This window comes from Equus quagga, chromosome 12 (assembly GCF_021613505.1).
Source record: "Equus quagga isolate Etosha38 chromosome 12, UCLA_HA_Equagga_1.0, whole genome shotgun sequence".
Classification (NCBI taxonomy): domain Eukaryota; kingdom Metazoa; phylum Chordata; class Mammalia; order Perissodactyla; family Equidae; genus Equus; species Equus quagga.
The window spans coordinates 39,885,124-39,946,071 of NC_060278.1; the positions used below are offsets into that span (position 1 = coordinate 39,885,124).

General features: G+C 50.9%; 2 protein-coding genes across 2 annotated transcripts; both read left to right on the forward strand.

Annotated features, from left to right (window-relative positions):
• The first annotated feature begins 32,077 nt into the window (after positions 1 to 32,077).
• Positions 32,078 to 35,387, forward strand: LOC124248836 (left-right determination factor 1-like). Its single transcript, XM_046679381.1, has 4 exons — positions 32,078 to 32,327; positions 33,138 to 33,384; positions 33,584 to 33,826; positions 34,155 to 35,387. Exons 1-4 carry the CDS (start codon positions 32,078 to 32,080, stop codon positions 34,516 to 34,518), a joined length of 1,104 nt encoding a protein of 367 aa, XP_046535337.1. The 3' UTR covers positions 34,519 to 35,387.
• A 5,271-nt stretch (positions 35,388 to 40,658) lies between these two features.
• On the forward strand, positions 40,659 to 44,614 carry PYCR2 (pyrroline-5-carboxylate reductase 2). Its single transcript, XM_046677981.1, has 7 exons — positions 40,659 to 40,893; positions 41,157 to 41,227; positions 42,238 to 42,417; positions 42,513 to 42,734; positions 42,951 to 43,043; positions 43,226 to 43,389; positions 43,944 to 44,614. The coding sequence occupies exons 1-7, from the start codon at positions 40,827 to 40,829 to the stop codon at positions 44,107 to 44,109; spliced, it is 963 nt and encodes a 320-aa protein (XP_046533937.1). The 5' UTR covers positions 40,659 to 40,826; the 3' UTR covers positions 44,110 to 44,614.
• Positions 44,615 to 60,948: the final 16,334 nt, after the last annotated feature.

The following is a 60,948-nucleotide window of genomic DNA, read 5'->3' on the forward strand; positions in this document are numbered from 1 at the left end:
ATTATTTCCCTCCTGCTGACTTTGGGCTTTTTTGTTCTTTTTCTAATTCTGTTAGGTATAGTTTAAGATTGCTTATTTGAGGTTTTCTTGTTTGTTAATGTGGACCTGAATTGCTGTGAATTTCCCTCTTATGGCCACTTTTGCTGCATCCCATATGAATTGGTATGTTATATTTTCATTCTCATTTATCTCCATATATTTTGTGATTTCTCCTTTAATTTCTTCACTGATCTGTTGGTTGTTCTGTAGCTTGTTGTTTAGTCTCTACATGTTTGTCACTTTCCCAGCTTTTTCCTTGTAATGGATTTCTAGTTTCATAGCACTTGATATGATTTCAGTCTTCTTAAATTTATTGAGGTTTGCATTGTTTCCCAGCCTATGGTCTCTCCTTGAGAATGCTCCATATGCACTTGAGAAGAATGTGCATTCTGTTGTTTTTGGATGGAGTGTTCTATTTATAACTATTAAGTCCATCTGGTCTAGTTTTTTGTTTAAATCCACTATTTCCTTGTTGACTTTCTGTCTGGCTGATCTATCCATTGGTGTAAGTAGGTTGTTAAGATCCCCTATTATTACTGTGTTGTTGTTAATATCTACTTTTCGGTCTGTTAGTAGCTGCTTTATGTACTTTGGTGCTCCTGTGTTAGGTGCATATGTATTTATAAGTGTTATGTTGCCTTGGTGGAGTGTCACTTTTATCGTTATGTACTGACCCTCTTTGTCTCTCATTACCTGTTTTGTCTTGAAGTCTACTTTGTCTGACACAAGTATGGCAACACCTGCTTTCTTTGATTGCCATTAGCTTGGAGTATTGTTTTCCATCCCTTCACTCTGAGCCTGTGTTTATCTTTAGAGCTGAGGTGTGTTTCCTGGTGGTAGCGTATTGTCGGGCCTTGTTTTTTAATCCATCCAGCCACTCTGTGTCTTTTGATTAGGGAGTTCAATCTATTTACATTTAGAGTGATTATTGCTATATGAGAGCTTAATACTGCCATTTTGTCACTTGTTTTCTGGTTCTGCATTTCCCTTGTTTCTCATCCTATGTATTTCGGACTGCCAATTCAGTTTGGTAGTTCTCTATGATGGTTTTCTTAGTTTTCTCTTTATTTATCATTTGTGCCTCTGTTCTGATTATTTGTTTAGTGGTTACCATGAGGTTTGTATAAAAAATCTCGTAGATGAGATAGTCCATTTTCTGATAGCCTCTTATTTCCTTAGATAAGCCGATTCCTCCTTTTCCTCTTCCCCTTCTAGGTTCTTATTGTCACGACTTATTCCATGTTGTGAGTTTGTGGTTAAAATGATGAGCTTTTATTTATTTTTGATGTTTTCCTTCCCTTTATTTTTAATGTTATAATTGTTTGCTAACCTGTTCTGATAGAGAACTGGAATTTTCTGATTTTGTCTACCTATTTATCTCCTCGCTCAAGGCTTCATAAACTCTTTCTTTTCTTTTCTTTTTTTTTAGGTATGAGGGCCACCGTGAGCATTTCTTGTAGGGGTGGGGGAATCTTGTGGCAATGAACTCCCTTAGCTTTTGTTTATCTGGGAATGTTTTTGTTTCTCCATCATCTCTGAAGGATATTTTTGCTGGATATTCTTGGCTGAAAGATTTTGTCTTTCAGAACTTTGAATATATCCTTCCACTCTCTCCTAGCCTATAAGGTTTCTGCTGAGAAATCCACTGAAAGCCTGACAGGGGTTCCTTCATAGATTATTTTCTTCTGCCTTGCTGCCCTTAATATTTTTTTGTTGTCATTGACTTTTGCCAGCTTTACTACTATACGCCTTGGAGAAGGTCTTTTTACATTGATACAATTGGGAAATCTATTAGCTTCTTTCACTTTATTTCCAGCTCCTTCGCCAGGTTTGGGAAGTCCTCAGCTATTATTTCTTTGAACAAGCTTACTGCTCCATTCTCCTCTTCTCTCTCTGGAATACCTGTAATTCTTATGTTGCATTTTCTAATTGAGTTGGATATTTCTTGGAGAATTTCTTTTAGTCTCAGAGCTCTCTCCTCCTCCATCTGAAGCATTTCTATATTTCTGTCCTCTAGACTGCTGATTCTGTCCTCCACAATATCAGCTCTGTTGTGCAGGGAGTCCAGATTTTTCTTCATCTCATCCATTGTGTTTTTCATCTCCAACATTTCTGATTGGTTTTTCTTTATAGTTTCAATCTGTTTTGTGAAAAAGTTCCTGATTTCATTGAACTGTCTATCTGTATTTTCTTGTAACTTGTTGAGTTTTTTTATGATAGCTGTTTTGAATTCTCTGCTAGTTTATAAATTTCTGTGTCTTCGGGATTGATTTCTGGGTGCTTGTCACTTTCCTTCTGATCTGGAGTATTATACTTTTTCATACTGTTTGATGGCATGGATTTGTGCCTCCGCATAGTGATAGTATCTTGTCACAGCTTCCACCTGTCACCACTGGGTGGGGGTCAACAGCTGTGTATCCTGAGCCTGCTGCAACCCTGGCTTGCTCACTCATGGCTACTGCTTTTCTATCATTTGCATGGGTGCTCTGGCTGACCAGCTGATGTGGAGTGCTGGGTGGGGGTGGGGGCACTTTCTTTCACCCACATGATATCAGGGGTGTTCTTGCTCTGCCCTCACTGTCTGCTCTCCTGAGGTGCTGGCTTGATGAAGACACCCCCAGAATATCTTAGCCCCCTCTGTGTGGGGTGTCCCCACAGGCTGTGAGGGAACTTGGAGGGTGAAGGTATTCCCATGGAGAGCTGTCCCTCCCCCATCTCCTCTCAGAGCCCCTCATGGTCCCATACCCTGGATCGCTGCTGTTTGGGAGGGAGAGGAGATCCCCTTACCTCCTTCCACTTCCTCTGAGAGGGTCCAGCATCTCCACCTTCAGACATATGTCTGCATGGGTCTCTCAGATGTCTTTTGTGTTGTGTGAATGTCTTCTGTTGGTTATGAATGTCCTTTTTGTTGTATCTTATGTAGGATGGTCTAAGGGCAGAGCTCATTCTGCCACGATGCTGACATTACTCCCCAAGGGATGCAGATATTTTGAGGTATGAAGGGGTAATTTTAACCGGGTGAAATTGTTCATACACACATACTAATTCTTGGGTTCTTAACGACTCTGTTAAGTGGCCTATAAAACTACAAGCGAAATTACATGCACATTTTTGTGTGTAAGTGCCTTTATTTTGGGGGAAATAAGCATTTTAGTGTAGTGATCGAGCACTTGGATTCTGGAGACAGATCTGCTCCTAGTTCATACTGCTTCACTAGCCCTGTGTCTTGGAACAAATTGTTTATTCTCTCCTGGAATCAGTCTTCAGCTATAAAAGGAATAATGGTAGGGTTGTGAAGATTCCATGAGGTATAGATGGACAGGGCTAAACTCTGCACAGCATTTCTTAGACACTCCTTTAGCTGTTGATTTTATCTGATTTTTCAGTGTTCCTGAAAGGGAGCAAGGCGCCGCCATGAGCCCCTTCACCGAATTAGCAGGGATTCTGTGTTTACACAGAAGCATGGTTGTTACCCAGGGGACAGCTATTCAATGAAACACCTTGGGAAAAACTGGACAGCAAGTAGTTATTTAAGAAATCAAGTGACTATTCAAAGAGCTCACAGGGCTTAAAGTCCAACTTGGAGAAAGCAAAAACATTCTCTGTGGTCCCAAATTATGCTGCAACTTGCCAGCCATAGATTCCAATTGGGCAGGTGGGAGTTTGCAAGTGAGTGAAGTCCATATGCTCAACATGTGGCATAATCTTTGTGAGAATGGTACAAATTTTAATGTCTATAGAAAAAGTAACTGCTGAAGTTTCAAGAAAAGAAGTGTATTTTTTCTTTATTATTATCTTCTTTCAAGCATATTTTGGAACATTTACCTTGTTTCATGATGATACAAGAAAGCTTATGGGGACATCACTCTTTGTTTTCCTGATTCCCAATGATTGCTATCATTTATTTTTTTCACTATCTGAACTCCTTTCCCTTCCCTTTTTTGTAATGTCTATAATTTTTATTTGGGCCCAAGTATCATTCTGTTACATGGTCTGGCGAATTGTTTAATTATTTTTGTCTTCTGCTGGTATTCTTAGAGTAATTTTTTTCTTTGTTCCCTTTTAAATAAAGAGTGTATGTGTGGTGCACTTTGCAAACCCTCACATATCTGGCAATGTTTTTCTGTTGCCTTTGCATATGCAATACCTTGACTGGGTATCAAATTCTTGGCTTACAGTATTTTCCTTTCAAAATAATAGGTATTTGCTCTTGTCTTCTGGCCTATAGTACTGTGGAAGAGCAGCTTTATGCCTGATTTTGGATTTCTTTTTTATTCTATGCAATGTGAGTTTTTCTCATTAGACACGTCTATATTTTTTCTTTATCCTTCACATGTAAAACTGTCAGCAGGTTACTTCTAGGTGCGGTCTCTTCCTTTATATTTCTTAGTATTGGGTGACCCTTTTGTGGTCTGAAGACTAGCCTTTTTATTTGGGACCATTATTTCCCTGTTATTTGATTACTGCTTCTGTTTTCTGCTTTGTTCCCATGGAACCTGATTTTCTGTCGTATCCAACCTGCTGTTTACCACTCCTCTTGTGCTTGTCAATTCAACAGGTAGGTCTTTCCCTTAGAAGATCTTTCTCTCAGCGTAGTCCCTCTTCATGCTTGCTTGCTACTGTTTCATGGATGTGTTCTCTTGAAACTCAGTGTGCGTATGCTTTAAGGACATCATATATCTTCTCCTGCGTCTCTGTTTCCTCTTATCCCTCAAGTTGATTTCTTTACAATTACTCATTTTCTGTGTGTGTCCACCTGTACGTGAGTTTAGGTCTTCTAGGATGGGATTGGATGGGCAAGAGACTTATTGGGGGCAGGAGTGCAGGAGAAGAGAGGAAGAGTCTTCAGATGCAGGTTTGACCCCCATGGAAGGAGAGGGAAGAAAGGAGGATCGGGTAGGAAGAGTCTGGAACTGCGGTGCAGTTCAAGGAAGGTTTGATCATGTCAAAGGAGAGTTCTCAAGCCAAAGTCATCTGTTGGAATGCAGCATGTTGCTGGAGTAGGCCTGCCTTAGTACCCCCACTGTGCTCCTTGGCTCAGAGGAGTCCCCTGAAAGTGTGGCCTGGTTGTGAACCTGGTGGATCCAGAGGGGCGGCCCATGGGGCCATCAGTCAATCATGCTCCCCACAGCAGGGGATCTGAGGGTATATGCTCATGGCTGCCATGGTATGTTTTTATGTTGCTTAGGATTATTTTTCTAGTTTGGGTAGTTGAAAATAGTTTTATTCAAATTATGTGCATACCTGTGCAAATCTTAGCACACTCAAAGTGGGAGAGGAAAAGCTTGGATTTAGTGGAGGTTTATGTTGTCAGAGTAGACATTCTTTCACTTGTGGGAGACTTGGGCAGCCATGCCCAGAGAATTTCTTTTCTGTTGTGGCAGCATCACGTTGGCCAGGTCAGTGCCCTCTTCGTAACTGGTGTGGTTATCCCCTTCAGGGGGCCACTGAGCTGTGCCCTGCTTCATTTAGCATGGAAGCATGAGCAGCTCTTGCTCTGCTCCCCATAGGCAAGTGGACCTTGACTGGCATAATTCTGAAATTGCCCCTTTCTTGCAGCGTTAAAGGCTGGAAGTAAGGAGGTTCGCAATGAACAGAGACTGACCATCTTGCCATCCTTATATGTGGCTGTAGTTTGTCCTGGTCCAGGCGTGGGGATGTTAATGTGCCCCTGCTGTGGGTCCACTTCGCTGGCTCATGTGTTGACTTGGAGGTAGCATCCTTTCTCCTTCCTCGGTTTCTGGTGCTAATACAGAGCTTCCTTATTACATTCCTTTGACCACTTTAATGGGAGTTTGCAGGAGGGAGTTAAACATATGTGCTCAGATTAATGTCTTGAACCAGCTCCCGCTAATGGATTTTCAAGTTTAAAAGTGCCCCCCAGAAAGTCCAGTAACGATACCAGGTGTTAACAATTTTAGGCTGCCTCTGATCAAAATCGGGAAGGTACCGACTGTTAACCTTCATGGCACTGCTTGTGTGTCTAAACTAGAATACGAGAAAGGGTATTGTGGAGTCCAGGTGGCACTGTGTCACAGGCCATTGTCATTAGCCACCTGCCTATCGACCTGTTTCTGGGGATAGGTCTGATTCAGGTAAGGAGTCAGCAGTAGTAGGGAATTAAGAATGGAGACACATACTCAGCAAAAATGGGTCTCCCACACTGAGAAGGACCCCAGGTTGGATACCTCCAAGCTGACCGAGTAGATCGCTTGCTACTCTTGTGGTTTAGCACAGGAATGACAGTCTATCTTGGAAGGCATGTCATGTCCCTGCCTGTGGAAGTTCTGCTCATCTTTCAAGACAGCTCACGTGTTACCACCTCCAACCGTGGGTCTCAGTGAAAGGACACACTGGCCTTATTAGGGAGTTTATCCCGCTGGCTTGTAGTTTCCAAACTTTATTAATTGTGCACGCTTTATGAATTTGTGCCCCGAATGTAAGCCATTTGGGGGTGTGCACCCCAGACGGTGTCATTCCTCTGTTTAGAGCCTCCCATTTGGGTCCCCTCTCCCTCTGAGGCATTTACAATGGCCTGTGGGCCCTTCCCCGTCTGCACCCGCCTCCCCTCCCTGACCTCATCTGCTCTCTGCCTCACTCCACCTCAGCCAAGGTGGCTCCTCGCTGTTCCTTGAACAAACCAAACACACCAGAGACACTCCGCTCCCCGAGCTGTGCGCTGGCTGTCCCTCTGCCTGGAACAGTCTTTCTCCAGATGTCCACAGGGTGGGCTCCCTCACGTCTCACTCGAGTTTGAGATGCCACTCCCCCTCCCCCATACACATCCCTATCTTTCTTTCCCGCCTACTCTTTTCATACTACCAATTTTCATGCTACTTATTTTACTTATTAAATGTCCCTCTCCCACACAGAGACAAAGCTCCATCAGGGCAGAGATTTTGGTCTGTTTAGTTAGTGCCTGGTACATAGAAGGTGCTCAACAAATGTTTATTGAATGAATGAATGCACTCCTGTACTAATGTGATCTATTTTATAGAACACTAAACAGAATTCCAAATGTATTCTCCATCCATGAAAGCATCATCTGGCATAGCCCAGGGGGTGCATTTGAAACCTTTGTTTGTAGACCGGGGGTGCCTTGAAGCTGTTTGAGGAAAATGATTGGAACAATATTTTACCAAAATAAAATCTGACAGCAATTGGAGCGCAGGTGCAAATGGCAGTGGCATTGTGTTGCTCACCACCTGCCAGTCATCAAAAACGCTACCAACTTCCGTGAGAAAGAGAGATGCTTTCCGCTCCCGGTAGAGGGTGCTGGGCGCTAACAAATGGGAGCAGAGCGGGCGGGAGGGGGGACCGCGCAGAAGTAGAAGTCGGCGGGGAGGAGGGACGGCTGGCGAAGGGACCCGGATCGCCGGCCCGCAGAATACGCGGCGGACGACGGCCAGGCGCTGCTGGCCTGGGGTTGCCCAGCTCTGCCCTTTCTGATTCTTGAATTCTCGTATGCAACTACAGCTTTCGCTCTGTGAGACGTGCATGAATCATTTACAGGCTTGCTGAGTATCCCGTAAAATGACTCCTTCTTCCTTAACAAACAACTCTTTCCTGATCATTTGCTGTTGTTTTCTGCTGGAGGAATTTGAGTATCCTGGCATATTCAACAATGGCTTTATTTTGGTGTTATAATTTTTTTTTCTTTTTGGAATATAGCTGTGTTTGGTACAGCTCCGATGTATGTATGTCACTTTAGTGGGAAGCGTATGCACTGATGCCATGCTTCAGCCCGCTCGTCACTCCTGCCCTGCACAGGGCCTGGACCAGCCCGCCCAAAGGGGCCTCTGCCCGGAGCTGGCTTCTAGAAAAACACAGATATAAGGAAACACGCTGCCTTCTCTTCCTTCTCTCTTGTCTCTGGAGAAAGGGGCAGGAAGGTTCGGCCACAGATGGAGTGAAAGGGAACTGCAGAGAGAAGGCGGAGAGAAATCAGGCTCCGGGTGGGAGGGCAGAATCCAGCCTCTGCCCTGGAAAAGGAGGCAAAGGCAACTGCTTTTGTTTAAAGTCGGTCCCCCAAGTGAGTGTCCAGGCTGATGGGGTTTCTCAGCGGCGTCCCTTCCTCCGCTCCACTCACCTGGGGGAATCGGGGAGGCTCCTGGCACTGCCAGGAACCCTGAGTAGGCACCACCAGGAGAGGCGGCGAAGCTGACTCGTCTGTCCCCTTCTCTGTGGAGATGCCAGCGCCCAGCGTCCAGGGTGCTGTGTTTCTGCTGCTCCTCAGAGGCTGTGACACCGGTCTTCGGTGGCTCCAGGCTCCTATTTTGTCTTGTCTCAGTAGCCTGTGTGCTTCTTGACTGACAATACCGTAAGCAGATACCAGGTCCTTGACTTAGGGAAATTTATTTCAGTAAAATGTCATTGTTATCTTTGTACGTATATTGGCGTTCTACATAGGATTCTATTTAAAAAAATAGGGTTTATCGATGAAACAATTTTGAAAGCTTCTAGGCATTACTTCTTTATATAGCTATTTTGGAAACATGATTTTTGGAAAAATGGATAATCCAGAACTAAGTGGGAAAAAAGGGTGAAAAATGATGCTGAGATATAAAAATAAAGTATTGTAACTGTTGTAATGTGAAAGAGGCCAAATATAAAAATTTCATGTAGAGATTGCAAAATCATAATGTAAAAACACAGACTGTACCTAGAAGAAAATGACTGGAAACAAATACAGGTTAATGTTTCCTAAAATTATCATTGGGGGATGTGAAAATGGATTATTTTCCCACTTCCCAATCTCCTATATTCCCTAAATATTCCATGATCAGGTTACTTTTTTCTTCTTTATTTTTATTTTTTTCTTATTTTTTTTTCAGGTTACTTTTTTTTGGCAACCATGAATCTGTTTTCTGTGTCTAAGAACTTGTTTTTCTTTAGATTCCACATATAAGTAGGATCATATGGTATTTGTCTTTGTCTGACATTTCATTTAGCATAATGCCCTCAAGGTCCATCTATCTTGTCCCAAATGGCAAGATTTCATTCTTTTTTATGGCTGAATAATATTCCATTGTATATGTGTGTGTGTGTGTGTGTGTATATTACTTTTATAATAAAGAAACATGTTATGCTTCCTTTGCTGAAGTATGTCCCTGTGGTTTGGTTCAATTTTATTCCACAAATCCCCATTGGGCCCTGGGATCCTTTCTCACAGAGAGAGCTCGCATCTAGCGGCCCAAGTGGGCGTCTATAGTGCAGTAACAGTAGTTTTAAACACAGCCTGTGCAATAAGGAAGCATATGCATAGGGGAAGTGGCATGAAGAGAGAGAACTCATTCCATCTGGCAGAGTGAGGCAGGGTCGCTGGGAAGGTGACTTGGGCCCTGGGGTTTTAAAAGATACTCTCCCAACCTAGACCAAACATGGCTATAAAGTGAGGGGGTTCTTAACAAGCAGCAGCATTTGCAGGCCACACAGTGACTCATGAAAACCTTTTCTGCAGGTGGTAGTGCCCAGGGCTGGGGTGGGGAAGCTCAGCTGCCGCCCTTTGCCCCCATAACCTCCATCAGACCCTCCCAGGCCTCCCCAGGTAAACAGACAATCGGAGTGAAAACACTGTTCAAATACCTTATCTAATTTGCTCCTCACAACAACCCTTCAAAGTAAATATTGCTATCGTCCCCATTTTGCAGACAGGAAATAAGGCTTACAATACTAAATAGCCAGCCCCGGGGGCATGGGGCTGTGCAGGGCAGAGTGGAGCTGAAGCTGAGGACTTCCGGCTCTGAGCCCACGCTCTTCCCATCTGCCCTGGGCCTCCTCACCCACTGACTTCCCGGGAGTCCAGCCTGATCAGGAGGGGCACGCTCCACAGCTGGGCCCTGGAGCACCACCCAGGGGAGCCCAGCACAGCTTCTCCACGCAACACCAGCAGTGGCCTGAGCTCTCAGCCAGTGGACAAGAGGACCCAGAGGACAAGGTTCCAGCAAGCCCAGCCTTCCAGACCTCTGCATCCCTCTCTGCCTCTGTTGGGCCTGGGGGTGTGGAGATGAGGCTCCTTCCTGAGCCTCCTCCCATCCCCTGGGGGCCAAGAGCAGTTCCTTCTTTCTTGGGAGTTGACTTCGTGTTCTCCCACCTTGCGCTCAGAATCCACCTGTGTCCCCTGGGGAGAGAGAATGGCACTCGGCTGATGGCGGGGCCCGTTCTGCCAGCTGTGGATCCATGACTCAGTCCACCTGGGGGCCTCACGTCCCATATTTGTAAAGTAGGGACTGCAGTCCCTGCCTCTCGAGGGGGTCTCCAGGATTCAACGAGACATTCCCTACAGCACCCATCATGGCTCCTGGGGGACTGGACCCCCCCCCACCCCGGGAATGGGAGCCGCATGGGCCTGGGGCTGCTGCTGGGCGTCCTGCCCCGTGGAGCGGGCTAGGCTGGGGGACTCGCAGGGGCCTTGCCTGTGAGTCTTAAAATCTTGTTGTTGAAAGAATGATACAACGTTGTCTTTAATACAATAGTTTTGAGACAATACTGGAAATTAAAGCATATTTAATCCCAAGCTGGCACAACTCATTTTGGAATGCTTTCTGGGGACTCCATCTCGTATTCTGTTTTGGTCATTTGCCATTATGTCGCAGACGTATTGACCTCTCCCTCCGCTTCCCCCTAGTCCGACCCACGGCTGAATCCTGAAGGCCCTGGACCGCAGCTCTGCGCGCTTCTCCCCCAACCTCCAACAGGCTGAGTACTGGCCCTTCGAGGGTCCCTCTGCTTCCTCTCTTGAGCCACAGCCCACTGCTGTCCATCTCCTACGCAGCAGGCAGAATTATCTTTAAAAGTTTTTATTTTGTTGTAAAATATACGTGAAATTTACTGTTTTAACCATTTTTAAGGGTACAATTCAGTGGTGTTAAGTACATTCACATTATTGAGCAACCATCACCATCATCCATCTGCAAAACCTTTTCATCTTCCAAACCGAGACTCTGTCCCCATTAGACACTAACTCCCCCTTCCCCCAGCCCCTGGCAACCTCTATTCTACTTTCTTTTCTTTTTTTTTTTTTCCCCCAAGATTTTATTTTTCCTTTTTATCCCCAAAGCCTCCTGGTACATAACTGTGTATTTTTAGTTGTGGGTCCTTCTAGTTGTGGCATGTGGGATGCCACCTCAGCATGACCTGATGAGTGGTGCCATATCTGCGCCCAGGATCCGAACCGGCGAAACCCTGGGCCGCCGAAGCAGAGCGCGCGAACTCAACCATTGGCCACGGGCCGGCCCCCTAATCTACTTTCTGTCTCTGTGAATTTGCCTGTTCCAGGTAGCTTGTATAAGTGGAATCATACAGAATTCATCCTTTTGTGACTGGCTGATCTCACTTAGCACAATGACCTCAAGATTCATCCATGTCATAGCATGTGTCACAATTTCTGTCTTTTTTAAGGCCAAATAATATTCTGTTGTGTGTATCTACCACATTTTGTTTATCCATTAGAATTATTTTCTAAAATGCAAATCAGATCATGTCACTTTTTTCTCTTAAAACTCCTCAGTGGCCTCCCGTGGCTCTCTGAGTCAGAGCCTTACCACGGCCCAGGACCCCCTCCTCCAGCACCTACCCTCGCCCTCTGTGCTCTCGACATATGGCCGCTTCCTGATCTGGAACATGCCAAGCCCTCTCTTAGCCGCCCTCTCGCTGCTCCCTCTGCCTGGAACCATCTTCTGCACTCCCTCTCGTGCTGGTTCAATCTCATCCCAGATGTCGCCTCCTTACTGGGGCCTCCCCAGCCACTCTCTCTCATCAATCTGTTTATTTTACTTCCTTCACATAATCTGGCTTCTCTGGTGGCTTGTTTATCGTCTGTCTCCTCTCACTGGAATGGGAGCTTCACAAGCCAGAGGCCTGGGTGTCTGGCTCGCTGCCTGAGGGGCTCAGCAAACATGTGTTAACTAGTGCCTGGGTGAATGGGCGCTGTTAGTCTGGGGGCGGGGCCGGGGGGGGGGGCCACCTGCATGATTGGTTATCACTTGCTCGCTGGTCTTAAAGGCTCATTTCCAAAAATACTCATATTAGAAGGTGGCGTATGGCCTTGGAAGGAGCTGAACTAGATTGTTAGGAATCCTGGTTTTCTCCCTCTCTGCCTGTGTCTGTACCCTCCTGATCATTTAGCTGGAGTGCAGGTCTCTCGTTTCCTGCTCACATTTCATCACGAGAGGCAAGGCTGACAGCGTCCTCTTCTCCTTACTTCCTAGCAATTTGGTGAAGATGTAGGGAGAGAGAGAAACTAGGAACAGGGGTTAAAAATAAAGATCTTTAAAAACAAATATATCAAATCTTTTAACCACAGGAAACAAGAAACCAAGGCCAACATAAATCATTTAAAAATTTTTTCCCAGAGAAATAGCAAAAGTTCCACTCATCTGCATTTAACAATTTGTAATGAGGTAAAATCTATCCAATAAATTTAAAAAGCAATTTATTTTCAAATTATACCTATCTATAGAAACACATAAAAATACATAGAGAAAGATGGAGAGATCCAAAAAGAAAAGCCCCTACTTAATATAGCATGCAGGCGAGCAGCTTGCATATTTTTTACATGTTGTAAATATCCCCTCCTACTGTCATTTTTGCCTTTTCATTAATGGTGTCTTAAACTAAGCATATTATTGAATATAACGTACATATAGAACAGTGAATAAGTCATAATGTACAATGTGAATTTTTTATAAACAAACTGCAAGCAGCATCCAGATCAAGAATCCGAACATCACCAGCATCCCCAAAGCCCCTTTCTGCCTCCTTCTGGGTACCACTGCTCCACGGTAGCCACTATCCTGACTTATGGAAATGGAATATGAAGTGAGTTCTCATTTGTGTGTATGTGTGTGGGATTCGGCATATTGTTTTGGGTAGTTGTCGCCCATTTGTGTTCATTGCTTTGTCTTATTCTGTTGTGTGACAGTTTACCCATTCTAACATTGACGGACATTTGCATAGTTCCCAGTTTGAAGGTATTTCTGATAGTGCTGCTATGAACATTCGAATGCAGTTGTTCCCCGGCACCCACGGGAGATTGGCTCCAGGACCCCCACTGATGCCAAACTCTGCGGATACTCAAGTCCCTTATATACAATGGCCTAGTATTTGCATATCACCTACGCACGTCTTCCTGTACACTTTAAATCATCTCTAGATTACTTATAATACCAAATACAATGTAAATGCTATGTAAAATAGTTGTCATACTGTATAGTTTAGGGAATAATGACAAGAAAAAAAGTCTGTACCTGGTCAGTACAGACACAGCCATCGCAGGCCTTTGGCTGAATCCAGGGATGCAGAACCTGCGGATTCGAGGGCCAACTGTACTTGCTTTCGATGAACACGTGAACACATTTCTGTTGGGTGTGTGCCTGTGCAGATCATAGCCTATGTATATTCAGCTTCAGGAGACACTGGGAGAAATGCCAACACCCGGTACTTTTTGTTTTTTCCATTACGGGGGAGTGTGGTGGGATTGTGCTGTGTTTCTTTTAAAAGATTTTATTTTCCTTTTTCTCCCCAAAGCCCCCCAGTACATAGCTGTGTATATTTCTTTTTAGTTGTGAGTCCTTCTAGTTGTGGCATGTGGGACGCCGCCTCAGTGTGGCCTGATGAGTGGTGCCATGTCCGTGCCCAGCATCCAGACCGGTGAAACCCTGGGCCACGGAAGTAGAGCATGTGAACTCAACCACGGGGCCGGCCCCTGCACTGTGTTTTAACTTGCATTTACTTGGTGACTAATGAAGTTGAGCATATTTTCCTATGTTTTCGGCCATGTGGATCTCCTCTTCGGTGAGGTGCCTGTTCCAGTCTTTTGCACATTTTGCTGTTGGATTGTCTGTTCTTTTCTTATTGTCCTTTTCTTATTGACTTTTAGGAAGTCTTTATATGTTCCGAATACAAGTGCTTCGTCAAACATATGAACTGAGAATATCTTCTCCTGCTCTCTAGCTGGAATTTTCACTCTTTTTTTTTCTGGCAATGATTCGTTCTGAGCTAACATCCATTGCCAATCTTCCTCTTTTTTTACTTGAGGAAGGTTAGCCCTGAGCTAACATCTCTGCCGATCTTCCTCTATTTTGTATGTGGGATGCCACCTCCGGGTGGCTGACAAGTGGTATAGGTCAGCACCTGGGATTTGAACCCATGAACCACGGGCCACCGAAGCAGAGCTTTCTACAACTGATGTCTAAAATTATCCTTTCAACATGACAATCCAGAAGAAATAAAACAATAAGTATGAAACATAATTAAAACTGTAAGGAAAGACAGCTTAAAACAAGACTGAGGAGCCACTTTCTAGCTATCGTACCCATGGCTGCACCGGAAAGCTAGTTTTGAACATTCCTTGTACTGTTGTACTGTCAGGAAACCCACCCCAAGCCGCGGTCCATTTTCCTCTTCTTTCCTCCCCCCACCACATTTCGAGGCGGTGGGGACCCCAACAGACCTCAGACAGTTCTCTTTTTTAAAAAAACAGCTTTACTGAGATATCATTGACATATAAAAATTGTATATATTTAGGGTGTACAAGCCGATGTTTTGATGTACATCTAAAACTGCGGAATGATCACCACAATCCAGCTAATTAACATATCTGTCACCTCTACGCATTTAACCCTTTGCTTGTGGGGTTGAGAAGATTTAGTGTAAGATATACCCTCAGCAGGTTTCAGGTATACAGTTTCATTAACTATAGTCACCATGCTGTCCCTTAGATCTCCAGAACTCATTCGTCTTGTACAACTGAAGCTTCGTATCCTTTGACCATCATCATCCCACTTTCGCCACCACCCCCAATCCCCCGGCAACCACTGTCCTTCTCTCTGCTTCTACGAGTTTGACTATTTTAGATTCCACATCTAAGTGAGATTACACCGTAGTTCTCTTTCTGTGTCTTGTCTGTTTTGTTTAGTAGAATGGTCTTCAGCTCCATCCACATCATCGCAAATGGCACGATTTTCTTCTTTTTTGTGGCTGAGAAATATTCCAGTGTGCCACACAATTCTTACTAATAACAATCCACTACCCTGGAACAGCTCTTGACGACTTTAGTCTGCAAAGCCAGTTTATGAACGCTCTTTCATTTGAATGCTCAGAAGAAATTTCTTTGAAAGTGTGGGTTAATGAATACAGCTTAAGCAGCCAAGAAGCACTTCCTTCTGAATGTTTTTCAAAATTGTAAGGGCAGCAAAGCCAACCTATAAACTCCCCAAAGGTGTATTCTGACACCCAAGGGAGGATGGCACTCTTTCACAGCGGCGTCCCCTCTGGCATCAAGTGTGGGGGTGGGTGGTGCCCAGGACCACACATTGTTTCTGAGGAACCACCAGGTGCTGGCACATTACTCCATTTTCTCATCCCAAAACTTCAAGAACTACATATTCTTTCTCCCATTTTGTGGTTGATCAAGCTGAGTGTCAGTGGTTCAATAACTTGCCCAAGGTTCTAAGCAGGTCGGTGATCAGCTGAATTTGTCTGTCTTAACTCCAGAGTTTGTGCATTAAAAACAAAGCAGAGGAAAATGAAAATCTCATTTTTCTGATTACCAAAAAACAGCTTTCAGAAATTCTGAAAAAGACAGAAAGAATATAAAGAGGACACTAAAAATCACCCAGATTTCTTCAGCTCAATAATAACGATTGTTAACGCATTGATAAATTTATTTTTTTTCTTCCGTGTACATTGCCTGGAATCATACGTTATAAATGATGGTGTGTATCCTTTTGTATTTGACGTGGCACAGAGCTTTCTTCGTGCCATTTAAAATTCTTCCAAACATGGCTTTTAATGACTATTTAACAATTTATTTTGTGTATGCACCATCATTGGATCCTTCTCTTGTTGGAGATTTGCATTTTCTTAATTTTTTTGAAATTGTGTAAAATGCTGTATGAAGTGTTGGTACATCAATAGCGTTGACATCAAATTATCAGATCAGATTATTCACAAATTCACAGAGGAGGCTTCCAAGGACAAGGCGAGGAATATTTTTAGGGTCCTTGATACATGTTACCAAATTACTGCCGAAAAAGATGGCACCTGTAAACACACCTAGCAGCCATTGCACCGCTCTCGCGGCAAACTGACTATTCACTTTTCAAAAGAGGTCTTGGCTAATTTGGTGCCTGAATAATCACCTTCTTGCTGATGAATGGCCTCTTGGATCCCTTCTTTTATTTTTTTAAAGCGCTTACATCGTGCTTGCCGTGTTCTGGGAGCTGATTAAGTGCTTCATAAACAGGAACTGATTTCAACAGACCTGCGAACAAGGCCCTGTTGTCGTTCTCCTCATGCTGTAGACGTGAGACTCAGTCAGGTACGGAGGGCAGCCCAAGGACCCCAGACTCGTGGAGTGGTGCAGCTGGCTCCCGCCCGGGCCGTGTGGCTCAGGACTCTGTGGACTTGACCAACACATGACATTGGCCCCAAAGGAAGGAAAATCTGCAATCGTCTCCTCCTCGGGAAGCCAGTGAGAAGCCACACAGGCATTAGCATTGGCGCGGCCCAGCCACACTGATGACCCTGTGTAGCTCTCTGTTTACGAAGGGTGAGTCCCTACGGGTGGCCCCGTCTCTGGTTCCCCAGCTCCCGGGTGTGTGGTTATTGACAGGCACTCAGTCAGCGAGTGCTGATTGAATGAAGGACCTGTGGACGGGATTGGCCAGCTGCCCAGAAGCAGCCCATTTACAGGGATTAGGAGATTGTTTGCCCAGGAGATTGAGGCGCTGAGGGTGCAGCCTGGACTGGTCAGGGGGCCTGGGTTCAAATCCCACTGGGGTCCCTGATAGTCAGGCAGCATGACTTTGGATGAAATTAGTGCATTTTGATCTCAGTTTCCCTTCTCAAAGGCCCCCATTGTTTTGAGGGTAGAAACAGAATGTACAAGACGGCAAGGATCAGGTAGCTGGCACCTACAGGTTCTGAGCCTCTGGACCGGATCACGAAGCCACAGGGTTCCTGATCTGCTCCATCCTGGGTCCTTCTGAGGAAAGGTGACCCCATTCGGGGTTCCGGGGTTGACTCCCCCCGTCACGAGTGGTTTTCCTGAAGGGGCTCTGCCTGGCAACGCGGCTGCAGCCTCGGGGCAGCCTCTTCCCAGGGCAGTGGCCACTAGGGTTGGCCTGGAAACCCTCACACTGGCTGAGGCTGGACTCCAGGGAGGTCCAAGCTTGCTTCCCACCTTGCCCCAACTATGGAGCAACCATGGCGACGTGGCCAAGGCAGAGGAAGGAGCGAGGGGCCAGGGAAGCAGGGTCCCTATGTGCCGCATCCTCGTTGAAACTCCTCTCTTGATTCTTCCCCCTCTCTTCCCTGTCACTCTCCCGTCCCCGCCGGGCCCTCTGCTTCCTCCAGGGCTGGCACAGGCCGGGGCCTCTGAGCTACTCACCTTGGATGCAAAATTTAAGAAGGCTCTAAAAAATTCTGTAACCAACTACTACCTTAATTCAATATTTTTAAAAAATCAAAATTAACGCCCCCGAGTCTTTGATGAGCAAAATATTACATTTAAAAAGAAAAGCAGAACCAGTCTCTCTCAGACATATCTTTTGTGACATCACATATTACTTCTGTTTGGAGAGTTCCCAGGTTTCTATTTTGAGCCCTGAGCTCCTCTCTTGGACAGAAGTTGAGGTTCTCCAGCTGCCTCCTGAGGCTGTGGGCAGAAGTCCCCGGGCGAGGTGCCAGGTCCAGCCCACAGCCTCGTGAGTGAGCCGGCCTGCAGGTGGATCTGCAGCCCCAGTGACGCCTTCGGTCGGCTGCAGCCCTGACTGACATCTTTTTTTTCTTTTTTTTTTTTTTTGAGGAAGATTAACCCTGAGCTAATATCTGCTGCCAATCCTCCTCTTTTTGCTGAGGAAGACTGGCCCTGAGCTAACATCTGTGCCCATCTTCCTCTGCTTTATATGTGGGACGCCTAGCACAGCATGGCGTGCCAAGCGGTGCCATGTCCACACCCAGGATCCGAACTGGCGAACCCCAGGCAGCCGAAGCGGAACAAGCACACACAACTGCTGTGCCACGGGGCCGGCCCATGACTGACATCTTAACTGTAACCTCAGGATGGGAAACCCTGAACCAGAACCATCCAGCCAAGCTGCTCCGGGATTCCTGACCCCAAAACCGAGAGATAATAAATGCCTGGTGTTTTAGCCACTAAGACTTGAGATTATTAGTTACACAGCAACCTCTCTGTCTTTGAGGAGATTTTGGTGGGCCTCTCCACAGGGCCGCGTGAGGGTCCTCCTCCTTCTATGTTATCTTCCCTGGGATGGCATCTGCCCTGATGTGCCCAGGGCTATGGCTCCTCCACCAGAGTTTCCACCCATGTCTTCTCCTCCCAGGTTTCCCACGGCTCCTCAACACTCAGACAGAACCCGAAGTCTCCCCTGGGGAGACCTGGACCCTGTCCTCTTACAGACACCCGGTCCGGAAAGCTGGGAGTCACCTCACATCAATTCCATCCTCAGTCACCGGAGACCCAACATCTTGGACTGCTCATGGCTTCATCGCATTTGCTTCTGCCATGGTTCAGGTCCCCACTGTTTTTCTTCTAGGTCACCACAATGGCCTCTGCCTCTGGCCTCCCTGCCTCCATTCCCCTAAGGCTGCAGAGTGAGCTTTTAGGAGCACAGCTCTCCCGGAGATCCCGCTGCCTTCAGAATACAATGGGAACTGCTAGTCTGCCCCTGTACCTCTAACCTCTCTCAACCTTCCCCTCTCCCCACTTTCTAGCCATCTCTGGCTGCTGTCACGTCTCTGAACTTAACCATGCTGGCCCTCATCCACCATTCTCCTCTCCTTCCTCTTCTGTGTGCAATCTACTCATCCTTCAAGACGCAAGCCTGGGCCTGCACCACCTCCTCCAGGGAGCCTCCTAGGGTGCCTCATTTCCTGTAGCACCTGTGGTTGCTGCTGGCAGCTTTTATGAGACCATCTGCTGAGGACCTGTCTTGGCCCCCAAACCTGAGTTCCTGGAGGTCAGAGTGGGGACTGGGATCTTTAAATTCCCAGGGCTCAGCAGTGAGTGCCACCCAGTCGACATGCTGAAGAGCTTTCTGAGGAAATGAAGAAAAGTTGGCTTTGGGCACCGTTAGTGGAACAGCAAAGAGGGAAGCAGGGAGGTGACGTGGGGAAGGTGCATCTGAGCGTGGAAAGGGAAACGAGGCGCAGATCCAGATTCCTGTGTGAGGGATTTGCCCCAGCTCCATGGCTGTACCCCTTGCCCCATGGGGCAGAGTCCTGGGCTGTGGGGCTTGGGCTGCGACAGGAGGCCACCAGAGACCCCTCCCCCACGCTCTAGCTGCACATGCTCTGGGTGTTTCCTGACTGTGAGACACTGCTCCGGGCTGGGCCCCTCACCCAGGGACACGGGGCAGCCCTGCACCCCCCCCCCCCCCCCCGCGCTCCTAACCGTGATCCCCCCCTAAGAGTTTCAGCCCTGACCTGCCCCGCCCTTGCTCCCTGCTCCTCAGTGCCCGGGAGGGGGAGCTGGCCAGACATGAGCAGCAGAGGTCCCCGGGCCTGCTGCTCCCCCTGTACTCTGCGCCCCCCTTGCTTGTCCCAGCTGCCTCTATTGTGAGGGCACCAGACCGCCCGTCCCCACTCATTCCCATCTCCGGATGCAGCTGAACCAAAGAGCACCTGAACCTTCCTGGGCCTGGAATGAATCAGGCATCCCAGGAACCCTCAGGATTCAAGACCTGGGGGCACTGATTGGGATTCCCCAGAGTCACAAACCTCTGCTGGGCGTGAGCGGGTCAGCTGGGGCGAGTGAGGTGGGGCAGAGCTGGCTGCTTGAGGGTCCAAGGCCTGGAGCCAGGCCAGTCTCTCTGCCTGCCTTTGGATACAGGGCGCTGATTCCTCCATTGCGTAGCTCGCTGCCCTCCTTGGGCAGAGGCGGCTCAGGGGGCTCTCGGTTTGGGGTCAAGGAGGGGGTGTCAACCTCTTCAGGAACCTCAACTGCAGAGCCTCTGGCAGAAGAACCTGAGGCCATGTGGGCTTGGGACCTCAGCGACATGGCATCCTCTGGGCTCAGCCAGGACCCCCTTGGCTCCCTGACAGGCGCTTATAAACCAAGCCGTGGTGGGCCTGAGGGCTGCGGCTGGCCAGACAGACGGCTCCTCATTCTGGGACAACCCAAGCAATCCTCAGCAGCGTGAGACCAGCCCAGGGCCTTTGCGTCATGGTCCTGTCCCCAGACTGCCTTGCAAAGGTCATCCCATCCACGCCAGCTGGAGCCTTCCTTCTTGCAAGGACTCCGCAGGCTTAAAAAAAAAGGTCTAATTTTGTTCATATCAGTAACAGGCAAAATTAACATATGGCGATAAGAACGTTTCCCTCTGAGAGGCTGCCTGGCTGCAGGTGGCCGGCATGGGGTTTGCGGGATGCGGGTGCACTGTCCTCTTCTTTATTTGCAAACAGCACGGCCGGTTTTCAGTCCCCGTCTCACGCACAAGCTCCACTCCCTCCACGGGCTTCCGCGGGCCTGCTGGTTGCCCTCTTTCTGCAGGCTTTTTGGCAAAGTGTTGAGCCTCACCATCCCAGCCCCTCAATTTGCGCACCTCAGAGGCTTCTCCAGGCTCTGGGACAGGGAGCCCCCTCCTTTGCTTGGAGGGGGCTTCCTCAGGAAAGAGTGAAGGGGCTGCACGGTTTGTGGTCAGTGCCCCCGGGGGAGCCTAGAAGCTGCCCTTGGAGAAGGGGCCTGCGGGATGCCCAGGATGCCCCTTCTGCTCGCAGTTCCCCGTCAGCCTCCCCCTGCTGCTGAGGCTGCAATGCACCCGCCCCGTATGAGAAACGAGCTGACCTAAATTCACAGTGGCGAGAGGTGGCCTCAGGTCTTTGCCCCGGAACGAGTTCTGGTAGTGGAGACCCCCAGCCCTACTTTCTCCAGAGTAACACGTGGTTGCTGAGGCTGGTGTCCTTTGAAGGAGTGACTCTAGAGCAAAGAAATATTGTTTGGGAACAGAAAATGCTTAAAATTATAACTGGTATTCTCAAAATGATTTTAGACCAAGAAAAAGACTTTGGAAATTATGATATGATTTGAAATTTAAAAACCAACTAGGGGCCATTCCCCAGGCCCAGTGGTTAAATTCACGTGCTGGATTTGGTGGCCCAAGGTTTTGCCAGTTTGGATCCTGGGTGTGGACGTGGCACCACTCATCAGGCCATGCTGAGGTGGCGTCCTACATAGCACAATCAGAAGGACCCACAACTAAAACATACAACTATGTACTGGGGGGCTTTGGGGAGAAGAAGGAAAAAATAAAATAAAACAAATTTTAAAAAATCTAAACTATAAGAAAACACACCCAACTGTCACAGCCAAGAGGCATCAAGATAATTAAATGTAATGTAGTATCCTGAATGGTATCCTGGAACAAAAAATGGATGTTAGGTAAAAACTAAGGTGATCTGAATAAAGCATGGATGTTAGTTAGTAATAATATATCAATATTGGCTCATTGATTATAACAAAGCTACCATATAATGGGAGATGTTAATAGGGGAACTGGTGTGGGATGTATGGGAACTGTCTGTATTACCTTTGCAATTTTTCTGTAAATATAAATCCATCCTACAATAAAAATTTTATTCAAAATTTTAAAAATTTTGATTTTTATTAAATTAAAAAATTTTTAATTAAAAATTATTTTTAAAAAACAGCAACAGAAAGATCACTGAATATGAATATTTCGGAATGTGAAGCCAAGGGCAGAGACAATGTAAATAAATAAATAAGTAAACAAATAAATAAACCAATAAAAGAAAGTTTCCATTGGTTCTAGATGTAGAGAACAGAGACCATGGAGAGGGGATGGGGAGAGTTGGAAGGATGAAATTTTATTGAGAGAAGACAGAAGAGGAAGAGATTTCCTAAAGAATTTTGGATGAAAAGGGCTCACAGATCTTGGAGTAAAGAAGGCCTTCTTAAATAAGATGCAAAAAGGAAAAGATTAATAAATTTGACTTCAACAAAGTACTAAGCACTGTAACATGAAAAGACACCATAAAAAGGGAACATCCCAGCCATGATTGGGAGAATATATTCACCATGTATATAACGAAGAAAGGATCTGTATCCAGAATATATAAAAAGCTGCTGCAAATCAACAAGAAAAAGACAAACCACACAGTAGAAAAACAAGCAGAGGAAATCTAAATGGCCCATAAACATTGGAAAAGTTGTTCAATCTTACTGATAATCAGGGGAATGCAAAATAAAGGCAATACAGCCCGATTCCCTCTCACTCCCACCCCAAGTGAGATTAGCAAAATGTAGGAGAGGGTGAGGATATGAGGAAACAAATTCTCTCAGACACAGTTGGGTGGGTCTGCAAATTGGTAGACAGTTCTTGGAGGGCAATTTGGCAGAATCTGACAAAACTGTAAAACAGGCACATCCTCTACCCAGTTCTCAGGATCTATTTTAGAGAAATCCCCATACACAGGTGCACAAAGAGGAATGCTCAAGGATTTGCATTGCAGCATTGTTTGTAATATGGAAAAAATCTACAAGTCCATGGGGGGAATGTTTCTACACTTTGAAACACCATTCAGTAGTGAAAAGGATGTAGTAGCTCCAAGTGGGCCAATATGGAAATATCCCCAAAACATATTGTTACATGAGAAAAAGAGAAGAGATATCTGCGCTCCCATGTTCATTGCAGCATTTTCACAATATTTCAAATATGGAAACAACCTAAGTATCTGTCAACAGACAAATGGACAAAGAAGGTGTGGTGTATGTAGTATATATACACATACAATGAGATAGTATTCAGCCATGAGAAAGAAGGAAATCCTGCCATTTGCGACAACATGGATGGGCCTTGAGGGCATCATGTTGAGTGAAATAAGTTAGAGAAAGACAAATACTGTTAAGACCTCACTTATATGTGGAATCTGAAAAAGCCGAACTTGTAAAAACAGAGAGTAGAATGGTGGTCAGCAGGGGCTGGGGAGTGGGGAAAATGGGGAGATGTTGTTTAAGGGCACAAACTTGCAACTAGCAGGTAAATAAGTTCTGAACAGCTACTGCACAGCATAGCAATTATAGTCAACAATACTGTGTCATGAACTTCAAAGTTGCCAAGAGACTAGATCTTAATCGTTCTCAACACAAAAAAACAAATGATAATTATGTGATGTGATAAAGGTGTTAGGTAACTCTGCTGTGGTCATCATATTGCAATATATAAATGAATCAAACCAACACGTTGTACGCCTCAAACTTACACAATGCTATATGTTAATTACATCTCAACAAAAAAATAAAAATAAATTTAAAAAATGAAATCCATAACGAAATGAAAAAGAAATTAGAAAAACAAGTTGTGAGACTTTATGTGCAGTTTGACCCCAACCATGTAAACAAGAAAAAAGAATGCAAAATGTATATTTCTATATGCATATTAATTCATGGAAATATGTTTGAAGGGATACTCACCACCTTGTAAAAAGCAGTGGTTAGTAACCTTGGAAGAGTTTGCAGGGTGGAAGGGAGGTGAAGGGTATTAAAATAAGAAAGCTTTTGTTTTTTCAGTATTATTTAAATCTTTTACATAAATAAATGATATGATATGATAAATAAATCTTTTAAATAAATAAATGAAAATTTATTTATACTTTTTAACTTATTTTTTTCTCCTTTTTCTCCCCAAATCCCCCCAGTGCACAGTTGTATACTTTAGTTGTGGGTCCCTCTAGTTGTGGCATGTGGGACACTGCCTCAACATGGCCTGACGAGCAGTGGGCAAAACCCTGCGCCGCTGCAGCAGAGTGTGTGAACTTAACCACTCGGCCATGGGGCTGGCCCCTATTTATACTTTCTTAATTAAAAATTTTGAAATTAAAAAAGCAAAGGCTTACAAATGCTAAGGTGGATGAATGAAAGAAAAGATTTGGTTCAAAGCACTACTTTGTGAAATTACAGGGTACCAGGGATAAAAAAGAAGATACAAAAGCTTCCAGAGAAAACAAACATTAATAACGATCATAATAATAGATGGTTAGAATGGCACCTAACTTTTCATTAGCAACCCTAACTGCCCTGATCACTAAAAGTCAATGGAACAATGCCTTAAAAATTCTAAGGGAAAATGATTTTTGAAACTAGAATTCTAAACCCAGCCAATCAAGCAAAAGGAAAAAGTCAAGACATTTTCAGAATTCAAGCTCTCTTTCTGAGAAAGTTACTTGAAGATGTATTCCAGCAAAATGATGGAGAAAACTGAGAAAGAGGAAAATGAGGAGTCCAGAAAATGGTGGGTCTGACCCAAGATAGCAATGAAGGGAAGTGTCAGTGACAACTGTGTCGCAGGCCGTGAGAAGAGCCTTGTCCAAGTCTGAGCAAGAGAGTGGGGGTCTCTTGAAGAAGGGAAGATGCCTCCAGAAAAAAAATTGGATCCTCTGCAACAGACAGATGGAGGAAAGCTGAATAATTTTGAAGATCTGGTGAAGGCACATTATTCTTTTGTTAACAAGAAGTAAGAAAAGTAATCAGCAACTCTAAGAAAAATGAAAGACTGAACAAGAAAAGCATGGCCCAAATATGAAGCAAATGAAAATGAGGTAGACTGGGGGTAATTGATGGAGTATGAGACAAGAGGACCCATCTGTCTTTGATGCCAAAAACACTTTTCTTTGAGTGGCCCAGGGTGTATTTTGGACCCATAGCAAAATAAATGTAATTTAGCATCCTTTTTGGCCCTACAATAAATAACATTTATATAATAATGGTGGCATAAATGTTATTTATTGGTTTCCAGCATTTAAAATCAGCTTACGAAGGACTGAACAGAACGTAAAGATTACCAAGCTCGACAGCTCCAGAGTTAAGGTGTGACTGGCAGAGGCTGGCGATGAGAGCGGGAGAGGAGGTGACCGCCCAGGGCTATTGCACAGTCTCATTTTATGGGGTGAAACATTGAGACACCAAAACTCAATATTTCTGAAGCTCGAGGAGCAAAAAAGAGAAGTTTTAGTATATTGTATAAATTTGCAAAAGCGACAAAAAGAGGTAAAATTACCAACGATTCAATTAAAAATCTGAGAGGAGGATGGAACGCAAGTGGGTGGGGAAAGGAACGAAATGTGTGTTTCTCATAGTGGGTAGTCAACAGACATTGTTTAAGTTACGAAATCAAAGAAAAGAGGCCTAAGCATACTGTTTAAGGTTTGGGAGTTAAAGTATCAGTGACGTCTGAAGAGTGGGGAAGGACCGAGTAGAAGACTATTGCTTTGCCTTATAAACCCTTCTTTGCTGTTTGATTTTGTACCATCGATGTCTCATGTCTTTAATCACACACACACACACGTGCGCGCGCGCACACACACACACAAACACACCCCCAAAAGGCTCTTTAGAAAATTCATCAGTTCCCACCAGGAGCCTCTCGGAGCCCCAAGACCAAGTGACAGGACAAATGCTCAAAGGGTAGCTTCGAGTTGCATTGCAGAGGAAGCAACAAGTGTTTCCAGGAGGTGTCGGGGCTGCGTGGTGGCTGGAGTGTCACATTCCCTAAGGGGGTACAGGAAGGGGGTACAAGACGCCAGCAGCTTCTCACCAGAGCGGATGGCAAAGCTTGTTTCCTTTTTCCGTGATAGCTGCCGCGCTGAGCTGTTGATAAAGTGCTGAAGTTCCTGGGGACAGAGTCTGTCCCAGCAGGACAGGCTAATCCTACGGATACCCCCGTGACTCCTGCTCATTGTTATGTATTTCGTTTACTCAGCCCACCTTTCCAATTACCTGTCAGAATGTGAGAATCCTTCCTCCTCGCTTTATCAGCCCTGCTCTGGAGATGAGAGAACAGGGAAGGACCCTCATTCTCATACCGCCGCCCTCCACTAACACTCTCCCCGGATTGGTTAGAACTCTGGCCCCACATTGATGAACTCAGTAGCTACAGCCTAGAAAACATGATCCGAGCCAGGCCTTTAAGAATTTTCCATCTTGATCAAGGTGATCCTAAAGAAAGAGAATCATGCGAGGTCAGTAGAACTGGGGCCCAGCTCCGGTCCTGACAACTCCTGGCTGTGTCTCCGAGGGCGGGAAGGCGGCCGAGGACGTGTTGTCAGGTGAAAACAAGCGAACATGTTACCATACATCGATATTATCACACGCCTGGGCCTGTGCAGGGTTGGATGTCCTGGAAATGCATCTGAGACACAGCGTTGCTTTGGGGAAGCTGGCCAGGGCTTTGCTGTCAGCATAGGAGATATTTCTCCCTGTCTGTCCATCTGCCAAGTGTAAGTGTTTGTCAACTTGAAAGTTGTATGTGTTGGTTCCTAGCTTCTAGAATGAATACTGGGCTTAATTTGGACTAAGATCTTAGATCTCTAATTTCCCACTTCAAATTTTTTAGCAAAAAGGGGCTCATCCATCCATCTTTTCTTTCCCTTGCTCCCCCACGCCCCTATTTCTTTCAGCAGATGCTGTTTGAGCAGCAATTACTTGCTGGGTACCACGCTAGGCTTGATTACAGGATGGTGTCTGTCTGTTCGGAGCTGGTGCTCTCTTGGAGAGCTGCACCTGAGCACGTCTCTCCAGGATGCCAGAGGGAGTGTCAGCCAACTGTCCTCACGAGGGACCAAGGGCATCCAGAGGACCTAGGGATGGACTGGGCAGGGAGAGACAGGGGTGGTCAGAACAAGGAAGGATTTTCAGGAAGGAAGCGAAACTTACCTTGAGACTTGTGAGATGAGAACATTTCAAAGGTAAAGAAGAGATGAAAAATGAGCCCATAGATGACCATCCAGGGGCTGTTCTGTGAGAGGCCAGGATGCCCAGTGGAGGGCAGCGGGTGACAGGGCAGGACATGAGGGTGGGAAAGCTCGAGGAGCATCCTCTGTCTGTGCTCCACGTGGCTCCGCGTGGCCACAGAAGTGACAGGTTAGGGGCCACCCAGGCAGAGAAGCACGGTTCAGAATTCGCACCCTGGTCTCCTGCCTCCTATGTCACCGTTCCTGAATGTGAAAATACTCAGCAGTATTGAATCTGTGGGGAAAGACGCAAAAGGGTTTTTTGCAGGAGAGGGTGGTGGTGGCGAAGAAACAGAAATTAGAGGAAAATGACTATTACAATCCGGTAGATGGATTGACCTACATCATGTTAACTTTGGAGTATTTAAATATTAAACTTAATTTGCATATAACATGATTATGTTTGGAGTATTTAGAGAGAGGAAAATATCTTTCTGTTTACTTGTTCTTACTCTCAAACTTTCAGGGGAAGTCCAGAAAAGACCTCAGGAACAATTTCTTTTCCATTTTTTTCTAGTCATTTTCATCACAGGCAACCAGGAAGTGGAGGAATCATCTGGAACAGGCCAGGTTGCGTAGAGCCTTAATGGAATGACGAGATGTCTCTTCCCTCATAGGCCTGCCATTTCGCTCCCACCATTCTCGCCCTCCTTAAACCTAGTGTGTGGAAAAGCCTTAACATTCAGGTTCCCTCGCCGCTCCGGAGGCCGCGGCTGGGCTCCAGGAATCTGTAGCAACGTGAGCTCCTCCGGTGGTGCTGGGCAGAAGTCACCGCCCCAGGGACTCACATGGAACAACCCAGACCTGGTGGAAGGGGGGAGGCACCGGAAACTGGATTGTTGAAAAGCTGTCTGGGGCTGAGGGGAGGGGAGGAATGGGGGCGCCACCCCCAAATCTTGGGAGCAGCTTGCATTGTGGCTCTGTAATGGCCAAGCTGTGTGGAAGGGCCGAAGGCCAGGTAACATGAGGTCAGGGAGAGTGGCTGTAGAGACCACGGAATCCTGTCCAGAGAGGACAGACAGAGCCGGAAGGTTGGCTTATGCGAAGGCCATCTGGGTTGGAGAAGACTGATTGTAAGTCTCCGCAGCCCCAGTGCACGTGCATGCCCACAAAACAGATGTGAAGAGTGTGGGCTTCTTCATCTTAGAAAGTCTCGGGAGAGAGGCCTATTTAGACAGCTACACAAGTGGTCGTCACTCCCAGGTCAGAAGAGGCTGTTTTACAGTTTTCCCGCTTTTCAAGCCCAGCCTGACCCCACAGACTGCCCGCCGACCAGACTCTTCACCCAGATCCACAGTCGGAGGAGAGGCCTGGCTCCCCACTCTGCATGACAAAGGGCAGCAGCCCCTCCTGGCCACCAGCGATCCCTTGTAAAGTCTCCCAATCCACAGTTGCCTTCTTCTTTCAGCCTCCGGCTAATCGCCCAATTATTTTATTTCCCCAGCAAAGCTCTCCAGTCGTCTGGAATCCACATTCAGGACCAGGAGCCTGGGTCCGGGAAGCCACAGGGGTCTGGGGATTTGCCCTCTGTCTGTCTGCTTCTCCCGCCTCCCATCCAGCCCAGACCTGACCCTGGATTGACTGAGTCCCTGGGTCGCCTGGAGCGACGGATGCACCCTGACGATGGATGCACCCTGACGGCCTCAGTGGGTTGGGCAGGACCGCGCCCTGGACACAGTTTGAGGGTGGAAATCGGAAGACCTGGTTTTACACAGGCATCCATCATTGACTGAGTGATCTTGTGGACGCTGTCACCTCTCTGAGCCTCAGTGTTCTTAGCTCTAAACACCGGGCGGGCAGGAGAATGGCCTGGATAGTCCACTTCTGCTCTAAGCTCTCTGAGGCTACAAAGTGGCAGGGGGAAGGAGCAGGACAAGGCACCATGGGGACAAACCTCTGGGATGCCAAATGCTCCCAGGCTCTGTCCGCTTAAGGGAGGTCCCCAAGCTTGGGAAGGCTTCTCAGTTTCCCAACCGTGGACCCCCTGCCCAGGCTCCCAGTGGCCCTCAGGAGCTCCCTGAGCACCAGGCCCCAGAAGCCCATCCCTGCAGGCGGGACTGGTCCTCAGTCAGAAATGCTGGACGTTGACTGTCCGAGTTTCCACTGAGGACTCGGCTCTCGAGTAGGCTGTGCACTGGGAGGCCCACAGGAGGCAGGGAACCCAGCAGACGAGGGTCCTTCCATTCTACTTTCTTCTATGGAAAATGAAGTTTCAATCTAACTGGTCTGTTACCCCAGGTGCAAAAGGGGGCTCCTGACTGCTTGGGGACTCCCCAAGGTCCTCAGGCATCTCCTGGGTGGGAGAGAGCCTCGTGTGGGCATGCACTGGTCAGGTAGCAGCAGCAGGGGCCTGGCCCTCCTCGGCCCTGTGACAGCAGGTCCCTGCTGAAACCAGCACAGGCCCACAAGGCCTCACTGTGAGCTTCCAGCCCCAGGGGGCTCTCGGGGGGGTCTCAACATTGGGGCCTGGGGAGGGGGCCGTGGCAGGCAAGGGCAGCCTGGGTGTTACATCCTTGGCACCACCCTGGCCAGTGATAAGCCACAGGGCTTCCTCTCCAGCAGCGGCAAGGGTGGTGGACTACTGCATATTTATGGGACACCAGCTCAGAACAGTTTCCAGGGACTAAGGGCCACAGGTCCCGGGTCGCCTGTAAACGTGACATTTCTGCACCTTTTGGCCTAACTTGAGGCCCAAATGTTTGCATGGAGTAAGTCCTTTCCCTGCTAATCACTTGCAAAGAAAAGCAAGAGCTATTCTTTTGAAGCAGTCTACACTTGTCACAGCGCGAGCAGGAAGGCCTGTTTGGGCCCCCCCAGAGTTGGCGCCTTCCATCTCAGGGGACAGTCAAACTCTGTGAGATGCGAGCTCCAAGATGGGATTTGAGTTTCTCCTTGTGAATGACACCAATTCCGTGGAAACAGAGATGGGAGGGGAAAGGAAAGGGAGCAGAGAAGCAGCAGAGGCCATGGTTCTGCCACCCCAAGACTCTCCTGCCCTGGGTCAGGGGTCGGGATTTCTGCAGCTCCTCTTACCTCCTCCTGCCTACGGAGTTGACAGAATCCCTGTTTCTGCTCCTTCCAACAATCCTAGCTCTGGTGCCTACCTGCTGTATGACCTTGGGCAAGTCAGGTGGCTGTTTTATGCCTCAGTTTCTTCATCTATAAAATGGGAACAGTAATGGCAAGTTGTTGCGAGGATAGTCAAAGTATGTAAAGTGCTCAGAGCAGGGTGCAGCCCATAAGCATTATCAGCCATTATGATTATCAGTGTTATTACTATGCCTCCCCTTCCTCAAATTCTAAGCCCCCCCTTACTACTGAAACCCCTCTGTGCGCATATACACGCACGGGTATATGCAGACGCAGATGTCTGTGTACTGTCTGTAGATGCATGTGCACACGGTGGCAATTTGTGCAAGATGTCCCTGGGCTCTCATCCAGGGGAAATTCCACCCTTGAGCACCAGAAGGTTCTCTCTTGCTCTGCCTGGGATGTGTGAGGAGCACAGAGGGAGGGGATGGCACGAGAGACCTACAGTGTCAAAGCACACCCACAGAGGAGGCCAGAGTGCCCCCATGCTGGGAAGGGGAAGCAGGGGTGCTCCCCGCCCACCGGGACCCTTGAGCCCCTAACCGCAGTCCTCGTCCTCCTCCACCATCGTTGCTCACCTCCCCCGTGACAGCCGGAGGAAGTGAGTTTGTTGCATTTGGGAAGAACTTCCTCCTGCACATCCACGAACCCCCTGGCCAGGAAGCGCCAGAGGGGCCAGATGCCCGAGTGGACCCTCTCAGCCCTCCACTGGCTCAGTGAGCACTGGCAGGTCCCTCATGGGGCGTGTCCCAGTGGTGCATCCCGGGGGCAGGCTGACCCTGACCCCGGCCTCCTGCGGCTGTGGTGAACACACGTTCAGAGCTTAGACTAGCGCCCGACACACAGTGAGCACTCAAGAAATGACTGCTTTTCTTGGTACCGAAGAAGCCACTCTCTGAGACCGCAATGAGGGGGCAGATAATAAACATGGCAGACCCTAATAGAGGGCTTACCATGCGCCAGGCTGGGCCACCCGTCTCACATGGGTTAGTGCACTTACTCTCCATGCTAGCCCTAGATGCCCACCCGATTACAGCCACACGTCGCTTAACGCCTAGGCTGTGTGGTACTAATCCTGTGGGACCACCATCGGATATGTGATCCGATGTTGACCAAAACGTCATTACATGGTGCACAACAGTATTATCACCCATTCCTTCCCGTGAGGAAACTAAGGCACTGAGCAGCTAAGGACCTTGTTCGCAGGTCAAGCAGCCAGCAAGCTGCAGGCCCCATATCTGCATCCAGCCACTCCCAAATGTGTGTCTGAGGAGGCTTTGGGGGGCTCCCACCCCAGTGTGCCCAGCATCTGAGGCTTAGGACAGCACACGACTCTGGGCAGCTCTGCCCTCTGCCTTCCAGGTTCCTGCCCCTTACTCCGTGCCTGGGCGCGACCTGGGCTCAAAATGAGCGCTGGTGGTGGGAGCCAGGCCCCCTGCGGGCAGCGCTCCCTGGAACGATGCAGCTGCCTGAAGGGCTCTCCCCTGTGCCAGTGTGATTGCAAAGACGCCTGCAGAATTGCTTTTCCTGTGACTGTCAAAGAGCGCTGAGCTGCCAGCTCTCCTGTCCTGACAGCACGGGGGAGGACAGCGTCCCTTGAGGGGCTGTGGAGAGGAGCCGGAGAGGACTTGCAGGGACTGAAGAACGGAGAGAGGTGACTCAAGGGGCTTCTGAGGAAGGACGGGAATAGGGCCTGCCCAGAGCAGGCAGGACGCAGAGCTTTCCCCCTTCCTCCTGATGGACACACCTGGACCCAGACTAACCTCCAGGAGAGACTTAAAGAGATTTAAACAGCTGGCTAATGGGAGTCTCTTTGCATAGAATAGGTGCACTCTGTCAAAGAACAGGACTAGGGTAGGGCCAGAGAAATTCATCACACACTAAAATCATGATTGAGCTGCCAGACAGCAGTGGTCAGAGACCCCAGGGCCATCCAGACAGCCCTTTGTGTCCTTCCTAGACAGCCCCCTCCTTGGGCTCAGGGACCTGTCTGGCTGCTGAGCTCCCAGGAGGCCGGAGGGGTGTGACCTCCCTCCCTCCCTGCCTCCCACCACCCAGGCCCAGCCCAGGGCTGGCTATAAAGCTGGCCCAGCCTGGCTCCCAGCACACCCAGCTGGGACCCTCCTGGAGCCTCCTCGGGGGACACACCCGCTCTGTCCTCCTCCTCCTGCGCAGCACCATGCAGCCCGTGTGGCTCTGCTGGGCGCTCTGGGTGCTGCCCCTGACCGGCCCCGGGGCGGCCCTGACCGAGGAGCAGATCCTGGGCAGCCTGCTGCAGCAGCTGCACCTCAGCGAGGTGCCTGCCCTGGACCAGGGCGACGTGGGGCAGCTGGTCATCCCCGCGCACGTGAGGGCCCAGTACGTGGCCCTGCTGCAGCGCAGCCACGGCACCTACTCCCGAGGGAAGAGGTTCAGCCAGAACTTCCGAGGTGAGCCCTCCCTCCCTGCCTCCTGGTCCTTGGGGAGGCAGCTAAGACTGGGAGTGTCTGTCTGGGGGACCAGGGTCCGTGGGGCAGTGAGGAGGGTCCATGGATGTGAGGACAGCTGGGCCTGGGCCTCTGTTTGCACTGAGGGCCCCAACAGGCTGGACCCCCTGTCAAAGCCGAGGCCTCAGAGAAGAGGCAGGTGGAGAAGGACCCTGGCTCGGCTTCAGTGTTCCGGGGAGGAGTCAGGGCGTCTTGGGTACCACTTTCACGCTGCCACCACTAGTGCCTGACCTTGAGCAAATGGCTTGAAAACCATCTCCGAATCTGTCTGCTGCCCTGGAATATTGGTGACTATGTCAGACCCATCTCCCAGTCCAGGAATATGAAAGTGTGGACAGAAACGTGTTGGAGTAACGGAAATATACTCAAGTACAACATCGGGTTATCCAGCTGTCAGGGATGCAGCTGGCCTGAGTCCTATTCCTCCTCTCACCTCCCTGGGCCTGGGGCTCACCTCCTTAGTGCCTAGAGCTAGACCCAAGGCCAGGTGACCCCAGGTGAGGGTTCTGGTCCTTAGCATCTCAGCTGAGGTAGCCTGCCAACTTAGGGTCCCAGTGTGGGCCCTTCCCGCCGGGTGGAGAGTGTTCTAAACGAGGCCCTAGACCCAGGGGGGATTTTCAGGTAACCGGGCTTTCCGCAGAGAGTCAGAATAGAGCTGGTAGCGCCCCATCTGGCCACCCTATCAGTGGCCCTGCCACCCTCAGAGCTTCCGTGGTGCCCGGAGAGGCCCCCTGACCCCGCTCGTGTCCGCAGAGGTGGCCGGCAGGCTCCTGGGGTCCGACGCCTCCAGGCACCTGCTGGTGTTCGCCATGGAGCAGCGGCTGCCCCCCGACCGCGAGCTGCTGCAGGCCGTGCTGCGCCTCTTCCAGGAGCCGGTCCCCGAGGCCGCGCTCCGCACGCACGGCCGGCTCTCCCCGCGCAGCCACCGGGCCCGGGTCACCGTCGAGTGGCTGCACGTCCGCGACGACGGCTCCAACCGCACCTCCCTCATCGACTCCAGGTGGGGAGGTGGCGGCTGGTCGGGGAGGGAGGGGGGAGGGGACAGAAGAGGGGGCGGGGCCCAGCGCGGGAGGGGCGGGGAAAGGCGGGGGCGGGGCCCGTCTGTCCCCACCCACGGGACGGGGAGAGGCTCCCCAGGGCCTCCCCGAGCCGCCCCGGCCCACCCTGAGCGCCGGCCTCCTTCGCCGTGTCGCACGCAGGCTGGTGTCCGTCCACGAGAGCGGCTGGAAGGCCTTCGACGTGACGGAGGCCGTGAACTTCTGGCGGCAGCTGGGCCGGCCCCGGCAGCCGCTGCTGCTGCAGGTGTCGGTGCAGCGGGAGCAGCCGGGCCCGCGGGCGGCCAGCGCCCACAGGCTGGTCCGCTTCGCCTCCCAGGGCCCGGCGGGCGGCGGGCGCGGCGAGCCGCAGCTGGAGCTGCACAGCCTGGACCTCGGCCGCTACGGGTAGGCGCTGCGGGTGCAAGGGGCGGACCCCGAGGGGGAGGCAGATAGGGAATAAACTTGTATGGAAATGGGCAACGTTTCGGCGTGCTGTGGCAATGAAGGAACGTATACAATTTCTCCTTCGACGCCTCGGAGTAATATCAGTTATCATTTATTTTCTGGTTATTTCTAGTTATCTATCCTTATCACTGATGGCCAGCATTTGAACATGAGAGATGGGTCATAAATCTCCCTCCCCGATGCCCCCCTAGGCCCCGCCCTGGGCCCTCTGACCGCGGGCCTCCCGGCTGACCTCTGCCTCTGCCTCTGCCTCTCCTTGCCCCCACAGAGCTCAGGGCGACTGTGACCCTGAGGCGCCGGTGACCGAGGGCACCCGCTGCTGCCGCCGGGAGATGTACATCGACCTGGAGGGGCTGAAGTGGGCCGAGAACTGGGTCCTGGAGCCCCCGGGCTTCCTGGCCTATGAGTGTGTGGGCACCTGCCGGCAGCCCCCGGAGCCCCTGAGCTTCAAGTGGCCGTTTCTGGGGCCGCGGCAGTGCATCGCCTCGGAGACGACCTCACTGCCCGTGATCGTCAGCGTCAAGGAGGGAGGCCGGCCCAGGGCCCAGGTGGTCAGCCTGCCCGACATGAGGGTGCAGAAGTGCAGCTGCGCCTCGGACGGGGCGCCCGTGCCCAGGAAGCTGGAGCCGTAGGTGGGGGTGTAGCCACTGGGGCCTCTGACTAGACACGTGCACCAAAGCAGATCTTAATGTAGGTCTTAATTTTCTTCTTAGCAAGTTACCCCTGCTCTGAGTGCCCCTTTTTACCTTTCCTTGTGTTCTTCCATTTCTTGTCCTCCTGTCTATCACCCACCCTAAGCACTTACATGAGTAACCAACGCAACTCGGATTGCTGAGCTCTGGAAGGAAATTCCAGGCTCCTTGCTAAAGGATGCAGCTGAGCATGGACAGACTGTCCGCTGGGAACTTCTGTTCTCTGGCTAATTCTCAACTGAGTATGGGACAACACACCCTATGATGAAAACTTGGAGAACAGAATGATTTACCCTATTACCTGATGAATTAAAAGAAAACCAAAAAATCCCTCTGTTTCCCCTAAATGAGGAGGATGTCTAAAAAGAACCCCATCCCCCCAAAGGTTGAGCCATTCTTGATTTTTGTAAACATACCTGGTTCCCCATTCCCTGAGAGGTGCTGGGAGGGGCGATAAGGGCTTCAGGCTAGAGGCAGTGGACAGGGAAACAGGACACCTGGCTTCTGGATCTTACAGGGCCACCAGCTGTGACCTCAAGCAAATGCCGATGCCTTAGGGCCACTGTTTCCCCTTAGAAAGGAGGAGTTGGGATTGCTCTAAGACTTCATTGCCCTGGTGATTAGACAGCCCTGACCTCACCCACTTCTTGGGAGAGCGAGCATAGCCTTTGCTAATTCAGGTTATTTCTCCCACTGTTTTAGAGAACTTATCACCAGAACCCACATGTATTTACATTTTCTTTTTTAATTTAGAAAAAGAAATTGAATGTAGATAATCTGCTGAAATAAAAGTGATGTTTCACCCAGTGTCTCTGTATTTAATTTCTACTGTTAATAATCTCTTTAATTTCTAGCATCCTTTACCTAAGAGAGAAGGCAGCAATAATGGGGAGTGAGAGCAACATAATGATCTGAAGAAAGGGGGTGATCCAGGACCCCCAACCTCTAGGGGGTGCCGAAGATCGCAATAACTAAGTTTAGATTCAGCTTTCATTTATAATATTTCTATCCCCCCAATTCTCATTCCAAAAATAGTACTGTAAACAGTCACTCACATATTGCACCTCTTTAGAAAGCATTTTTCCTTGCAGTGGTGGGGATGGGGACCAGGCGGGGGTGACAATGGTGTGGTAAGCAAGCTGACATTTACTGAACATTCACTATGAACCAGGGAGCTGTGCTAGGTAATGTCATATACATTATATCACTTCATCCGTGCAACTATTCCGTGAGGTAGGTATTATTATTCCCATTTTCCAGATGGAGAAATCAAGGCAGAGGCAGTGCAAATGTGTTGAGTCTCTACCCCATGGGATGGGTTATAGAACTCCTTCCCACTCCACCCTGGGGAGTGTGCTCTGCTGGAGACACAGGTGATATTAACATGTCCCTTGGAAGCTGCCACATCTGGCAATTCCCCTATATTTACCTGTCCCAGATGCTGGGTTTCCTATGCTTGACTACTGAAGTTCATGGACTCTGTTTTTACCTACAAAGCTAATTAATAGCAACTGAACAGTGGAGGGGAAAATGGAGTTAGTCTAGAGACAGCCAGGATTTGAGGACGTGGCAAGAATATTGAGATCACCTCCAAGAGACATCAGAATGAAGCCTTCCTACTTGGGATGTTGCGAGTACCAGGGCATTGTTGCTTTTTCCACAAGGATATCAATACCATCTAAAGAATTCCACCAGCTATTCCACGACATATCTGTGGCTCCAAGAGATCTGTGGACTCCCAGCCAGTCACACGCCACCAGTGGCAAGGATGGGTCTGCTCACATCACCCCATGTGAGCTAAAAATTCCAGGGGACTGGCTTCATTTCAAAATGTAAGGATATGCTCACTAGCACAGGGTGACAGTGTGGCGGACAGAATGTTCTCCCCAGTCCTTGGAACCTGTGACTATGTTATGTTACATAGCAAAGGGGACTTTGCAGATATAATTAAGGTCATGTACCTTAAAATAGGGAGAGTACCTTGAATTATCCAGGTGCGCCCAATCTAATGCTACGAAAGCCGAGAAGGTTCTCTGGCTGGAGGCAGGAGAGATGAGGCGGAAGCGGAAGTCAAAGAGATCTGAAGCACGAGAAGCACTTGACCTGCCATCGCCAGTTTGAAGATGAAGGGGGCCATGAGCCAAGGAGTGAGCGGTTTCTAGAAGCTGAGAATGACTCCTGGCTGACAGCTAGCAAGGAAAGGGAAGCTCAGTCCTACGGCCACATGGAACCGAATTCTGCCAACAATCTGAATGAGGCCAGAGGCTGATTCTCCCCTAGGGTCTCCAGATAAGAACCCAGATGAGCCGACACCTTGATTTGGCCTGTGGGACCCAGAGCAGAGAACCCAGCTGGGCCCACTCAGACTTCTGATCTACAAAGTTGAGATGACACATTTGTTTTAAGCTGCTAAATTTGTGGTGAATTGTCATGGCAGCAATAGAAAATTAATACAGATAGTAAACCAGATCCCATCAGAAGTGAGCTGTAATTACAATTTTCTCACTCAAAAGATGAAGTAACAGCATTAAAGATAATTTTGAATGAATGGAAAACCACCCATAATCCCACCATCATAAAACAAAATCATTTTGTTTCTTGCATAGCTCCTGTTTACACACAACCTGACCTGTTTACATTCAACATGAGTACATACTTGTGGTTTTTTGTTAGGAAGACTATCCCTGAGCTGTGCCAATCTGTGCCAATCTTCCTCTATTTTGTATGTGGGACGCCGCCACAGCATGGCTTGATGAGCAGTGTGTAGGTCTGTGCCTGATATCTGAACCCACAAACCCCAGGCTGCCAACACTGAGCATATGAACTTAACCACTACGCCACTGGGTAGGTCCCAAGTACATACTTGTTTGAAAAATCAAGTTTCAGACGTGCCTTACTGCATAGGAAAAAAAAGTGCCAAGCTATATTCCAAAAGCGTCACGTTGGTTCTCTCTAGGGGTGCGATTAAAGGCAATGCTCATTTCCCCATTTGATCTAATTTTTAGTTTTTCCACAATAAACAAAGATTATTGGTGTAATAACAACAACAAAAGCAAAAATGCATGCAAAATGCGCCTCCCTGGAGAGCTTCCTAAATCAGGAGGGATTGGGGACCAAGCGGACTTGCCATTTGACTGGCTGGGAGCAGGTCAGGCTTCTCCCTCATTCCCTGGATCATCTCCATCCTTAGAAGAGACGAGCCTGCTGTGTAGAGACAGACCCTGAGAGTGAAGAACCTGGACAAGCGAAGGCAGAAACGAAGCATTATCCACTTTGTCTGCAACAGCTGGAGGGGACGAGGGGACAGGAAGGGGCAGGGAGAGAGGGAGGAAGGGCAGGAGCAGCTGAGCCCATCTGCTGGTGGGTGAGAGGATCGGAGGAGAGGGGTGAAAGTGGGCAGTCCTGGAGGCTTAGCAAACTGCCCTGTTTTCCTTCTGGGCCTCTCTGTTCAGATGGAGTAAGACAGACAAGGAGAGGCTATGTCCACGGCAGGACAGCAGTACCAGGCTGGGGCCCTCCTTGAGGGTATGTCCTAAGTGGCCGGGCGGGGAGGACGGGTCTTCTCTCTCCCCATCTCATCTCATCTCATCCATCCAACGCTTGCACCCAAAGAAACTTCATAAGCATGAGACATAATCACCACGGGAGCCATGCTGCGGCCACTTCACCAACGAAATGGGCCTTTAGACTCAGCATGGTCATTACAAGAAAATGAAATGGGATTGCCTACAATGAAAATACATATAAACAACTTTGTACTTATACACCTTAAACTTCAGAGATGAAAAAATAACAGATCTCAAAGTACCACAAAAAATACCCAGTTTCTGGTCAGTGGCCCACACATCCAAGCTTGGTGAGGAGGGCTTCTCCTAAGTGGCCTGCCCTGGCTGGGGATCCAGCCAGCACTGGGGTCAACAACATGGCCTCCTTGCCTAGCGCCTCATAGCTCTCCTATTTCATCTCTACTCCCGGAAGCTGAGGCAGGAGGTAGCAAGACCACCAGGAAAGGATGGATGTGTACGGGGGTGACAGGAGTGACACCAGTTCCCCACACCCTGCCCCAACCCAACACACACACATTTGGCTTTGGTACAACCTCCTGGACTGCAGGCCAGAGCCAGGGAGCCAAGGGGCCCTGTAGCTTCCCAAGTGTACCATGGGGAGCCCGAGTGTCCCTCAGAGGAACAGGCAGCACTGGGAAGCTGCGGAGGAATGTGGCTCCCATCTCCCCACTGCCTGACAAAGACTCCTCTGCAGCAAGAAAGAACATGGCCACGTGGAGGCAAGGAGAGATGAGTGACAAGGAAAAGAGGCAGGACGCCGGCAGCACTGAGTGTAGCTCCCGTCCCCACGGTTCCCATGATGTAGGGGCTCATTCTGGGTAGTGTGCTCCCCGGCACCTTTCCCAAGGGCTATGTCAAAAGTCCCCCTTTTCTGTCACTCGGTTTGACCTGTCGTGTTTCTGGTACCAGAGCCCATGCTGGTGACCACTAGGCTAGGCTGCAACACGGCCACCACCCAGAGCCTCTACGCGCTGAACCCCGAAATCTTGCTGGTAGGAATCCACACTAAGGAAATAATCAGTTAGGCAAAGATTTTACCACAGTAGCATGAATAATAATTTTAAAAATTGATATGTTTTGTGAGGATAGGGACTTCCGTCTGTTTTGCTTACGGCTGTATCCCCAGAACCTGGCTCAACAAATATATATTGAGTGAATTAATAAACCTCATGTTGATCTCTCGGAGAATGGTTAAATTGGGACACTGCATCCAGACAATGGAATGCCAAGCAATCACTAAAATCTTGTTTTAAATAACTTTTCAGTGACATTAGAAAATTCTCACTATAGATCTAGTATAGAAATTCCAAAACCATACATATATCACTTATTTCTAGTGATGGAAAACCTATGTACGCACAGAAATACAATAATACAAGGAAATACAATAATACAAGGAAACACACCAAAATGTTTGCAAGAAACTATCCTAAGGAAGCATGACTACAGGTGATTTCTTACTTTTAATTTTTTTGTATTTCCCCAATTTTTCTCAATATGCACGTATTACTTTTCTAATCAGAGAACGTTACAGAAATATTGTTTTCCTTAATAGTAAATATTTGGTCCTCACTTTTAAGGGTGCATAAACTGGGGACCCGGGACTAGCTGCGGAATGTGATCAACTGAGGAAAACTGCAGAAACCGGCCCCCTGCTGGGGTGGGGAGAGTGGATTCTACGGAGAGGGCTCTGGAAAAACCGGTAGAGAGGTGGAGGGAAACTAAGGGTCTCTCTAGCTCTTCTGAATCCTCTAGGGACGCCACCTCCTTCCTCTGTACTTTCCCCCGTCACCTGTTCCCCCTAGTACTTACATTTACTACTGATGAAAAAGGAAACATCGCATTCGTGGAGCTTTTTAAAGCAAGTGGGATGGGGTGGGGTGGAGAAGAGGAGTCACAGACTTCCTTATCCTCTAGCCAGGACCTAAGGAGCTGATCATTTTCCTAAACCGATCCTCTTTGCACTCTAAAGGGACCAACTCTCGTGAACCACGCACGATCAAGTGAATAAACGGTGCTGCCCCCGCCGCCTCCCCGCGGGGGCCGGGCGGAAGCGGGAGGAATCCAGGACTCCCAGCTCCAGCCCCGCGAATCCCGGGGCGCACGGGTCTCCACGCTTCTGTCTGGGCCCCCGCCAGGGGGGGTCACATTCAACCACTCAAATCTGCGACCTGGAGGCTTCCTCTTGCCCACAGGCAGCTGATGGCCAGCGCTAGAAGAATATTAGACACACCTGGTCCAGTCCCTGCCCTGAGCCGAACGGAGTCTGCACAGAGAGTTTCATCCTCCGGGGAGGATGGGGAGCCCAGGTCAGCTCCGCGTGGGCGCAAGCTCGGCGGAAATCCAGGCTTCCGCGCGCCGCGTCCGGAGTTCCGCCCACCAATCCCGTGCGCAGGAGGCGGGCGCACGGCCAGACTCGGCCGCGGATTGGTCCGTCCCGAGTCCCGGCCGCGGATTGGCAGCTCTGAAGGGGCGGGCCCACGTGGGGCCCTGCGGCGCTGTCTGCGAGGGAGCGAGTGAGTGAGGGGGGGTCGCGGGACCCAGGCGGAAGTCGCCGGCCACGCCCCCCGTCCGGCTACTCTTTGGATCCGGGCCCGGGGCGCTCCGCCCGCTGCGCCGCGCCGGCTCCTGCCTTCCTCCGGGGCACCTCCGAGCCGCGCTGGGAAAACGCGGAGCCGGGCCATGAGCGTGGGCTTCATCGGCGCCGGCCAGCTGGCCTGCGCCCTGGCGCGGGGCTTCACGGCCGCAGGTGAGCGCTGCGGGCGGGCGGGCGGGCGGCGCTCCCTCGGCTCGGGACCTGCACGTGCACGAACGCGTGAAGAAGGGGGATTTGCGACTTGCGGGGGGAGGTGAGGCTCCTGTTAAGCAGCCAGTCTTCCGTCTGCGTAAGGGATGGAGCGGGAGGAGAGACCGGGCCTGTTGGAGCGTCGCCGGCTGGATCCTGCTTTCCCACGGAAAGCGTGGGCACCGGGTGCGCCGGGAGCCCCGGCTGAAAAGCTCTGTGTTCTGCAGGCATCCTGTCGGCTCACAAGATCATAGCCAGCTCCCCGGAAATGGACCTGCCCACGGTGTCCGCGCTCAGGGTAGGTGGGGAGAGGTGGGTGCGGAAGCGGGTGGAGGCCCAGCAGGAGGGTGGCTTGCTGAGCTGAGCCCCTGAGCTGGTGGCTTGCGCCGACCTCCCCGCCGGGAGCATCGCGATCCTCACCTTGCCTGGGGCAGCTCGGAGTGGTGGGAGCACCGAGGCAGGCGGACTCGGCTTCAAATCCAGACGCTGGGGCGGTTAGAAAATTGCTTGAGGTGTTTATGTGTGGAAAGCATCTGTAGGTGCCCAGTAAATACTTGGTTTTCTTCATCGACTAGCTGAGTACCTTAAGGTACTCAGCTTACTCTGAGCCTCAGCGTCCTCATTCATAAAATGGAGAACACAGTGCCCACTTTGCTGAGTTATTCTGAGGCATGAATGAGTGTGTTGAGAAAGATCGTGATGAGTTAGTTGTTCTCTCTCTTAATAAAAGAATATCCCAAGTCTTTACCCCAAACCTGGGCAGTGTAGGAGAGAATGTCTAATGAGGCAGGTGACAGGCAGTGTCTGTGCCTAGGGTGGCTGGTGTGCCTAGCACTGGAGCTTAGTTTGAAGTCCTGGAGGGATGGGTGGCCTCCAGCCCACGCCTGGACCACACGGAGACCATGCTGTCCTATGAGCAAGGGTCTGGGGTTGGCAAAGGGCCTGACCCAGCTCTGCCTCTGATCATCAGGCACTACCATTTCATTTTTATCTTTGCCATGTTCCAGCCATGGAACCTTCTTACCTGGCAGAGGGGTGCCTTGGGTGCCAGAGGATTGGTGGGGCTGGGGGAAAACCATTTCCTGGTTGCCATGGAGAAGCTTGTCCATGCCCAGCATCTGTGCTCACTTGCTCAGTAGCAACATTGGAAAACCATGCCAATGAGGGTAGGAGCAGACACTGAGGGGACGGGGCAGGGAATTCCGGGCTGCAGCTGGCAGAATGAACTTGGCAGTTCAGCTGCTCCTTGTGAGGGCTGGACCTCCTGAGGCTGCCCGGCGCTGTGAGCTGGGTAGTCTCCTCCTGCAGAAGATGGGCGTGAACCTGACCCGAAGCAACAAGGAGACAGTGAGGCACAGCGACGTCCTGTTCCTGGCCGTGAAGCCACACATTATCCCCTTCATCCTGGACGAGATTGGGGCTGACGTCCAGGCCAGGCACATCGTGGTCTCCTGTGCGGCTGGTGTCACCATCAGCTCTGTGGAGAAGGTACCCGTCTCAGCCCTCATGCCCTGTGTGAGGGGATGGGGGGTGCTAGTGGGAATTGTGCCTGGCAACCCACTCGGCCCTCTTCCTTGCCCCAGAAGCTACTGGCGTTCCAGCCGGCCCCCAAGGTGATTCGCTGCATGACCAACACGCCTGTGGTCGTGCGGGAGGGCGCCACGGTGTACGCCACAGGCACCCACGCCCTGGTGGAGGATGGGCAGCTCCTGGAGCAGCTCATGAGCAGCGTGGGCTTCTGCACGGAGGTGGAGGAAGACCTGATTGACGCCGTCACGGGGCTCAGCGGCAGTGGCCCTGCCTACGTAAGGCCCTCATATAATTGCTCAGCCTTCTGGGGACCCAGAGGAGCAAGACGGGCTGGCAGGCAGGCTTGGGCTGGGGTGTCGCCCAACTCTTAGGTGTGACTGGCTGGTGGAGGAGGCTGACCCCTGGAGCTAGTTCCAGTCATCAGGAAAAGCAGACCCTGGGAGGCGCCCTTGAGTGCCTGTGGCCCTGGGACTCAGTGAGCGTCTCCACAGGCGTTCATGGCCCTGGATGCGTTGGCTGATGGTGGGGTGAAGATGGGCCTGCCGCGGCGCCTGGCGGTCCGACTGGGGGCCCAGGCCTTGCTGGTTAGTACCTTCCCCCTGCATGTCCTGGAGCAGGGTCTGGGATGGGGGTTCTTGTGGGTCACCAGGGTCCGGGCAGGGGTTGGCTGGGATGCTGGGACAGGGATCGGGGAAGAGCAGTGGGCGTGGAGAAGCCTGTCCCACGGTGCCCCAGCAGGTCTCTCCTTCAATACTCCCTGGAATAGGGGGCTGCCAAGATGCTGCTGGACTCGGAGCAGCATCCAGGCCAGCTCAAGGACAACGTCTGCTCCCCTGGGGGGGCCACCATCCACGCCCTGCACTTCCTGGAGAGTGGGGGCTTTCGCTCCCTGCTCATCAATGCGGTTGAGGCGTCCTGCGTCCGAACACGGTGGGTCACTCTCCTCCACCCCAGGCCCTCCACTCCGAGACGGCCACTGGTGTGGGCCGGGTACCGTCTTGCAGAACCCGCTGTCCGTGGTCCCATTAGCAGTGTGGGAGTCCGTGCTCTGTTAGTAACCATGATTTGTTAGACTTTGTTTAGCTAAGGGTTTGCGGGCCTCACTTTGTTTAATTCTCACCACAGTGCTGATGGCGGGGATTAGCTTTGATTTATAGACGAGGACGTTGAGGCTCCAATGGTTTTCCCAAGCTCGCAGCTAATAGGTGGTGGAGGTGGGATTTGACTTCAAGTCCATGACTCCAGACCCTGTGATTCTCCTCTCTCTCCCCGTATAATCACAGATACCGCTGCAGCTCTTCATCTGTGCAGTAGCCCGCCCTTAGTTAAATAGCGCTTCTCAGAGGCTTGGGGGAGTATTTGGTGGGGGGTTCTAATTTTTAGTGGGATCAAGTCAACAAGGGTTGGGGACTCTGTGGACCGGGAAGTTCCGGCTCCAAGTTGATTGCCTTCCTCCTTCCTCCCCTCTGGGGCTTTGTCTGCAGAGAGCTGCAGTCCATGGCCGACCAAGAGAAGATCTCCCCAGCCGCGCTCAAGAAGACCCTCCTGGACAGAGTGAAGCTCGAGTCCCCCACGGTGTCCATGCTGACCCCCTCCAGCTCGGGGAAGCTGCTCACGAGAAGCCCAGCCCCAGGAGACAGGAAGGACTAAGGCAGCCTCTGCCGTCCTCTCTGTGACCAGGGCCCTTGGCAGAGGGGCCGTGCAGGGAGAGGGCAGGCTCAGATTCCAAGGTTTCAGATCCTTGTTAGGAAACCCCCTTTAATCTGTTCAGACCTAGCAGCACTAGTTTCCCCTCCGTCCTGCGTTGAAGCTGTCTGAAGGGGCGGTTGATGCCGGAAGCCAGCTGCAGCTGCACACCTGCCACTGTTGCAGGAGAGAGGCTGGCACCCCGGGCAGAGCCCCAGCTCAGTAGGGAGGACCAACTGGAGCCCAAGGCAGGATCAGTTGACACCAAGTCAGAGAGGCGAGAGGTACAAAAACATGACAAGGGTTTTTTTCTTTGCATTGAAGGTGAGTGTCTTAGAGTTGTCACAATTAGAAATGCACGAAATCAGACAATGCTTATATTTAACTCTTGCTTCATAGGTGCACCATTGAAAAAGTGCTATTCAGTGCTGCCAAGTGTAGCTACTTTAATAAAGTTTTATTTTCGATTGCCCTGCTTTTCTTAGGCTTAATCTTAGTCATCGTTCTAGAGACTTGAGGCCGTTACCAGGTGCTCCCTGCTTCTGTGGGGAGCATCGTCTAAGGGCATGAAGGAGGTATGAGAGAAAATAAGGGAGCAGGCCCTGGGAGCTGTAATGACACTCCGCTCCAACCCAGCCCCCGGGGTAGAGTCAGGAGATTGTGTTCTAGGATGAGCAAGGCTCATGGCGGAGAAGAGCCAGGTGGCCTGGGTGGAGGGTGGGGCAGCAGCCCAGGCACAAATGAGGAAGCTGCCGACTTTGTAGGGGGGCAGGCACCTGGCTAAGCATTGGCTCCCCCAGCCGCCCTTTGAGGGAGGATCTCTTCTCTTGCTCACTTTATAAAAGATGCTGAGGCCTAGAGGGGTTAAGTGACTTCTTACCCCAGCTAAGCGGCTGGTCAGTGGTGGGGCTGTCCATTTTAGCCACTGGCTCTCCTGCCTCCCAGAATCCAAGGCTGGGTGTGCCGTCCACACAGCCGGACTGGGGCCGCGGTTTCCCCCTGCAGGCTGGTGTGCCTCGCGCTTGTTCTCTGGAGCTCGCTGCCCGTGGCATTGGCATCAGCATCAGCTCCGAGTTCAAATCTTAGTTCCTGCCTCTTTCAACTCGGCAGCCTTGGAGAGGATATGGAATGTCTCTGATCTCGAGGTTTCATTCCCATCCATAAACACTGAGGTCATGCTTCATCAGAAGGTTCTGGTAGGTGTGAAACAAGACCCTGTGGAATTGCTCAACAGAACATCTAGAACACTGTGGACCCCTCCTGCAAGTGGTGCTCACCCTTCACCCTCCCACAGAGGAGGGAAGAGAGCCTCTCTTTCCCCCGAGTCAGGGCAGCCCTGGTCCAACGTCAAACCCAGGGGCACGTGGGGAAGGCACATGCCTATGGGCCAAAGTGACAAGTTCAGCAATACTAAGAGCTGTCATTTTTAAGCCCTCATTGTATGGCAAGCACTTTACAAACTTTACATAAAATGTCACGGCCTTAGGAGCTGGGTATAATTAAGAGTAAGATGAAGCCCAAAGAGGATAAATAAGTTGCCCAAAAAGATTTGGGTAGACATTTCACCAAAGAAGATATATAAATGGCAAATGAGTGTGTGAAAAGATGCTCATCATCATTAGATAGTAGGGAACTGCAAATCAACCCAAGGAGATACCATTTCCACCCACTAGTGACTATTTAGTAAAAAAGAGAGAGAGATTGGTGGCTGGCTCTGTGGTGTGGTTAAGTTTGGTGCACTCCACTTTGGCAGCCCGCGTTCGCAGGTTCAGATCCTGGGCGCAGACGTACACCACTTATCAGCCATGCTGAGGTGGCAACCCACCCAAAAAAAGGGAAGATTGGCACAGATGTTAGCTCAGGGAGAATCTTCCTCATCAGAAGAAAAACACAAACATAAATGTTGGCAAGGATGTGGAGAAATTAGAACCTTAGAACCCTCATGAATTGCTGGTGGGAATGTAAAATGGTGCAGCCACTTCAGAAAACGGTCTGGCAGTTCCTCAAAAGGTTAAACGTAGTTACCCTATGACCTGGCAGTTCCACTCCTAGGTGGCTACCCAAGAGAAATAAAAACATGTCCACGTGAATCTTGCACGTCAGCATTCATGGCAGTGTTGTTCATCATAGTCAAGAAGTGGAAACAACCCAAGGGTCCAACTACTGGTGAATGGATAAACAAACTGTGTTACACCAACACGGTGGAACATTACTCAGCAATGAAAAGGAAGCACTGACATGCTACAGCATGAGGAGCCTCGAAGACAAGTGAAAGGAGCCAGTCACAAAAGGCTACAAATTTTGATTCCATTTGTATGAAATGCCAGAAAATGCAAATCGACGGAGACAGAGACAGTGGTTGCCTAGGCCTGGCGTAGGAATGGGAGTGGTTTCTGATTGGAGCGATGGAAATGATTTAAAGTAAGATTGTGGGGATGGTTGCACACCTCTGTACATACACAGTCATTGAATTGTACACTTGGGTGGGTTTTATGATGTGTAAATTACAGTTCATAAAGATTTAAAAAAACGGAAATCAGCCGCCCAAGTTTTCATTAGCCGGTAGTACCAGGGCTCAAATCCACATCCTGTACCAAATCCTGTCCTGTCTGCACTAGGCTTGCTGGCAAGCTGTCCCCTCGCCTCCTCTCCTCCCCACTGCAAGGCCACCCCTTGCCAAGCCTAAATCCACCAACATACGTTCACTGAGGACCTCTACCTGCCTGGCCTCGGTTTAGGCCTTGGCGCGTGGAGTCAGCCCGGCCCACGTGAGCCCCCACCTGCCGAGGACCCCTGCCCTTTGCTTCTTCACTTTGACAGTGTGGTCAGGGCCAGACTCAACTGGAGGTGGCTGCAGCCTCAGTCCTCCAGGGAGAGGGAGAGCAGGGCCATCCCTTGAGAGACAGTTCTGGCCGGCTCTCCCTGGGACCACGGGCCTGCCCCTCCCAGCTGCCCGCTTTCTCACAGGGCGGACCAGCCCCTGGGCTGCAGGCAGGCAGAGCCAGGGGCTGGCCACGGCCTGAGGTGGTCAAGGGGGCCCCAGTGTGTCAGGCCCTGGTCAGAGGTCCTAGAGTTTGTGTCCTGAGCCACAGGAAAGCACCCGAATGCCCTCTGTAACCCTTTCAGGAGGAAGAGCTGGTGTTCAAGGTCAGCGCAGCCTGTTCTGGAAGCGTGAGCTGGCCCGTCCTGTGTGCTAAGCGCCCTGTGAGGCCTGGGTGCGCCCTCGTCGGTGAGTTGCCCAAGGGCGGAGGACAGATGTGGACACAGAGAGGAGATGTGGAAATTGCGGGAAGGCAGAGAAAAAGGCAGCACGGAGCGGGGTAAGAGAGTAAGGCTGAGCACTAACCACCTCCCCCACCCCCGACCCAGCTCCTTCCCTCCTCTCCCCTTGGGAGGGGCCTAGAGCAGGCCTGCAGCCCCATCTCACAACCGGATTCCCTCAGGACCCCCCAAACGCTTCTTTATCCTCAATTTTCATCTTCTACAAAATGGGGGCAAACCTCTCTGCCCCCACTGCTCACAATAGTTACTTTGGGGAAGTGGGCTAGAGGCCAACTTCTTGTTTGATTTCTTCGTTTCTTTTCCTTTAGACGCTTGATTGCCGTAAGCAGGCGTGATCTGTGTTGTTAAAAGATTAAGAAACGTTTCACTGCTCCCCACTGGCAGGGACCACAAACATGACTGGCTTCGTTGTCCCTGTGTGACTGTTACTAAGCAACACTCTCGGGAGGGACCCTGGGGAGGCTGGCTGCGCTCCTCTCACTGTGCCAGGTGGTGTAGACAGGGCTATCTGCGCATCGAATCAAAAGACTTAAAAGCCTTGACGTGTGCTTCACTTTTAGCAACAAACCAGCACATCGGCAGAAGTGGATGCGGTGACTGTGTGAAATCAGTAGCATTTTGAAAACGAAATGCACCTCTTTTCAAGGTCCAAGCCAGTGTGGATAGGATGCTACCTTAATGAAAGAAAGGAGGGAAATACACAATTGGATAAGGAAACTCTGGAAGGATACACAAGAAACCAAGACGAGGGGTACGCGTGGGAGGGGACGGGGAGTGCAGTAGATGGGGCCGGGGCAGGTGTACGACGTTTCATTATAACCTTTTCGTACAGTGTTGGTTTAGGAATCACAGGAGGGAGTAACTTAGTTGCAAAATACGTTTTGAAAACCTTTAGGAGCAGCGGGGCGGAGCCCAGCAGGACGCATGGCCCCAGGTGGGCAGTCAGGCCCGGGCTCGAGCTGTGTCCAGGATCACTCCACGCAGGAGGGCGGCTTCCTTGGCAAAGGGAGACAGGCAGGTCCCCGGTGCCCCAGTCTCTTCTCTCCACCTAAGCCCCCTTTCTGTGCCTCTAGCCCCCAAGATGGGCTGGGGCCCGGCTCTGGGCTCCTGTGGAACCTGGCCTGCTCCCCACTGACATGTCACGTCGTGTGCTGATCCCCTGCTTCCCTCTCTGTCTCCCTTGCCAGCTTGGACGCTCCTGGGGGGCATGGGCTGGGTAGTAACGTCATTCTGCTGGTCCTAGTGCGTGACACCCAGTAAACACAGCTGAATGAATGAACGACAACTCTTCTGCTTAAATGTCAGGTTGGGCTCTTTCTTGCTCTGTGCCTAAGGAAGTGTCTGGTGTACTGGGCTGAAAGCCCTGTGCGGCCCCCCAGTCTGTCTTTGGACCTGGTGATCCACTGTTGGTTAGGCTCTGACTTTCTGTTATTCAGTCAGCAAGCATTTACTGAGCTCCTCTGAACTGCTGTGTTTCTGCTTGATTGGCAGGGATGTGGGGAAGACTTAGTGAATTTCCATCCTGGCCTCTGTCTCGGGCACCTCTCTTAGTGCCCCAGGGCTGCCCGAGAGCTTGTGCAGCATGTGGGCACCTCAAAGGCGTCTGCCCTTTCACACAGCTTCCCGTTCCCTCTGAGGAATGCCCTCAGGAATGTTTCCATAAAAAGGGGTTGGGATGGAAATCACTTTCATAACAGTTCTCAATTTAAGGACGGATTGGATAAATACTCTCTCTTCCTTAAAAATAAAGACGCCTGAAAATGCACCCGGCGGGCTGGTGCAGCCACGAGGGACTTGGTCAAACTTCAGAGATTTTCCTATTGATTGGGTGCCAGCCCTTCCCCTTTCTGCTTCCCCAGGTGCTGTAAGTTCTCCTCTTTCCAGAGCTGGGAAGCCCCCCGATATTCCTCGTCAAGCAATCTGTCATACATGACCTAAAGCATAGACACTACCTTAATAAACTAACACGTGTTTTCTTCCTAAGTGCCAGGCGCCACATCTCATGTGCAAGATATATAAGCTCATTTAATCCCTAATTCAGTAATTATGATGTAGTTATTTCCCCATTTTACTGGTGAGAACACTGAGGCTTGGAGACGTAGGAACACAGCCAGTGAGGGGAAGGGCCTGGGTGCCTACAACCCAGACCCGTTTCCTGAAGCGCTGAAGTGTCCTGCCCCGGGTGGGCAGTGCCACCCTCACTGCTCCAACTGGACCGGAAAACTGGGCTGTAGGCAGGAGATAATGCTGCAGGGCTCCCTGGCAGGCGCCTGGGAAGGAGACCTGGAGCACAGAGTGGGGTCAGGAGTGGCCTCCCTACAGCCTGAGTTGTGAGGAGGGACCATGTTTTGAGGGTACCAAGCTACTGGGAGACACACCCAGAAAAGTGGACATTTTAATTTTTTCTGTTTTATAGAGGCAAATGTAACGGTCATTCCTACTTGCCTTTTGAATTAAGAGGACGGAACAAGAAATGAGCGTTCACGAACTTCCTTTTCCAATACCATTACCCGCATCTCCCCAGAAGGCGCCCTTTTCCCCTAATAGGACGTCCGTCTCTGCTGAAGCCCACGGCCTCCATGGTCTTGCTCTATCCACCGCCTCCACCAAGCATGCCTCCCCTTCTCCTGGGCTCCTCTGCCCCGCCTCCTTCCCCCACTCCAGCCCTGCATTGGTCCTGAGCATCCTGGACTTACGCTGTTAGTTATTTTCTCATGAACACAATAGAGCTTTTGAGCTGACAAGGTGCTGTCACCCATCACATCCAATCCCGGGAGGCAGGTGGGGAGGGTGTGGGCATCCCCATCTTGCTCTTGAAGAACCCAAGACACTTATCTAAGGCAACTGGGGAGCTGGGGGCGGAATCCCAGTCTTCGGAATTCAAGTCCTCTTTCCAGTTCCCCGACTCGTCTCACAGACGAGCTCTCAGGGAAAGCAGGTGGCTCCTTAAAATGCCCCTTCATGACAAGCCCACAGGAAAGCTTGTTCTGGCTGCCCAGGGGCAGAGGGAAGGCTCCCCTGTGCCACTAGAGGGCGCCAGGCGCTAACCGCTGAGCGCCCTGGGCTGCCGGACTGCTGGGGACAAAACCTAGAGTGCCTGTGCTGGGGAGAAACCTGATCAGAGACACCCAACCCAGCCCCGTGTCCCGTGCCAGCTGTGGCACATGATTCCATGTCTTCACAAAGCAGCTGAGTGCTGGTTCGAGAGGGAGGCACTTGGCTCCTCCCCTCTGCCCCTCAGCATCGTCATCCGTGGTGGGAAAGGCAGGACAGCAGGTCCATTCAGATGACCTCCTGGCTGTCCACACCCCTACAGCCTCCCCTGGGCATCCCAGGCTGAGGGACACCAGCCTTATCGAGTGCCCTTGTGTCCGGGCTCTTGTTGGTCATCTGAATCAACACACACCCGTCTTGCTCAAGGAGAGGCCCCGAGAGTCAGATCACTTACAAGTCCTGTGACCTTGGGCAAGTTACCTTCCAGGAACTTATCTACAGGCGAGGGCTATAACAATCCCCACCTCGGAGGGTGGAGACGGGATTAAATGAGCCAAAGGGCTGGGCTTGGTGTCTGGTAGGAGGTGAGCCTATGGTGATTATGCAGGAATCTGAGGCTCAGAGAAGTTAATCAGGAGGATGGGTCCCAAAGACAGGCCTGGGGGAGCCGGAGCCAGGCTCTGGTCTGGGGGGGCCCAAGGTCCCTGTTCTCCAGGCACCACTGGCCCAGACCTACCTCTCAAATCAATTGATCGCCTGCCTTTTTAAATTAAGAGAATTGGAGAGGAAACTACATTTATCGAGTTCTGTTTCCAATCTTCTTACACTCGACTCTCCAAAATGCTCCCTCCATCTGGACCCCAGATGGCCCCTTACCTGTGTGCCCCCCACTGGCTTTGCTCATCCCATTTCCTCCACTGGCAATGCCTTCTCCTTGTCTTTTCTGCTTCTAAATGTGGCAGATCCTCATCTCCCACCCCAAACCTCGGAATCAGAGACTCTGACCCTCAGCCAGCATGGGGGCCCATGGCAGGCACTGCCCTGCGAGCTTGACAAGTGCTTGTTAAATTGAATCGAGCTGACTGGGGTCTGCAGCGAGCATTTCCAGGTATCCAAGGAGACAGCGTGGAAAGGAGGAGGCCAGAGAATACCTGCACGACTACCCGTCAATATGTATTTATTCAGACCTTATTCACTCATGTACCAGGACCCTTGATGTCATGGGGTCAGGGGGTCAGCATCCTGAGGCATTCGGGGCCAGCCCTGGGAGATGGAGGCCCGTGGAAAGAGAAGCCCCCAGGGGCCGTGGGGCTCAGGGGGACAGGGAGCGCAGACGGAGAAGCAGGCCTTCCTGTAACCTTGGACTTCCTCAGCTGTGTGAGGATTAAGTGGGATGGGGCATCTGGCTCAATCCGACTCCGGCGTTTAACGGTTCAGTCCGCACATATGGAGCGCCACTGTGTGCCAGACACTGGAGCAGCAATAAAACCAGCCCTGATCTCTCCCTCCCCTAATGGGGTTCCTGATCTGGCGGGGGAAGCAGACATGAAATTGCTGCCACCTCCGTACAACAAGGCGATACGTGCTCTGCTGGGGGCCGTAAAGAGCAAGCAGAGGGGGTATTGCGAAGACTTGGCAGAGGAGGTCATGTTGGAGATGGGTCTTGAAAGACAAAGGGAGTTCACCTCTCCAGTAGAAAGAGGTGGTGAGGGGGAAGGGTGGGTGCAGGAGTGGCACCCTGGGCCAGGGGCACTGCCTGTGCCCAGGTGTGGTGGTGGGGCGGATGCCCGGGGCTGGACCGTCTTTCATGTGGTGACGGTGGAGAGAGTGTGTGCTGGGGAGGAGGGGTGACTGGGTGACAGACCGGCAGGCGGGTGAGGCTGGACCGTGAAGACGCTCATGGGAAGCAGGTGCAGCGTGGGAGGAATCAGCTTGGTGCTGCTTAAGAAAGGACACTCTGGAAGCCTTGGAGAACAGCAGTTTGAGTCTCGCAGCCATCTGGTTGAAGAGGGTAAGCCACAAGGCTGAAGGACCCCTCCCCAGCCCTCCCACCCTGCTTCTCCCGACACATCCGCCTATATGGTAATTGATTGTTTAAAAATCAATGTGTCTTCATGGATAAGATGAAGCAGGTGAGGCGAGCTCCTCCTGCGCACCGGTGGCCCCTTTGTGTGCCAAGCAGAGCACAATAGCTGTGGCTTAGCAGCTGCTGGGTGAGGATTGTTGAGCTGATGAAGCAAACACAGACCCCAGAGATGGGGGCAGCGGGGGGAGGCCGGTGTGGAGGCCAGACCAGACCTCCAGCTGGGTGACTCCATGGACTGACCCAGGACGTGCTGGAAGGAGATCAGTTTGGAGAGAAATCATAAAAATAACGGCTGCCATTTGCTGAGTGCCAAGGATGGGTCAACTCGGGGCGAGCGCATCCTCACAAACAGCCCCATTGGGTGGGTGTCTGATTCCCACTTTCACAGATGAGGAAACTGAGGCTCGTTTGCAGCAGAGGCAAGAACCCATGCTCACCCCTCTCTGCCATGGGGGTGAGGGGAGGGTGAGGTGGAGACAGCCTCAGAAGAGGCCGGAGAACGGTGCGTGGGTTTGCAAGCGGCACGTTAATTAGAGCCGAGGAGAGTGCGAGCCTGCGGGCAGCTGTGTGAGGAGGGCAGAATATTAGCTTGCCGGGCCGCTGTAACACAGTACCACAGACTGCGGGGCTCAAGCAGCAGGCACGCATCTTCTCACAGTTCTGGAGGCTGGGAGCCCAAGATCCAGCTGTCGGATGTTGGTTTCTTCCAAGGGCTGGTTTCTTCCGAGGCCTCTCCCCAGCTTGCAGACGGCGCCTTCTCGCTGTGTCCTCACGTGGTCTTCCTGGGTCTGTGTCCTGATCTCTTCTTATAAGGACACCACCCATACTGGATTAGGGCCCACTCTCATTTTACCTTCATCCCCTCTTTAAAGGCCCTGCTCCAAATACGGTCACATTCTGAGGTGCTGGGAGTTAGGACTTCAACATACGAATTTGGGGGCCACAATTCCGCCATAACAAGCAGAGTCTGGGGATCATGAAGATTCAAGAGCTGGGGGCAGAAGGACCAGAGAGAGCTTGGGAGGACAGGAGAGGCAGTCCTGGGAGTGGAGTGAGGAGCTCACAGGAGGAGGGTGGACGAGGAGCCCCGAGGCTGGCAGGCGATGGAGGCCCCGGGTGGTCGGGGTGGGAGGGGATCGGGTGAATAGGGCTGTGTTCCTGAACTCAGAACTCGGAGAAACGTCAGGACGCTCAGGAGGTGAAGTGGCCTCCGCTGCTGCACTGACCGCTTCCCTGCTGGGGTGCCCTGCCGGAAATCCGGGCCACAGGGAAGCAGACTCCTTCCAGGCGTGTCCTCGCCCATCAGGGCACAGGGTCTGCTCTGGGCCCAGTCCACACCTGGGACAAAAGTGGTCCTGAGCACTGCTGAGCCGCTGACCACAGGATCCGGAACACCAGCCCAACCCACATTGTGAACAACTGTGAACTCATCTCCCCATTTCCAAAGGGGCCATTTTGTTCCTTTTCCTTCCCCATGCTGCCCATGTCTGGAATCTACCTAGAGCTGCTCCCATCTGGAGACCAAGGGACCCTGGCCCGTAAGATGGAAAAGCCCGGGCCCTGTTGTTAGACACATCCTGGGGGCCTCGGGTGCCTGCCCGGAGGACCTGGCCTTCCCATTAAAATCCAAACAAAACCTTTGCTGGGACCACCATGAGTCTGCTCTGTGGCCGTGGGGCAGTCCCAGAGCACTGAGTCCTCCGTGCTGCCCTTGGTCAGCTTGTAGTCAGTGGGGGGATCACACACACACGCACACTCGCACACACACGCTGTTCACCCCAGAGGATGCTTTTGTTTGACTCAGTTGCTGCTGACCCTGAACGAACACAACTCAGAATCTTCTTATGGAAAACACCAACGGTAAAAATGGAGTCGGAATGAAATCAAGACACATCTTGGGTGATTCCTAACTCGGGGAGACAGCCATGGTCTAGAACCCGAGTCGCTAGAGGGACGGGAAGATCACACAGGCGAAGTCCCTCCTTGTCCAGAGAGGGCCCTGGGCTGCCCAAGATCACACAGCTCGCTGACCTGAGCCACGTCCGCTCCCCCTTGTGAGTTGGTGCTCAAGCCATGAAGGCCAGCCCGGGGCCTACCTGTGTCAATGCTGACCCACACACAGGCCCTGGAGAAGCTCTCCGCTCAGGCACAGCAGCCTGGCACTTTGTTCCGAGGTGGGGCCTCCAACCGGCGCCCCCCAGCCTCCATCTGTTGTCAGGGCCCCTGGGCAGGAAGCTGAACCCCCGTGTAGGGAATGGGAGGCTGGTCCCACAGCAGCCCCGGGCCCAGCCCCCTCCCTCCCTTTGCATGTTAGTCCATTTTTAATTACAGAACCAAGGCAGCAGAGCCTCCCGGGCCAAGCCAGACATAGGCAGCTTTTTAACTTGATTTTCGTTCTCCGGAAGGAAAGCCTTGGGGGCCCACTACACAGGACATTTGGGGTCGTGGGGCAGACCCAATGCGGCCTGGAGCTTGGAGATGTGGGGGACCCTGTGACCGAGACACTTGACTGCAGCCTGGCTCTGCCATCCACAAGTAGGACATCCTTGGCAGGCCTCAGTTTCTCCATCTGTGAAATGAGGGGTTGGACCGAAGTTTCCTCTCAGACCGTTTCCAGCGCTAAAGCTCTCCAACTCCTGAACAGCTCTTCACTCTGCACAGGAGCAGCTCTGCGGGTCCTCTGGCCTGGCTTCCGTCGCTGGGCTTTCTTCTTGTGTCGTAATGATAAAGGGATTCTCCTTGCCGCCCTGCCCATGGTTCCAGCACCAGCCTGCCGCTCTCTGCGAGTTGGGGGGCGGGGGGTGTCTCCTGCTTCTCTGACAGTTCTTTTCTGTCCTGTCTGGCTTCCTACTTCTCCCCACCCCCCCCCCCCCTTAAACCCCAGCCACTAGTTATTTCCCAGAGTTGGCCCTTGGGCCCTGTGCTCAGCCCCTGTCCGTCCCACTGTGCCTGGCCATCTCTCCTCTCCTGCTGTTACCTCCTGCAGGGTCCTGGGTGTGGCCCACCAGACTCTCCCCTGGCTCCTCAGACTGATGGTCCACTCTCTTCCCACCCGCCCTGCCTGTCCTCGTTCCTTCCTGCCTCAATTAATGGCACCGCCACCTGCCTTGTCCCTGCCATGGGGTCCAGGGCGGTGCAGGAGGATGGGGCCTTGACGTTGGGTGGGGAAGTTCCCCCCACAGTAACTCAGTCCTCCTCCTTTCTCTGCACACAGTGCAGCTTTCTTGCTCCAAATCGTGGGAGAGATACTTACTTTTGAAATTGCAGGGCCTCTGTCCCTCAGGCCCAGAGAGCGGACGTGTCCTTATTATGAGCTGGTGACAGAGCTGGCCAAATTCTGGTCTCCAGACTCCTACCCCAGGGGTCTCCCTGGGTCAGCTCTACATGCTATGCCCTGTCCCCAACCCCCCAACACTGAGGCCCACGGGGAGCTCTCTGGGGCTGGAAGCACAGGCTGGTTCCAGCAGGGACCTGCTGTCACAGGGAGGGCTGACCCCCGCACCTGGTGAGGCCCACACAAAACGCGCCAGGTCCCCTCCTGTCAGGAGATGTCCTGGGGAGCGAGGACCTCTGGGAGTTCCTGGGTGGCCAGACCCCCTCCTGGATCTGGGGAGACCAAACACTTAAATGAAAAGCTTATTTTCCTAAGAAGGAGATGAAATCAAGCCTACCTCCTCACCAAGAGAAATCCTGCAGTGTAGGACCAAAGTGGGCCACGGTGTGGGCTCAGAGCCCCGTGCGGTGCTGGAACTGAGCTGTGGTCAGGTGCAGAAACTGCCTAGTCAACACCAGGCCTGCTGCCCGGGGGACAGTCCTGCCTGCAGCCATGGGCCTGCTGCACGGAGGCTCCCGGGCAGGTGGCCCGTGGGTGGGAAACTGACGACCCTTCCTGCTCATGGGGACAGCATCCTTGGCAGGAGCCTGGCTGTATCTTACACTGATGCCAGGGACTTGTCCAGGGGAAGCCAGGTCCACCCTCTTTTCTCTTCTAGTGCTTTAGAGCTGGAAGGAACATGTGGTTTATCTCCCTCATTTTACAAAGAAATTGGGATCCAGAGAAGTTCATAAAGTTCGCACAGCTAAAACTCCCATCTTTTAATTCATTTGTTCATTCAACAAATATTGATGGAGTACCCACCATGAGTGCTGGTCATTGTTCTTGGTGGGGGACACGGCAGTAAATGGGTTGGACAAGGTCACTGAGCCCATGGAATCCACATTCTAATGGGGACACAGTCAACAAACAGTTAAAGAAACGGATGAAGAAGATAATTTTAGATGGCACTAAGTACCATAAAGAAAATAATCCTGGATGATAAGAGAGATAGTAACTGGTGGAGGCAGGAAGGGGCATACAGATGTTTATGAGTGGCCAAAGAGGGCTTTCTGAGGAGGTGACATTTGATGTAAGTCCTGATAATAAGAATCAGCGAACCCTGCAAAGGTCTGGAGGCAGAGCCTTGCAGGCAGTGGGAACAGCTAGTGCAAAGGCCCTGCGGTGGGACCAGCATCATATGTTCCAGGACAGGAAGAAGGCTGGTGTGCCTGACTCTCAGGGAGCAAGTGAGGAGTGGTTGGCCCTGAGGTGGGAAGGTGAACCTGGGCTTTAAGGGCATCGTAAGAAATTTGAATTTTATCCAAAGTGTAGTAAGAAGCTGTTGGAGGTTTATTAAGTTACTTATTTATTAATTTTTTTAATTGACTTTATTTTTTAGAGCAATTTAGGTTCATAGCAAACCTGAGTGGAAAGCAGAGTTCAGTGAAATCTCCCCCAGCCCCCTCGTCTATCCAACTCCCCCACCAGAAGGTGTATTTGTTACAACTGATGAACCTACATTGACACAGCATCGTCACCCAGAGTCCATGGTTGACATGAGGGTTCACTCTGGTGTTGTATTTTCTATGGGGTTATACAAACACGGAATGACATACATCCACCATTATATTATCACAGAGTATCTTCACTGCTCTAAAAATCCTCTGTGCAGGAGCCGACCCTGTGGCCAAGTGGTTAAGTTCGTGCGCGCGCTCTGCTTTGGTGGTCCAGGGTTTCGCCAGTTCAAATCCTGGGCGTGGACATGGCACCACTCACCAAGCCATGCTGAGGTAGCATCCCACATGCCACAACTAGAAGGACCCACAACTAAAAATACACAATTATGTACCGGGGGGCTTTGGGAGAAAAAGGAAAAATAAAATCTTTAAAAAAAAACACACACAATAAAATAAATAAAAATCCTCTGTGCTCCCCCATTCATTCATCCCCATCAGCCCTTGGCAACCACTGATCTTTTGATTGTCTCCATAGTTTTGTTCTTTCCAGAATGTAAAAGAATTATACTGTATGGATATATGGATATATATATGTATATATGTATGGATATATGGATACATATATATATGCACAGATATATAGAGAGTTGGAATCCTACAATATGATTGTATGATTCAGATTGGCTTCTTTCACTTAGTAATGTGCATTTAAGGTTCCGCCATGTCTTTTCACGGCTTGATAGCTCATTTCTTTTTAGTGCTGAATAGTACCCCATTGTCTGAATGTGCCACAGTTTGTGTATCCATCCACCTACTGAAGGACAGGTGGTGCTTCCAAGTTTGGGCAGTTGTGGATAAGGCTGCTATAAAGATCCGTGTGCAGGTTCTTGTGTGGACGTACATTTTCAACTTCATTGGGTAAATACTAAGGAGTACAATTGCTGGATCATATGGGAAGAGTATGTTTAGTTTTGTAAGAAACCACCGAACTGTCCAACAAAGCGGCTGCATGAGTTTGCCTTCCCACCAGCAATGGGTGAGAGCTCCTATTGCTGCACTCTTGGAGTAGTCAGCATTCCAGGTTTGGCCATTCTAACAGGTAAGTAGTGATATGTTGTCATTGTTTTAATTTGCAATTCCCTAATGATATACGATGTTGAGCATTTGTTCATGTGCTTATTTGCCATCTGTATATCTTCTTGGTGAGGTGTCTGTTCAGGTCTTTTGCCTATTTTTCAATCGGATCGTTCATTTTCTTATTGTTGAGTTTCAACAGTTCTTTGTATATTTTGGCTAACAGTTATTTATCAGATGTGTCTTTTGCAACTGTTTTCTCCCAGTCTGTGGCTTGTCTTCTTGTTCTCCTGATAGTGTCTTTTGCAGAGCAGAAATTTTTAATTTTAATGAAGTCCAACCTATCAGTTATTTCTTTTATCAGTCAAGCCTTTGGTGTCATATCTAAACAGTCATTGCCAAACCCAAAGTTATCTAGATTTTTTCCCACATTATCTTCTGGGAGTTTTATAGTGTTGCATTTTACATTTAAATCTATGATCCATTGTAAGTTAATCTGTGGAGGGTTTTAATTAATAGAATACATTAGTAGAGTACATGTGATTAAAGTTTGTCTGAGATTACTATTGACTCAGGGGGTGGGAAATGGGAGCTGGGGGAGGCCTTGCCATTGCCCAGGGGAGTGATGGAGGGTCATGAATGGATGCAAGTGTCTTTTGCAGGTGAGACCAGCAGGACTTGCTGGGGATTGATTCTGAAGGATGTGGAGAGGAATGGAGAATGTCCCCTAGGTCTGGAGGCCTAGCTGGTGCAGGGTGGAGCCATTTATGGAGATGGCAACAGAGAGGCCGGAGGGGCAGGTGGATACACTGGTGCCCAGTGGAGAGGTCGGGCTGGAGATGTGAGCCTGGAGTCAGGAGTGAATGGATGGCACAGGAAGCCGTGAGACTGGGCGAGGTCACTTAGGGAGAGAGAGAAGCAGGTTCTTTCCATGACCTCAGGCTGTTAGCAACACACAGGTGAGCCCCCGAGGCCCTTCCGGCCTGGGGTCGGGGAGGTGGGGAGACACCATGAATAAAGGGGATGCTTGAGTGTGGCCCAGCAAGGGGACGAGTAGAGGCAGACACAGGACACACCCCCCAGACCTACTGTCCGTCTGCAAACTCAGGTCCTCTCCCGAATGTGGATTCCACATGGTTCAAGAGTTTTGCCGGGGAAATAAAATAATTGGGCAATCAGCCAGAAGAAAGCCACTGTGGATTGGGAGACGTTTTACGATGGGCTGATCAGCCGTCAGGGCCCCGCCCTTTGTCATGCAGAGCAAGGAGCCGGCTTCCCCTGCAGCAGATCTGAGGGAGAGTCTGGCCTTCTGCGAGGTTGGAGTCGGATTGGATTCGGCCACAAGGTCCCGAGGTGGTGGAGTCATCCCGAAGCCAGATCCACTGTCCTGGAGGACAGGAGCAGGGCAAGGGCGTGGGGAGAATGAGGGAAAGCTCTGGGCCCTGAACTCCACCGTCGTTGAGGACATTGTGGGAGATGGGTGATGGGGGCTGCGACAGGCGGGTGCTGGGAGCCAGGGCCACCCTCAGGCTCCTATAGGCCAGGATTTGACCCCAACCAGAGTCCAGGCTGCCAGGTGAGGGCTACAAGAAAACATGAGGTCAGAGGTCATCCCGTGGGCTCCGTGGGTGGGGATGAGCTGGACCTGGGCCTGGCTCAGAACCAAAGGGGACTCTGAGATCCATGAAGGCTGGAGCCCAGGAGAGTGTTCACTTCTGGATGAGAGCCCAGCATCTGGGGTCTCCGGGGTGGCTCCTGTCCCCTTCCTGGCCATGGGCAGACACTGCTGTGGGTGCTCCAGAGACACCTGGCAGCCCAGCCCTAGGTGCCCCGGGCTGCCCCCACTCTGCACCCATCAACCTCCCTGACCCCAGGCCTGGGGGCCTATGCATGCCTTGGGGTCTCCAGACATGCCCCTGGGTGGGGAGTGGGCCCTCCCTGTTCTCCCAGAGCAGCAGGGGGGCTCCCTGAGCAGGAGGAAGGACCCACGTTTCAGTCTGTCCAGCCCATTCCCGGCAAGAGAGAGTCCCAGGCCCGGTCCTTGCTGGGCCTCTCACCAGCTGGGGCCTCAGGCGAGTCATGAACGTCCCACTGACAGCTGTCTGCTAGTCTGTTGGGTGAGGCAAGGAGAGGCCAGAATGCTGGAAAGAGGGGCAGGAAGGGTGCCCGCTCACAGGGCTGGTGTGGCTGGGTATGCACTCCTGCCCATACCGGTGCTCACTTACCCCTCACTGGGAGCTTATGGGAGGGGTATTATTAACGCCCCCATCCTACTGACAAGGGACCTAGGGCACGGGCAGGTAATGAACTTGTCCAAGGTCATCCGGCCAGGACTGGCCTCCTCAGTGCTCTCATTAACAATCTGTGACCTTGGGCAATGGTTTCAACTGCTCTGAGCCTCCTTTGTGCCATGTCCGCAGTGTCGTCCTCCCAGGGAGAGACAAGGAGAGGCGGGAGGTGGACGGGAAGGGAGCCCAGCATGCCCCAAGGCCAGAGCCTCCCTTGGGGGAGGTGGGGACCCTGTGGAGCCACCTAAAGCAGGGCATTTAGGGCACTCTGGGGCTCCCCAACACAGCTCTGCAGAGACCTCTCCC

Coding starts and splice junctions, on each gene's coding strand:
- LOC124248836 (XM_046679381.1), top strand. CDS start 32,078: ATGCAGCCCGTGTGGCTCTGCTGGGCGCTCTGGGTGCTGCCCCTGACC. Junction 33,385..33,583: donor ACCTCCCTCATCGACTCCAG/GTGGGGAGGTGG, acceptor TGTCGCACGCAG/GCTGGTGTCCGTCCACGAGA. Junction 33,827..34,154: donor CTGGACCTCGGCCGCTACGG/GTAGGCGCTGCG, acceptor TTGCCCCCACAG/AGCTCAGGGCGACTGTGACC.
- PYCR2 (XM_046677981.1), top strand. CDS start 40,827: ATGAGCGTGGGCTTCATCGGCGCCGGCCAGCTGGCCTGCGCCCTGGCG. Junction 42,418..42,512: donor CCATCAGCTCTGTGGAGAAG/GTACCCGTCTCA, acceptor TCCTTGCCCCAG/AAGCTACTGGCGTTCCAGCC. Junction 43,044..43,225: donor TGGGGGCCCAGGCCTTGCTG/GTTAGTACCTTC, acceptor TCCCTGGAATAG/GGGGCTGCCAAGATGCTGCT.